General features: G+C 38.7%; 1 protein-coding gene, 1 long non-coding RNA gene, 1 other non-coding gene and 1 pseudogene across 12 annotated transcripts; 2 read left to right on the top strand and 2 right to left on the bottom strand.

The window, feature by feature from the left end:
* Nucleotides 1-10,505: 10,505 nt before the first annotated feature.
* Nucleotides 10,506-10,612, bottom strand: LOC142173951 (small nucleolar RNA R71). Its single transcript, XR_012703316.1, has one exon. It is a non-coding gene; the product is annotated as a small nucleolar RNA R71 (small nucleolar RNA).
* Nucleotides 10,613-27,253: 16,641 nt separating this feature from the next.
* Nucleotides 27,254-29,765, top strand: LOC107821478 (annexin D4-like; annotated as a pseudogene).
* A 1,912-nt stretch (nucleotides 29,766-31,677) lies between these two features.
* LOC142173329 (uncharacterized) lies at nucleotides 31,678-53,729 on the top strand. Of its 9 annotated transcripts, XR_012703086.1 has the most exons (16): nucleotides 31,678-32,058; nucleotides 33,104-33,204; nucleotides 33,665-33,923; nucleotides 40,523-40,690; nucleotides 40,807-40,921; nucleotides 41,025-41,093; nucleotides 42,197-42,237; nucleotides 42,665-42,705; nucleotides 42,791-42,955; nucleotides 43,087-43,691; nucleotides 44,199-44,329; nucleotides 46,039-46,094; nucleotides 48,611-48,841; nucleotides 49,662-49,753; nucleotides 52,283-52,351; nucleotides 53,540-53,729. It is a non-coding gene; the product is annotated as an uncharacterized LOC142173329 (long non-coding RNA). The 9 variants fall into 9 exon arrangements; XR_012703083.1 differs by lacking the exons at nucleotides 48,611-48,841; nucleotides 49,662-49,753; nucleotides 52,283-52,351; nucleotides 53,540-53,729 and adding an exon at nucleotides 40,074-40,207 and having other exon boundaries at nucleotides 31,681-32,058; nucleotides 33,665-33,767; nucleotides 46,039-46,598; XR_012703085.1 differs by lacking the exons at nucleotides 48,611-48,841; nucleotides 49,662-49,753; nucleotides 52,283-52,351; nucleotides 53,540-53,729 and adding an exon at nucleotides 46,605-47,213 and having other exon boundaries at nucleotides 31,682-32,058.
* On the bottom strand, nucleotides 32,792-46,019 carry LOC107778286 (myosin-12). Of its 2 annotated transcripts, none has more exons than XM_075238870.1 (40): nucleotides 45,283-46,019; nucleotides 45,070-45,198; nucleotides 44,427-44,570; nucleotides 44,190-44,335; nucleotides 43,941-44,097; nucleotides 43,792-43,850; nucleotides 43,529-43,688; nucleotides 43,294-43,443; nucleotides 43,071-43,207; nucleotides 42,838-42,984; nucleotides 41,522-41,623; nucleotides 41,382-41,439; nucleotides 41,184-41,285; nucleotides 41,060-41,097; nucleotides 40,775-40,901; nucleotides 40,529-40,699; nucleotides 40,307-40,438; nucleotides 40,088-40,194; nucleotides 39,760-39,820; nucleotides 39,460-39,637; nucleotides 38,966-39,171; nucleotides 38,564-38,683; nucleotides 38,352-38,450; nucleotides 37,823-38,038; nucleotides 37,268-37,407; nucleotides 37,048-37,149; nucleotides 36,549-36,657; nucleotides 36,374-36,460; nucleotides 36,223-36,279; nucleotides 35,948-36,118; nucleotides 35,682-35,837; nucleotides 35,403-35,612; nucleotides 35,173-35,322; nucleotides 35,013-35,083; nucleotides 34,818-34,917; nucleotides 34,685-34,741; nucleotides 34,546-34,602; nucleotides 34,208-34,288; nucleotides 33,277-33,359; nucleotides 32,792-33,209 (listed from the first exon to the last, which is right to left on the bottom strand). In XM_075238870.1, the coding sequence occupies exons 1-40, from the start codon at nucleotides 45,283-45,285 to the stop codon at nucleotides 33,077-33,079; spliced, it is 4,713 nt and encodes a 1,570-aa protein (XP_075094971.1). In that variant the 5' UTR covers nucleotides 45,286-46,019; the 3' UTR covers nucleotides 32,792-33,076. The 2 variants fall into 2 exon arrangements, with proteins under 2 accessions (XP_075094971.1, XP_075094972.1); XM_075238871.1 differs by having other exon boundaries at nucleotides 35,403-35,609.
* Nucleotides 53,730-72,089: the final 18,360 nt, after the last annotated feature.

Raw genomic sequence — 72,089 nt, 5'->3', positions numbered from 1 at the left:
TATGAACTATGTGAAAACTATGGAGGACAGAGGCAAGGTGGTCAGAATTGGGGGCAGCAGAATCAGCAATATAGACCAGCACAACAGCAGTACAATAATAGCAATAATCCTGGGGCTATGCGACCACAGGGTCAAGTTGTGCTTTACCAAATGGATGAAAAGGCCCAACAAATGCAAGAAAAGGTTGTATCGCAGGACTCATCTATCAAAGGCATTGAGGTTCAACTAGGGCAGATATCGATGGCTTTGAATAATCGTCCCTAAGGGACGTTACCTGCGAACACCCATGTCGATCCAAAAGAGCAAGGGCCCGAAGCAACTTATGGTGGTGAGTTGATAAAATGGTAGAGATCTAGATCTAGAGCAAGAAATTGCTCGCGAAAGCCGAACAAATGAAACACTTGTGCCAGTACCCATTGAGATAGATGATTCAACAGGTTTAACTGAGGTAACGATACAACATGCACAAGAGAGCACAAGCCAAGAAAAAGAGGTTGCGAAGGAGACTGAGGTAGTGCAAGAAATGACAGTAGAAGCAGTGCTCGAGCAAGATCAAACTCAAATCACAGGAAGGAAGCGACCTCCAACACCCTTCCCACATAGATTGGCCAAATATCGGAAGGATGAGCAGTATAAGAAATTCATGGAGATGTTGAAACAAATCCAGGTGAACATTCCACTGATTGACGCCTTGAGGGAGATGCCTGGGTATGCCTAAATGATGAAGGATTTGATGTCTCGCAAGTTCGACTTCCAAGACTTGGCCACTGTTACACTAACCTAGACCTGTAGTGATGTTATGACGAGACCCATAATTGAGAAGTTGTCCGACCCGGGGAGTTTCACAATCCCATGCACAATAGGCAGCTATGCTTTTGCTAAAGCATTGTGTGATTTAGGGGCAAGCATAAACTTGATGCCCTTGGCTATCTATAAAAGGTTAGGCATTGGAAGAGCAAGACCCATATCCATGTTACTATAGTTAGCCGACCGGACATTGAAGAGGCCATCAGGTATCCGTGTTGATGTACTAGTGTAGGTTGGAAAGTTTGTGTTTCCAGCAGATTTTGTCATTTTGGACTGCCGGGTTGACGAGTAGATTCCCATAATTTTGGGAAGACCATTCTTGGCCACCGGAGAGCTCTAATTGATTGTGAAACTGGAGAGCTAAAAATGAGACTGAACGATGAAGAGATAACGTTCAATGTGCAGAAGTCTATGCGGAGACCAAGTGAATTTGCTATCTGCTCTCTGATAGAAGCTGAGGATGTAATTTTGGAGGAGGAAGATGAGGCTCTGAACGCTAAAGACCCCCTAGCAGCCTGTCTCATGAACTTGAAAGAAGTAAATAGAGAGGACATGGCGGAGTGGGTGTTGACTCTTGAAGGCCAAGGGTTCTAGAAAAGAGAGCTCAAATTTGAGTCTTTGCACTTAGAAGAAAGAAAGACTCTTACTGCTAAGCCATCGATCGAAGAGCCACCACAGTTGGAACTGAAACCGCTACCACCTCAACTCGGGTATACTTTCTTGGGATCTAACTCAAGTTTACATATTATTATCACATCTGGTTTGTTAGATGTGCAGGCATAGCATCTTTTGAAGGTATTAATATAGTGCAAAAACTGCAATTGGTTGGACCATTGCAGACATTAAGGGTATCAACCCGATCTTCTGTATGCATAAGCTTTTACTGGAAGATGGGGACAAAACTTCCAGAGAACATCAAAGAAGGCTGAACCCCAACATGAAAGAAGTCGTGGAAAAGGAGGTGATAGAGTGGTTAGATGCGGGAATCATTTTCCCCATCTCCGACAACAACTGGGTTAGCCTAGTTCAATGTGTGCCAAAGAAAGATGGAATGACTATAGTGCAAAATCAGAACAACGAGCTGATCTTGAACAAGGCCACCCGAAAAGTCCATTTTCCCCTGACGTTCATTGATCAGATGTTAGATAGATTGACTGGGAGGTCCCACTTCTGATTTCTAGATGGATACTTGGGATACAATCAGATCTTTATTTCCCCAAAAGATAGAGTGAAAACGTCATTCACTTGTCCATGTGGCGTCTACGCTTTCCGAAAAATGCCGTTCGGCCTATGCAATGCATCCGCCACATTCCAAAGGTGCATGATGGCCATCTTTACAGATATGGTAGAAGACATAATGGAAGTCTTCATGGATGATTTCTCAGTTGTGGGAGACTCGTTCGATGACTGCCTTAAGAATCTGAAAAGAGTGCTGAAAATATGTGTGGAGACTAATCTAGTGCTTAACTGGAAAAAGTGCCATTTCATGGTACATGAAAGGATAGTTTTGGGGCACCTAGTGTCAAGTAAAGGCATTGAGGTGGATCGTGCAAAGGTTGATGTGATAAAAAAGTTACCACCACCCACTTCTGTCAAAGCAATAAGAATCTTCCTTGGCCACACCAGTTTCTACAAACGGTTTATAAAAGATTTCTCCAAAATTGCTAACCCCTTATGTAAACTGCTTGAAAAAATCACCCTTTTGTGTTTTCTGATGACTGCATGGTAGCGTTTGAGGAGTTGAAGAAGAAACTGGTGACTGCACCAATCATAGTGGCCCAAACTGGGGCAACCTTTCGAGCTGATGTGTGATGCAAGCGACTATGCCGTGGGAGTAGTTCTTGGGCAGTAATAAAGATAAAGCCATGCACCCGATCTACTATGCAAGTAGAACCTTGAGCGGCGCCCAACTGAATTACATAGTGACAGAGAAAGAGATGCTAGTTATGGTGTTCGCTTTTGATAAATACAGGTCATACCTGATAGGATCGAAGGTAATTGTTTACACTGACCATGCTGCCCTCAGGTACCTAATTGAGAAAAAGGAGTCAAAGCCGCGCCTAATTCGATGAGTGCTACTGCTACAAGAGTTCGACTTGGAAATTCGTGACCGAAAGGGAACAGAAAACCAAGTTGCTGATCATTTGTCCAGGCTTGAAGGAGCGGAAAAAAAGGTTGAGGTGGAAGATATCATGGAGACATTCCCATATGAACAACTTTTAGCCACGAGCCTTGAGGCTACGCCATGGTATGCGGATATTGCAAATTACCTGGCAAGCGGTATTATTCCCTATGACTTGTCTTCTGTGCAAAAGAAAAAGTTTTTTCGTGATTGTCGCATATATTTCTGGGATGAACCATATTTGTTTAGGATTTTTCTTGATAACATGATCCGGAGATGCATTCCCGAGATAGACCAATCTTCTGTTTTGCAGGCATGTCATGCTTCGCCGTATGGAGGTCATTTTGGAGGAGTAAGGACAACTGCTAAAGTGTTGGAGTCGGGCTTTTATTGGCCGACGTTGTTTAAAGATGCACACTTCTAGGTGAAAAGTTATGATGAGTGTCAACGGACGGGGAATATTGTTTGTCGACATGAGATACACATGAACCCAATTCAAGAGGTGGACGTATTCGATGTATGGGGAATCGATTTTATGGGACCATTTGTCAGCTCATATAATAGCAAGTACATACTTGTAGCGGTGGACTCCAAGTATGTTATTGGTTGGTTTCCTGAGAAATAATATCTTCACCCGATTTGGTACTCCAAGAACGATCATCAGTGATGGAGGCACCCACTTCTGCAACCGAGCCTTTGCAAAGTTATTGGAGAAATATGGCGTTCGCCATAAAGCTGCTACTCCGTATCACCCACAAACAAGTGGGCAAGTGGAGGTGTCAAATATAGAAATCAAGCATATTTTGACCAAAACTTCAAATGCTACTCGGACTGATTGGGCGAGAAAATTGGATGACGCGCTATGGGCTTACCGCACTGCATTCAAAACTCCAATTGATATGTCACCGTATAAATTGGTGTTTGGAAAGGCATGTCACTTACCGGCGGAGTTAGAGCATAGAGCCTTCTGGGTGTTACGACAATTAAATCTGGACTTGGAGGCCGTTGGAACTAGTAGAGTCACAGAGCTGCATGAACTTGACGAGTTCCGTTACCATGCTTTTGAGAGTATACGGTTATATAAGGAATGAATGAAACTGGTGCATGACAAAAACATTCTTGAGCAAAATTTTAAACCGGGAGATGTGGTATTATTATTCAATTCGAGATTGAGGTTGTTTCCAGTTAAATTGAAGTCAAGATGGTCAGGACCATACTGTGTGCTAGAGATTCATCCCACCGGAGCCGTATAGGTTGAAACATTAGTTGGGCATGGATGAGACGAAAGTATTATCAGCGACTCATTTGCATGAGCCAAAATTTTTGAGCAAGCCTTAAGTTTGATTATCTGTATCGTGCCGCGACATTAAATCAGGCGCTTCAAGGGAGGCAACCCATTGTAATGTTTTATTCGTCATGCCGTGATGTTAACTAAGGCGCTCGTTGGGAGGCAACCCAATTCATAGTTTATTTTTGGCGTAACTAGAATTTTTCTTTTTGTTTGTAGGCACTAACATGTTTGTAGGCAGTACCAGTGGACTGGGCACTAGACCTCGTGACACCATGTCCCCAGCGCGCTTGGCTAGATGGCAAGTCTCGCGTCGCCAGGTTTGTATCTCGCGTGGGAGCTCGCTTCGCAAGCGGTACATCGAGGTGCATCTCGCGACAACCCTCGCGCCGCACACCCCATAGCTCGCGTTGCAGCTCACTTTGCGAGGGGGATAGCGAGCCAGTACCCTCGCATCGCCAGGTAAGTATTTTTTTTATTTTCTTTTAATTTCTTTTGTTTTATTTCTTTTTACCCCTTACCTTAAAACCTAAACTAAACGCCTCAACTACACTGCCTCATAACAATCTCACACACTCACACCTCAAGACACACTTCCAAAAACCCCTCCCTCACAAACCCATTGAAGACAAACATTCTGCTACTCCTTCCTTCACTTGCAACATCAATTCAAGGGCAATCCCTCCTCCTAAACATCTAAGGTATGGATTCTACCTCCATTCTTTGACAATTTCGAATTGGGTAAATTCATGAAATCAGATAAAAAATTTGGAGTTGTTCTTCATAGTAACAATGTATTTGTGTGTCCCAAACCCATAAACCCCATAGGAATGGTGTTGTTATTGTGTGCAAAAGTGGTAGCACAGAATTTCCAAGTCGATTTGGGAGGGTGAGGCAATCCCTCATCCCTACAAGCACTCCCGTGGCACTAGTGCATGTTAAGTGTTTGTCAAAATGCCTCAAAGGCATTCTTTGTCCCCATTGGAGCCCGAGTCTCCGGGATTGTAATACTAGTGCTATGTCGCCATGCACCACTTTAAAAATTTAAGTGTAGGGTGGCTCACCGGTAGCCTGATACTTCGAAATTGGAGAAAATATCCTTGTGTCATTGCTTGATTCTCATGCTAAAATAACGAGGTGAAGTCTGAGTAACCTCGAAAATTGTTGAACATCATGTGATGAACTCTTTAGTGTAGGGTCGCAAGACCATATTTTGAAATGTTGCAATGCGTCTTAAACTGACTAATTCTCACCTGTGTAGGTACGAACATGCCTCTAAGGAAGGACACTAGTAAATGCAAGGGCACAACCACTGCTCCGTCCAAGGCTAAGGCTCCTTCCGCGCCTCCATCGAAAAAGAAAAAAAAGGGGGAAGCCACTTCAAGTCAGGTTGAAGGACTGCAAGCAGTGGCAGCTATAGCAGCCACTCATCCACAACCTCAGGGACAACGGGAATTTGGAATCAAGAGCATACCCCTACATGTCAAGGACTGGTACAAGCGTTGTCGGCCACGACATATACATCCGGAATCAGCTGTTCAGGAGCGTCGCCTACAAGCCAAGTACCAAGCAATCTGGAGAGGTATTCATGATATGGGGTTGAGTTATGTGTTTCAAAACACCGAGGATATCAATGTCAATCTGGTTCGGGAGTTTTATGTCGGTTTTGATCCAAATAATCCTGAGCAGGTGATGCTTATTAGGGGAAGGTTGATCGATTTTTTAGCATCGGTAATATGCAATTTCTTAGGTGCGCCAGATGTTCCCCGGGAACCCTTGGACTACTTCATTGCCCGTCCTACATATCGAGAACTGAGACACACTCTTTGTGGTTTCAATTCTGTGGCAGCTTGGGTTCGGTACAAGAAAACAATTTGCCATAGGAAATTCCCTAAGAAGAAAATGAGGGTAGAGGCTCAAGTGTGGTTGAAATTGATTAAAACGTGACTCCTACCTCGCAACCATGACACTCTTATTAGCCGTGAGAGGACGTGCGTGTTATATTTCCGCATGACTGGCCAGAGGGTGAATGTTGGCCACTTGATCCGCTACCAGATGACTCTAGTGAGAACTAGCAAGAGAATTGATCGAATGCCCTTTGCAAACAAGTTAACTCAGTACTTGAGACAAGAATAGGTTGAGGAGGAGATAACTTTCGATCACATCATTGATCAGCCCCTACGACTAATGGACATTATAAACGTCCGGGTTAAGGAGGAGAATGATATGCCATCAATGACAGGTGCCGAGCGCAATGCTCGCAATGACAAGTTTATGGCCCATTTATATGGGATGATGGATTTGCAGCTTCGTATTGGGGGACGGCCGGCCACTACAGAGGAGAGGTCCATCTTGGAGAAGCGTTTCCCATTCAATGCTCATGCTCAGCAGCTGGTTGGGCTTGGTGATGGCTACAAACTCCCAGAGGATGAGGATGTCAACACACCAGAGTAGTTCGAGGCCGAGCCGGAGCAGTCGGATGATGATGATGATGAAGAGGAAGCGGAGGATGAGGAGTGGGTAGCCTTCGAGGATGAAGGCGATGACGAGGCTTGATCTGGGAGTTTTCATACACCCTACTTGTGTTTTTGTTTTCCTCTTATTTTGTCAGTTTGTGTATGTAATGAGGATAGTGCATGAAATAAGGGTGGGGTGGGAACTTGTAAATATTAGTCTTGTTTTATTTATTTATTTATTTAGTGTCGTCTTAGCTATTGAAAAAAAAGTAGAAAAAATTGGACTCTTCCCGACGATGGATCTCCTAGACAATATTCTTGAGGGAATTAAGTCTAAAGAAAAAAAAAGATTTTCTTTATAGGTAGTGTAGTAATTCCCCCTTGTTTTTTCTTTGTGTCGCGGTTCTTTTTCAAGGGTTTTGTTTGAATCGGGTGTAGTTAGTTTTAATTATTTTTAGGAGTAGGAACCATTGTGCTATGAATTGAATTGAAATAATATCTCTTGACTTTGTTATGCCTTGAGAATAATGAGTACTCTGGTTGTAATACTTAGGCTCAGTTTCTGACTTTAGTATAAGTACCTTAAATCGTATATTCTTAAATTTGCTTAACTGCTTTGACTAGAGTGTCGTGATAAAACCAATCCTGAATGAGTTATAAGCCATGTGTGTGAGAGGTTTGTGTGTGTTATGTACATTGCAGTTGATGTCTAGATCTTGCCCTGTGTGTTTGCAAAGCGAAATAGTAGTGTCATTCAGTCTGGGAAGTGATATAGATGTTTCTTTGTTGAGCCAAATATGTATAGTTTACCCGCCTAAATGTTATGTAACGTAGTTAACCTCTTTGAGCCTATAATCCTATTTCTTTGGTAATCACATTACAAGACTTACCCCTTTGTTTGAATTAACCATCTATTTGAACCTTACCGCCTCTCATGAGCACTTGAATTGTTATGAATTATGTTAAAATTAAAGTGTGGGGTGGTGGTTCGGCTTTTGAGTGGAACAAATGAAATAAGGAGAAAGGTGCACCGTTTTAGAAAAAAATATATAAATAAAAGCCACTTGGATTGAAGAAAAAAAATATAGTTGTATCGTATAAAACATATTTCTTGAAGGTGGTGGCTAGTGATGCAATTGTGCTTAAAGAAGTATGGGGTAATATACAATGATGTGAAGGTGGGGTTTTGGTTTGACATAAGTATTTGCTTGAGTGTTAAAGTATATGTAGTAAAGTGCTTAGGGAGGTGTAGTCACTCTTATATCCAAATTAAATGTATCCTACCCGACCCGCAGCCTATATTACAACCAATTAAAGTCCTACTTGATCCTAGACTGAATGAGCTCGATTAGTAGAGTATTACACTACGGGCAAACCTATGGTGCATCTATTGTGGCATATGAATGTTATTTCTGAGAGCGAGTGAATTTTTCCTATCTTGAGTTCCTACGTTCTTAAAATTTACTGTGTGTGGAACTAATCTCCTTTTTTGTGTGAGGGCACGTGATTCATGATGGAAAGGTAATGTCATTGACCTCTATGTTAGAGTAAGTGAGTGAGTTGTGAATAATGCATGGTACTTGTGAGTCAAATCATGAGGTGAAGATGTTACACCTTTGTGCTTAGTATATGTTAAAGATTCTTGGTGTGACAAGTTAAGAGAATTGCTTAAAAAGGTCGTGTCTATAAAGTGTAGTTTGTTTGCTCGAGGAAGAGCAACGTTTAAGTGTTGGGTAGTGAGGTTGGCTATAATTTTATATTTTTAGTGCATTACTTACCTTACATTTTAGGTGCTTTAATGCTAAACTATACTATATTTGCGCTTAATTGAGTCTATTTTATGTATAGGTACATTGGAGATGAAATTGGAGCAAAGTGAATATTTAAAGTGTAAATCATGCTCGAAAATAATAGGAAAGAAGAAAGAAAGAATTGAGCAGATGGAAAATAAAGCAGCAGGCGAAGCAAGCCCAGTGGTTCGCGTTAGAGCAGGCCAGGCGAGATCTTTAGCTCGTGTTGAAGCGCGCGACGCAAGGGTTAGAGCGAGGTTGAGCATGTGGCAGGGCTTGCGCAACACAGTCTGAGGCGAGGTGAAGCTCGTGTTTTGCCTCGCGGGGCGAGGTCCGTAGCGAGCCTGATACGGATTGTAAAAGCCTATTTCGTCTCCTTGTTGGACTTGGACTTGGGCTATGTTGTTTAGGTCTTTTCCTACACATATAAATAGTCATTAAACACCACTTTTGAGGGAGTTTTGCGACCGGAGGCAAGAATAGCTCGTGGAACAACTTTTGGAGGAAAGAATCATTGAGTTCTACATTCTTTCATCTTTTCTTTATAATTTGTTTATGAAAAATACTTGGGAAATTGTTACTATGAATATGAGTAGCTAAAATTCTAATCTAGGGTTTTGATGGAACCTATTGGAGGATGATTTTCCTATTACGTTTAATATAGATTTGCCGTAGCTTTTTCTCTATTTGTTCAACTACGTTTATTTTGTGGTTGATTGAAGAGCTCTCAATCGACTGTGCCTATTTAGTGTGTATTGCTTGGAAGAGAATACGTATTTAGGTAGTTGTTGAACAACATCACTCCTAACGTATGTGAGGGATCAATACAGAGGGTTTAAAGGTGGGATTAGGAATAACGAAACCTTGGTGCGATCTGAGTGAGCCGTGACTTAGTGCCAGCTAGCATAGTTCGGAAGAATATGTCTAGTAAAATGTGGTAGTTACTCGGAAGAGAATTACGACGCTCAAAGTGCTCATGATCGGTAGTGAAAACTTAGGCAAATTTATAAGAAACGTGGCGGAAAGGATTTCGACATTAGGGGAAATCATAACCTTAGATCATTCCAAGTCTTATCTACAACCTGTTCTTCGTTAGTTATTAATTCCTGCATTTTCATTACTTGATCTTTAGTTAGTAAGCATCTAATTCGTTATTTAATATTTCTGAAGATTGATTACGTGAATTTGTGCGAGTCTAGTAGCTGTGCTTAGTAGGTTAATTCCCTGTGGGATTCGACTCCGGACTTGTTAACCGGATTATATTTTCAACGATCGCTTAGTCCTTTTTATAAGGCATAGTTGGGCGTGATCAAATTTTGGCGCCGTTTTCGGGGATTTAACGGTGTTATTAATTGCAGCTAAAAGAAGTGGTAGAATTCTTAGTGTAGTCAATTTTCTTCATTTTAAACTAAATACATTGAAATTCTAACGTTTGTAGTCTTGGGTGTTACATGTGCATGCTTAGAAACTCCTCAAGAACTGGTGAATTGTTCGTAGCATTATCAGATCCTGAGAAAGTTTTCAATTCGGTTAATCGTGCAAACAAGAAGGACAAACAGTAACAGAACTCAACAAAACGAATCGAACTAGACATGAATGACGTAATAGAAAACCCAAACAACAGAAATAATACGAATGACCCGAACAATTAGGGTGTGGCGCCTCTTGTGCCAGAAGCAGCCTTATATGATTGGGCATAACCCACCACTGAAAATCTGGAAACTACAATTGTAGTCCCTAAGATACAAGCGGAATCATTTCAAATCACAAACAGCATGCTACATTTATTGCAGAACAAGGGACTGTTCTCAGGGTCTTACATTGAAGATCCTCAGCAGCATCTGAAAAATTTCCTGTCGATATGTGTCATGCAAAGGCAACCAAATGTGACACCGGAAGCAATAAGGCTATTGTTGTTTCCATTCTCGGTGACGGGAGAGGCTCAGACTTGGCTCAATTTACTCCCCATAAACTCCATCACTACTTGGGAGGCATTAGTCAAGTAAGTTTTGAACAAGTTCTACCCACCCAATAAGACTGCCAAACAAGTTGATGAGATATTGAGCTTCAGGCAGAAACCAACCGAAATACTACAAGAAACGTGGGAGAGGTTCAAAGGTATGCTGGTTAAGTGTCCACATCATGGCATTCCAGATCAGATGTTGGGGAAAAGGTTCTACATGGGATTGACAGACAACTTGAAGGCCAATGTTGATGCTTCAGCAGGTGGAGCATTTTTGTGCAAATCATTCAGAGAATGCAAGATCTTACTTGATAAAATGGCTCAAAACATAGGATGGATGACAAGAGACTCTACAATCACTCCTATCATTCACTCAGTAGCTTTGGACCCAAACAACTCCATAGTCGAGAATATGGCCACTTTGATGATGCAAATGTGTATCCTCACCAAAAAGATTGATAAATCAGGCTAGAAGCAGGTACACATAGTTGGTGTGACTAATGGGGGCTTATGTACACCATGCATTAACTAACATATGTATGCTCGTGGAGTGCTGAAAGTGACAACCAGAACTATAAGGAAAATATGAACTATGTGGCCAACTATGGAGGACAGAGGCAAGGTGGTCAAAATTGGGGGCAGCAGAATCAACAATATAGACCAGCACAACAACAATACAATAATAGCAACAATCCTGGGGCTATGCGACCACAGGGTCAAGTTGTGCCTTACCAAAGGCAACAAGGATACAACCAGCAAAATCAGCAACCAACTTATCAACAGCCTCAACAACAACAGATAGTGTGACAAGATGGTGGGTTGTTTGAAATTAAAGGAATGTTGCAACAACTCATTGGGGCCAGCGGGAAAATGGAAGAAAAGGTCCACCAGATGCAAGAAAAGGTAGTATCACACGACTCAGCTATCAAAGGCATTGAGATTCAACTAGGGCAGATATCGATGACTCTGAATAATTGTCCCCAAGGGATGTTACCTGCGGACACCCATGTCGATCCAAAAGATCAAGGGCTCGAAGCATCTTATGGTAGTGAGTTTAAGAAATTGTAGAGATCTAGATCTAGAGCAAGAAATTGCTCGCGAAAGCCGACCAACTGAAACACTTGTGCCAGTACCCATTGAGGTAGATGATTCAACAGGGTTAACTGAGGTAACGATACAACATGCATAAGAAAGCACAAGCAAAGAAAAAGAGGTCACAGAAAAGACTGTGGTAGTGTAAGAAATGTCAGTAGAAGCAGTGCCCGAGCAATATCAAACTCAAATCATAGAAAGGAAGCGACCTCCAGCACCCTTCCCACAGAGATTGGCCAAATATCAGAAGGATGAGCAGTATAAGAAATTCATGGAGATGTTGAAGCAAATCCAGGTGAACATTCCACTGATTGACGCCTTGAGGGAGATGCCTCGGTATGCCAAAATGATGAAGGATTTGATGTCTCACAAGTTTGACTTCCAAGACTTGGCCACTGTTACACTAACCTAGACTTGTAGTGCTGTTGTGACGAGACCCATAGCTGAGAAGTTGTCAGACCCAGGGAGTTTCACAATCCCATGCACAATAGGCAGCTATGCTTTTGCTAAAGCATTGTGTGATTTAGGGGCAATCATAAACTTGATGCCCTTGGCTATCTATAAAAGGTTAGGCATTGGAAGAGCAAGACCCACATCCATGTTACTACAGTTAGCCGGCCGGACAGTGAAGAGGCCATCAGGTATCCTTGATGATGTACTAGTGTAGGTTGAAAAGTTTGTGTTTCCAGCAGATGTTGGACTGCCGGGTTGACGAGTAGATTCCCATAATTTTGGGAAGACCATTATTGGCCACCGGGAGAGCTCTAATTGATTGTGAAACTGGAGAGCTAAAAATGAGACTGAACGATGACGAGATAACGTTAAATGTGCAGAAGTCTATGCGGTGACCAAGTGAATTTGCTAACTACTCTCTGATAGAAGCTGAGGATGTAATTTTGGAGGAGGAAGATGAGGCTTTGAATGCTTAAGACCCCTTAGCAGCCTGTCTCATGAACTTAGAAGAAGTAAATAGAGAGGACATGGCGGAGTGGGTGTTGGCTCTTAAAGGCCAAGGGTTCTGGAAAAGAGAGCTCAAATTTGAGTCTTTGCACTTAGAAGAAAGAAAGACTCCTACAGCTAAGCCATCGATCGAAGAGCCACCACAGTTGGAACTGAAACCGCTATCACCTCACCTCAGGAATGCTTTTTGGGACCTAGCTCAAGTTTACCTGTTATTATCTCATCTGGTTTATTAGATATGCATGCAGAACAACTTTTGCATGTATTAATATAGTGCAAAACTACAATTGGTTGGACCATTGCAGACATTAAGGGTATCAGCCCGGTCTTCTGTATGCATAAGATTTTACTGGAAGATGAGCAAAAAACTTCCAGAGAACATCAAAAAAGGCTGAACCCCCAACATGAAAGAAGTCGTGAAAAAAGAGGTGATAAAGTGGTTAGATACGGGAATCATTTTCCCCATCTCCGACAACAACTGGGTTAGCCCAGTTCAATGCGTGCCAAAGAAAGATGGAATGACTATAGTGCAAAATGAGAACAACGATCTGATCTCAACAAGAACAGTCACGGGATGGCGAATTTGAATGGACTACAGAAGATTGAACAAAGCCACCCGAAAAGACCATTTTCCCCTGACGTTCATTGATCAGATGTTAGATAGATTGACTGGGAGGTCCCACTTCTGCTTTCTAGATGGATACTTAGGATACAATCAGATCTTTATTTCCCCAAAAGATAGAGTGAAAACGTCATTCACTTGTCCATATGGCATCTACGCTTTTCGAAAAATGTCGTTCGGCCTATACAATGCATCCGCCACATTCCAAAGGTGCATGATGGCCATCTTTACAGATATGGTAGAAGACATAATGGAAGTCTTCATGGATGATTTCTCAGTTGTGGGAGACTCGTTCGATGACTACCTTAAGAATCTGAAAAGAGTGCTGAAAATATGTGTGGAGACTAATCTGGTGCTTAACTGGGTAAATTGCCATTTCATGGTACATGAAAGGATAGTCTTGGGGCACCTAGTGTCAAGTAAAGGCATTGAGATGGATCGTGCAAAGGTTAATGTGATAGAAAAGTTACCACCACCCACTTCCGTCAAAGCAATAAGAAGCTTCCTTGGCCACGCCGGTTTCTACAAACAGTTTATAAAAGATTTCTCCAAAATTGCTAACCCTTGTGTAAACTGCTTGAAAAAGATTACCCTTTTGTCTTTTCTGATGACTGCATGATAGCATTTGAGGAGTTGAAGAAGAAACTGGTGACTGCACCAATCATAATGGTCCCCGATTGGGGCAACCTTTCAAGCTGATGTGTGATGCAGGCGACTATGCCGTGGGAGCAGATCTTGGGCAGCGAAAAGATAAAGTCATGCATCCGATCTACTATGCAAGCAGAACCTTGAGCGGCGCCTAACTGAATTACACAGTGACTGAGAAAGAGATGCTAGCTGTGGTGTTTGCTTTCGATAAATTCAGGTCATACCTGATAGACTCGAAGGTAATTGTTTATACTGACCATGCTGCTCTCAGGTACCTAATTGAGAAAAAAGAGTCAAATCCGCATCTAATTTGATGGGTGCTACTGCTACAAGAGTTCGACTTGGAAATCCGTGACCGAAAGGGAACAGAAAACCAAGTTGCTGATCATTCGTCCAGGTTTGAAGGAGCGGAAAAGAAGGTTGAGGTGGAAGAGATCATGGAGACTTTCCCATATGAATAACTTTTAGTCACGAGCCTTGAGACTACGCCATGGTATGCGGATATTGCAAATTACCTGGCAAGCGGTATTGTTTCCTATGACTTGTCTTCTGTGCAAAAGAAAAAGTTTTTTCGTGATTGTCGCATGTATTTCTGGGATGAACCATATTTGTTTAGGATTTGTCTTGATAACATGATCCGGAGATGCATTCCCGAGATAGACCAATCTTCTGTTTTGCAGGCATGTCATGATTCACCGTATGGAGGTCATTTTGGAGGAGTAAGGACAACTGCTAAAGTGTTGGAGTCGGGCTTTTATTGGCCGACGTTGTTTAAAGATGTACACTTCTGGGTGAAAAGTTGTGATGAGTGCCAGCGGACGAGGAATATTTCCCGTCGACATGAGATACCCATGAACTCAATTCAAGAGGTGGACATATTTAATGTATGGGGAATCGACTTTATGGGACCATTTGTCAGCTCATATAATAACAAGTACATACTTGTAGTGGTGGACTATGTATCGAAATGGGTAGAAGCCGTGACACTTCCAACAAATGATGCGAAGGCAGTTATTGGTTTCCTGAGAAAAAACATCTTCACCCGAGTTGGTACTCCAAGAGCGATCATCAGTGCTGGAGGCACCCACTTCTGCAACCGAGCCTTTGCAAAGTTATTGGAAAAATATGGCATTCACCATAAAGTTGCTACTCCGTATCACCCACAAACAAGTGGGCAAGTGGAGGTGTCAAATAGAGAAATCAAGAGTATTTTGACCAAAACTGTAAATGCTACTCGGACTAATTGGGCGAGAAAATTGGATGACGTGCTATGGGCTTACCGCACTGCATTCAAAACTCCGATTGGTATGTCACCATATAAATTAGTGTTTGGAAAGGCATGTCACTTACCGACGGAGTTAGAGCATAGAGCATTCTGGGCGTTATGACAGTTAAATATGGATTTGGAGGCCGCTGGAACTAGTAGAGTCACAGAGCTGCATGAACTTGATGAGTTCTGTTACTATGCTTTTGAGAGTACAAGGTTATATAAGAAAAGAATGAAACTGGTGCATGACAAAAACATTCTTGAGCAAAATTTTAAACCGGGAGATGTGGTATTATTATTCAATTCGAGATTGAGGTTGTTTTCGGTCAAATTGAAGCCAAGATGGCCAGGACCATTCCGTGTGCTAGAGATTCATCCCACCGGAGCCGTAGAGATTACATCATAAGATGGCTCTCGCAAGTTTAGAGTCAATGGTCATAGGTTGAAACATTAGTTGGGCATGGATGAGAAAAAATTAGTATAATCGACTCATTTGCAAGAGCCAAAAATTTTGAGAGAGCCTTAAGTTCGATTATCTGCATCGTGCCGTGACGTTAAATCATGCGCTTCAAGGGAGGCAGCCCATTGTAATGTTGTATTCGTCATGCGGTGATGTTAACTAAGGCACTAGTTGGGAGGCAACCCAATTCATAGTTTATTTTTAGCGTAACTAGAATTTTTCTTTTTGTTTGTAGGAACTAACATGTTTGTAGGCAGTACCAGTGGACCGGGCACTAGACCTCGTGACGCCAGGTCCCCATCGTGCTTGGCCAGGCGGCCAGTCTTGTGTCGTCACGTTTGTATCTTTCGTGGGAGCTCGCTTCGCAAGGGGTACATCGAGGTGCATCTCACGAAAACCCTCGCGCCGCACGCCCCATTGCTCGTGTTGGAGCTCGCTTCGCGAGGGGGATAGTGAGCCAGTATCCTCGCTTCACTAGGATCCTACCTTGCAACCATGACACTCTTATTAGCATTGAGAGGACGTGCGTGTTATATTTCCTCATGACTGGCCAGAGGGTGAATGTGGGCCACTTGATCCGCTACCAGATGACTCTAGTTAGAACTAGCAAGAGAATTGATTGAATGCCCTTTGCAAACATGTTAACTCAGTACTTGAGACAAGAAGAGGTTGAGGAGGAGACAACTTTCAATCACATCATTGATCAGCCCCTACGACTAATGGACATTATAAGCATCCAGGTTAAGGAGGAGAATGCTATGCCATCAATGATAGGTGCCGAGCGCAATGCTCGCGATGACAGATTTATGGCCCATTTATATGGGATGATGGATTTGCAGCTTCGTATTGGGGGATGACCGGCCACTATAGAGGAGAGGTCCATCTTGGAGAAGCGTTTCCCGCTCAATGCTCATGCTCAGCAGCTGGTTGGGCTTCGTGATGGCTACAGACTCCCAGAGGATGAGGATGTCAACACACCAGAGCAGTCCGAGGCCGAGCCGGAGCAGTCGGATGATGATGATGATGAAGAGGAAGCGGAAGATGAGGAGTGTGTAGCCTTCGAGGATGAAGGCGATGACGAGGCTTGATCAGGGAGTTTTCATACACCCTATTTGTGTTTTTTTCCTCTTATTTTGTCAGTTTGTGTATGCAATGAGAACAGTGCATGAAATAAGGGTGGGGTGGGAACTTGTAAATATTAGTCTTGTTTTATTTATTTATTTTTTTAGTGTCATCTCAGCTTTTGAAAAAAAGAAAGTAGAAAAAATTGGATTCTTCCCGACGATGGATCTCTTAGATAGTTTTCTTGAGGGAATTAAGTTTAAAGAAAAAAAAAAGATTTTCTTTATAGGTAGTATAGTAATCCCCCCTTGGTTTTTCTTTGTGCCGCGGTTCTTTTTCAAGGGTTTTGTTTGAACATGGTGTAGTTAGTTTTAATTCTTTTTAGGAGTAGGAAACATTGTGCTATGAATTGAATTGAAACAATATCTCTTGACTTTGTTATACCTTGAGAATAATGAGTACTCTGGTTGTGACGCTTAGGCTCAGTTTCTGACTTTAGTATAAGTACCTTAAATCGTATATTCTTAAATTTGCTTAACTGCTTTGACTAGAGTGTCGTGATAAAACCAATCCTGAGTGAGTTATGTGCCATGTGTGTGTGAGGTTTGTGTGTGTTATGTGCATTGCAGTTGATGTCTAGAACTTGCCCCGTGTGTTTTCAAAGCGAAATAGTAGTCTCATTCAGTCTGGGAAGTGATATAGATGTTTCTTTGTTGAGCCAAATATGTATAGTTTACCCGCCTAAATGTTATGTAACGTAGTTAACCCTTTTGAGCCTATAATCCTGTTTCTTTGGTAACCACATTACAAGCCTTACCCCTTTGTTTGAATTAACCATCTATTTAAACCTTGTCGCCTCTCATGAGCACTTGAATTGTTATGAATTATGTAAAAGTTAAAGTGTGGGGTGGTGGTTCGGATTTTGAGTGGAACAAATGAAATAAGGAGAAAGGTGCACCGTTTTGAAAAAAAAATATATAAATAAAAGCCACTTGGATTGAAGAAAAAAAAATATAGTTGTATTGTATAAAAAATATTTCTTGATGGTAGTGGCTAGTGATACAATTGTGTTTAAAGAAGTATGGGGTAATATATAATGATGTAAAGGTGGGGTTTTGGTTTGACATAAGTATGGGCTTGAGTGTTAAAGTATATGTAGTAAAGTGCTTAGGGAGGTGTAGTCACTCTTATATCCAAATTAAATGTATCCTACCCGACCCACAGCCTATATTACAACCAATTAAAGTCCTACTTGATCCTAGACTGAATGAGCTCGATTAGTAGAGTATTACACTACGGGCAAGCCTATGGTGCATCTGTTGTGGCATATGAATGTTATTTTTGAGAGCGAGTGAATTCTTCCTATCTTGAGTTCCTACGTTCTTAAAATTTACTGTGTGTGGAACTAATCTCCTTTTTTGTGTGAGGGCACGTGATTCATGACGGAAAGGTAATGTCATTGACCTCTATGTTAGAGTAAGTGATTGAGTTGTGAATAATGCATGGTACTTGTGAGTCAAATCATTGAGTGAAGATGTTACACCTTTGTGCTTAGTATATGTTAAAGATTCTTGGTGTGACGAATTAAGAGAATTGCTTAAAAAGGTCGTGTCTATAAAGTGTAGTTTGATTGCTCGAGGAAGAGCAACGTTTAAGTGTGGGGTAGTGATGTTTGGCTATAATTTCATATATTTTAGTGCATTACTTACCTTACATTTTAGGTGCTTTAATGCTAAACTATACTATATTTGTGCTTAATTGAGTCTATTTTATGTGTAGGTACATTGGAGATAAAATTGGAGCAAAGTGAATATTTAAAGTGTAAATCATGCTCGAAAATAATAGAAAAGAAGAAAGAAAGAATTGAGCAGATGGAAAATGAAGCAGCAGGCGAAGCAAGCCCAGTGGTTCACGTTAGAGCAAGCGAGGGGAGATCTTTAGTTCGCGTTGAAGCGCGCGACGCAAGGGTTATGGAGAGGTTGAGCATGCGGCAGGGCTTGCGCAACACAGTCTGAGGCGAGGTGAAGCTCGTATTTTGCCTCGCGGGGCGAGGTCCGTAGCGAGCCTGATACGGATTGTAAAAGCCTATTTCGTCTCCTTGTTGGACTTGGACTTAGGCTATGTCGTTTAGGTCTTTTCCTACACATATAAATAGTCATTAAACACCACTTTTGAGGGAGTTTTGCGACCAGAGGCAAGAATAGCTCGTGGAACAACTTTTGGAGGAAAGAATCATTGAGTTCTTCATTCTTTCATCTTTTCTTTGTAATTTGTTTATGCAAAATACTTGGGAAATTGTTACTATGAATATGAGTAGCTAAAATTATAATCTAGGGTTTTGATGGAACCTATTGGAGGATGATTTTCCTATTACGTTTAATATAGATTTGCCGTAGCTTTTTTTCTATTTGTTCAACTATGCTTATTTTTGTGGTTGATTGAAGAGCTCTCAATCGACTGTGCCTATTTAGTGTGTATTGCTTGGAAGAGAATACGTATTTAGGTAGTTGTTGAACAACATCACTCCTAACGTATGTGGGGGATCAATACAGAGGGTTTAAAGGTGGGATTAGGAATAACGAAACCTTGGTGCGATCTGAGTGAGCCGTGACTTAGTGCCAGCTAGCGTAGTTCGGAAGAATATGTCTAGTAAATTATGGTAGTTACTCGGAAGAGAATTACGACACTCAAATCACTCATGATCGGCAGAGAAAACTTAGGCAAATTTATAAGAAACATGGCGGAAAGGATTCCGACAATAGGGGAAATCATAACCTTAGATCATTCCAAGTCTTGTCTACAACCTGTTCGTCGTTAGTTATTAATTCCTGCATTTTCATTACTTGATTTTTAGTTAGTAAACATCCAATTCGTTATTTAATATTTCTGAAGATTGATTACGTGAATTTGTGCGAGTCTAGTAGTTGTGCTTAGTAGGTTAATTTCCTGTGGGATTCGACTCCGGACTTGTTAACCAGATTATATTTGCAACGACCGCTTAGCCCTTTTTATAAGGTATAGTTGGACGTGATCATCCTCCTTGAACAAAATCCTAATTTTACAACAAAGAAAGGACATCAAATAATTTTATTTTTCTTTCTAATCGGAGCCTTTTGATTAGCAAAATATTCTCAGTGTTATGGTTCGAAAATGGACGGATAGAGCAAACATGAGAATCATGGTTGTGGTGGCAGCGTGATTGTTGTGGAGGAAAGAGGGTGGTGGCAAATATGGTGATGGTAGAACTGAAAAGATGAAAAAGTTAATTTTTTTAACAATCAAGAGTTTGGCTATTTTTTTAGGTGGGTCAGGTTTTGGGGTTGGGTAAAAAAAGGGTTAAGGGTGAGTTTATTTAATTAGGGTCATAGTTTAAAATTGAACCAATAAAATTTGCCACGTGTAATTTAAATAATTTTTTTTTATTTGGCATTGACAGTTAGTCGTAGGGGCATAAGTGAGAGAGAAAGTTAACGGTAGAGGCATTTTTGGCTCAATAGGTGGACGGAGGACGTATTTGTACCAAATCGAATAGTCTGATGATAGTTGATGTTTGGCATATTTCGATATGTGTTAATGTTACTTTACCCATGCTTTAACCACTTTTTGATGTTATTTAATCTTTAAAACACCCAACATGGTGTAATTATTGGTTTGATGACTAATTAAGTTATGTGTGACGATTTAAGGTGTTCGGAGTGCAAAATATGAAGAAAAGGTGGTTTAGCTAGAGGAAGAAGGGTTGGATGCGTCGCATCCAACCTAGGAAAACATCATCCTGCATGCAACCTTAGCAGTGAAGTTGTGCCATCGCGTCCGCCATCGCGTGCGAAACTGGGAAGTAGAAGTGAAGCTGGATGCGTCGCGTCCACCATCGCATGCGAAGCTGAGAAATGGAGGACAAGGTGGATGCGTCGCATCCACCTTAGCATCAATCCCTGAAGCCGAATTGGACTAGGAATGGGAGAGCTTTGGCCCACGACTTTTGTACGCAATATATAAGCTAAAAACGCCTCTTTTAGGTTATCTAACATATTGGGAAGAGGAAAAAAAACCAGGAAAAAGCCGTGAAGGCCGGAATTCATCAAGTTTCATCTTTCTCCCACCAAACTTAGTAATTTTTATGTTTCTTTGTATGATTTGTTGTTTGGCTACCATGTCTATGTGGAGCTAAACTTCACGTTCTAGGGTTGTGGTTCTTTCATGACTATTGTTATTCGGATATTGATTTTGACTTCTTGATTTATCATATTAGTTTATTTATTCAATCTTGCGCTTAATTATTTAATTGCTTGATCACCAATTGAATATTATCTACGAATCTAGAATTGAACTCGAAAGTGGGAATTCTATATTGCATATAGGATTGAGTAGGGCAAGTTCTTGAACTCGGGCATCGGGGAACGGATTCGTGGTTAGGATAGACATATACCTAATTACCTTGCTTGGTTGATTTACAGGAATTATAAATGCGTTCTTGTTGATTCTAACTCCATAGACATATAGGCGTTAGGTTAGCTTGAATAGGCGAGTAAGAACTCGATAGATTCTTATGAGCAATATTAACCCTGTCAACCAATAAGCTAGATAAATTAGTCGGTCAATTCAATTGAAGAATACAATAGGATTGTTAGATAGACCATAACCCTAGATCGTTTTCATTACATTGATATCATTAAAATCTGCTCTTCCTCTGTTCAAAGTTTATTATTTATATTTTTCTTATTTAATTAGTTAGAATAAAATATTTTTAGATTTAATTCTTATTTAGATAATTAAGATAGGCTAATTTAGTTAATAGCTAATCATAAGTCCTCGTGGGTTCGACATCCGACTTTGAGTCACTTTATTACTTGACGACCGCGTATACTTGCGTGAGTGTGTTTGGTCGCAACAAGTTTTTGGCGCCGTTGCCGGGGACTTAGAAATTAGCTATTTTTCTAGATTAGACATTTGTTTTTCTATTCTTTCTTTAGTTTAGTTAGTATTTTGTTTTATTTTTATTTTAGCATGGCACCTTGGAATGAGAATTATTCGAATGATGGTTATTCTTATTTTGATGATCCCTGTCCATATTGTGGAGGACCCCACTGGTGGAAAAATTGTCAGAATGTTCCCGGGAACGAGTTGTGCGCACAATCTCAATCCTTCAAGTGGAATATTTGTAATATGTGTGGTGGTCAAGATAGCCATTGGGATGGTTGTCCTAATTCTTTTCATCCTTCTCAGAGCCCTTATTATGATCTTTCTAACAATGTTTGTGAGTTTGATAGGGGCAATGAAGTGCAGGATATGGAACATGATGCATATATTAGGTATATTATGAGGCAAGTAGCAGAGCAACATGATGAACTCAAAAAAGATATGAAAAGAATGACGGCAACAATCACAAGAATGAAGGCTAATATGGAAGAATTGAATGAAGAGAGCGAGTTTCAAGAAAAGGAAAATTTTGAAAAAGTGGAGATTTTGAGCCAAACATGGCTAGTGGAACAAGCTGAAAAGTTAGAAATATATGAGGCTCAACGTGAGGAAATTACTGATAGGACGAGACACTTTATAGAAGGAAGAGCTGAACTGGGACAGGAGATTGAAAATTTTGGCACTGATATTCACGACTTGGGAGCTAAATTAATTGCAAAGGTTGATGCGTCTAACGCCCAACAAAATAGTTCTGAGTTGTGTGAAGCTGAAAAGGAGCTTATACGCCAAATTGAGGAGCTAAAAAGAGAGAGTAAATCATTCGTCCATACTTGTATTGATGATGTCCATGTCGAGGAAAGCACTCTAGAGTCATGTGAGGAAGTAAATAATATTATATGTGAAGACTCTAGTGTTTGTACATATGAGGATGTAAAGAGTAATACAATTCTAAAGTTAGGGTGTATTGGTCCCCATTCCATACATTTTTCAAAATTGTGTTTGGATGATGACGTGGAAATCGAGTCATCTGAGCCTTTGGAGGAGCCAATGGATGAGGAACGGGGTGCTTACATTCTTGAATTTGTCGTGCCAGAGAGACAAAATTACATACCTCATCCGAAGGCCAAGAAGTGTAAAACGCGATATTGGTTGCTTGGCCCAATTAAATTTGTCTCACCGCCTTGGGAGCATAATAGAAAGCTTGAAGCCAAATTAGGGGTGCAATTCATAAGTTCGAGGTGGAGGCAAAAAGTAGCTCATGTCGTGCTGCGACGTTAAATTAGGCGCTTGTTGGGAGGCAACCCAGCTTTACTACCTTCTTTTATTTTTGTTTTTATTATATTATTTTTGTAGTATTTATTTTTGTTTTGTAGGATTATGAGCATAGGAAGCAAAGCCATTAGAAGAGTGCAAAAGCGAGCTAGATGGTGAGGACTAAGTGTGGGGTGCCCACACAAAGGACGATGCCTGGGGGAAGTCTGAGTACCTCGTGAGCCGCTATTGCTTCGGCCTTTGGCCTACCAGGGAGTCTCGTTTACCCTCTTATTATTTATAATGTGCATTGAGGACATTGCAAAATTTTAAGTGTGGGGTGAGGAGATCGTTTGGATGAGTTTCTGTGCTATTTTAGCTTAGTTGTAGTACTCATTCTTAAGTGTAGTAGCTTTTGTGAAAAAAAAAAAAAAAAAAAAAAAAAACGAAAAAGTAGAAAAATTGGACTTTTCCCGACGATTGATCTCCTAGACAGTTTTCTTGAGGGATTAAAGTCTAAACAAAAAATTCAAAATATATCTTTTAGCTTTCTTTAGGTAGTAATAATCCCCTGTGGTTTTTCTTTGTGCCTCGGTTCTTTTCCATGGGATGTAGTTTGAACCGGGTAATTTTGTTTTCTTTTTAGAGTAGAGTAGGAATGTAGGGAATAAAAGGAGGAAGAATGATGAACCTAGGTGACCTTGACTTGGTTGATACTGGCATATTTAAGCTTTTACATATGTAATATCTTCCCTTCTCACTCTGAAATTATTGATGATGCCTTGTTAAAACGGATAGCATGTTTTGTTGCAGCCTATTTCTCATTTTTCTTGACTTGTGTTCACTTTGCGTTTAATGCTTAATATCTCGTTGCTCCGTGAATACTTGCATTGTTTGAGAGTCGGAATGTGACCGTCCTTAGCGAGTCATGTGCCATGTGTGGTGAGGTTTTTGTGTAGTCCATGTAATGTACTTGTGTCTAGAACTTGCCCGGTATGTGAGTTGAAGCGAAATTTTAGGTGATGCTCGGTTTGAAAAATGATTTTAGGCTTTCTTTGATCTTTTTGAGCTTATTGCTTATCACAAATAAAATCTATCCCTAGTTAACCCTTTTGAGCCTGTAGACCTTTTATTTGGTACCCACATTACAAGCCTATACCCTTTTTATTCTTAATTGACATTGTTTTGATCCTTTTACCTCTTAAAGCACTTTAATTGTTAGATGAGCGCTAAAAGAAGTAAGAAGGGACTAAGTGTGGGGTGACTTTTGAGTGGAACCAATGAAAGAAAGAAGGGTGCACTTATTTTGTAAAATAATACGCCACTAGTGATTAAAAAAAAAAGAAAAAAAAAAGATGAAAAAGTATAGAGGAATAAATTGTTGTCTTATTCTTGCTAGTGGGTATGAATTAAAGTAGTGCTTAAAGAAAGAGGAAATATTGTTGGGGTGATATTATTTGTGAAATTGAAGTGGTGTTGAAGAATTTGCGCTTAAGTTATTTGATGATGTGTTAAAGTGCTTAGGAAGTTGAGTCACTATTCCTAAAATATATCCTACCCGTCCCTTAGCCCACATTACAACCATGAAAAAAGTCCTAATTGATTTTAGATCGAGCGAGCTTACATTAGTAGAGATTTACATTAAGGGCAAGCCTATGGTACCAACTGCATGCATGCGACTTCTTTTTGTGAGAGTGAGCGATTTTCTTTGTGAGCATGAGATTCGAATGTGTGGATTGATTCTACTCTCTTTGCTTTTGTTGTGAGGGCACATGGTTTCATGAGGGATAGGTAACGTTATTAGACTTCTCTATGATGTTGGTTGTTCAAGCCATGAGTGCATTGTGACATTGAGTCGGTTTTTGAGGTTAGGATTGTTGTGAGCATGTTGTCTTTGTTCGAATATGTTTAAAGAAGGGCATAAGAAAAGGGAAGTGTGTTGATGCATAGTCTAGAGCCTAATTGTAGCAAATAACCACGGTCATAGGTGCAGTGTGCTTTGAACGATAAGAGTTTAATTTTGTTTCGTCTACTATATGATGGTTTGTTCGAGGACGAACAAAGGTTTAAGTGTGGGGTAGTGATGTTTGGCATATTTCGATATGTGTTAATGTTACTTTACCCATGCTTTAACCACTTTTTGATGTTATTTAATCTTTAAAACACCCAACATGGTGTAATTATTGGTTTGATGACTAATTAAGTTATGTGTGACGATTTAAGGTGTTCGGAGTGCAAAATATGAAGAAAAGGTGGTTTAGCTAGAGGAAGAAGGGTTGGATGCGTCGCATCCAACCTAGGAAAACATCATCCTGCATGCAACCTTAGAAGTGAAGTTGTGCCATTGCGTCCGCCATCGCGTGCGAAACTGGGAAGTAGAAGTGAAGCTGGATGCGTCGCGTCCACCATCGCATGCGAAGCTGAGAAATGGAGGACAAGGTGGATGCGTCGCATCCACCTTAGCATCAATCCCTGAAGCCGAATTGGACTAGGAATGGGAGAGCTTTGGCCCACGACTTTTGTACGCAATATATAAGCTAAAAATGCCTCTTTTAGGTTATCTAACATATTGGGAAGAGGAAAAAAAACCAGGAAAAAGCCGTGAAGGCCGGAATTCATCAAGTTTCATCTTTCTCCCACCAAACTTAGTAATTTTTATGTTTCTTTGTATGATTTGTTGTTTGGCTACCATGTCTATGTGGAGCTAAACTTCACGTTCTAGGGTTGTGGTTCTTTCATGACTATTGTTATTCGGATATTGATTTTGACTTCTTGATTTATCATATTAGTTTATTTATTCAATCTTGCGCTTAATTATTTAATTGCTTGATCACCAATTGAATATTATCTACGAATCTAGAATTGAACTCGAAAGTGGGAATTCTATATTGCATATAGGATTGAGTAGGGCAAGTTCTTGAACTCGGGCATCGGGGAACGGATTCGTGGTTAGGATAGACATATACCTAATTACCTTGCTTGGTTGATTTACAGGAATTATAAATGCGTTCTTGTTGATTCTAACTCCATAGACATATAGGCGTTAGGTTAGCTTGAATAGGCGAGTAAGAACTCGATAGATTCTTATGAGCAATATTAACCCTGTCAACCAATAAGCTAGATAAATTAGTCGGTCAATTCAATTGAAGAATACAATAGGATTGTTAGATAGACCATAACCCTAGATCGTTTTCATTACATTGATATCATTAAAATCTGCTCTTCCTCTGTTCAAAGTTTATTATTTATATTTTTCTTATTTAATTAGTTAGAATAAAATATTTTTAGATTTAATTCTTATTTAGATAATTAAGATAGGCTAATTTAGTTAATAGCTAATCATAAGTCCTCGTGGTTCGACATCCGACTTTGAGTCACTTTATTACTTGACGACCGCGTATACTTGCGTGAGTGTGTTTGATCGCAACAATAGTTTTGAACCTTTTCCGTTGAATATATTCATGATTTTATTGGTGTACAGTATATAACAGTAAATTAAATGTAAATAATCGTTGGTGTAATCCAATTAACTCTAACATTAAACACGATTTAAGTAAATACAACAACATTCACTTGAACGGGCAAGCAAAGCACGTTACCATACCTTTATTAGGTGATAAACTGAAACAGTAAAAGAAACTCTCATAAATTAACTAAATGAAATTATTAAGATGTCTAACCTTTTTCCTTTATGTTATGTCAGTACAAAAAACGTTACCTATACATTTTAATATGTTTGTCAAATGTCGATGTACTCTCCTTGACCTAAACTTATTATCGTGTTTGGCAATTTTATTTTCCCTTCCACTAATGTTCTAAAATGTGCATTTTCTGAAAAGCGATAGTATGAATTCAAAGCAAAGAGAGAACAATTGAGTTTTGCATGAAATCGAAAAGTGATTCTCTAAATTTTGTTTGAAATTAAAGTTGTACATTTTAATAAGTGCATAAACCCACAACAAGTCACAGTTTTTTGTAAGTAAAATTATTAAAAGAATTTAAATGTTATAATCAAATGAAGAATATATAATGGAAATACAGTTTACAGAAGTATGGTAGCCGTTCTTCGTTTTAATAAAAACTTTGGGAGTCCTTTCGAAAAAGATTAAACTCACCAACAAGGGTTGTGGTCTCGGATTCGAGCTCTAGATATATAGTCATTTTTGTTAGGGTACATTTTATATTTTAATTTGACACTTTCCTACTTCAATCCGAATCGGGCTCCAATGTAAATACTGGACGTCTAGCGGGAAATTAAAAAAAAAGAAAGAAAGAAAGAAAGATTAAACTTAAAAAGTTTTATTTGACTAACGAGGATGATCTTAATGAGACATAAATGCCATTTCATTTTTTGTGGGGGCATATTTTGGTCTTTACAGAATTTAAACCAAACTGTCCAGCCGGTAACTACATGTAAATTGACCAAAATACCCAAAGAGTCTACTATAAATATAGCTTGAATTGAAAGAGATCTTCACACAGCCAAAACAGCAACTCTAACTTTGTCTCCAATAAAAACACACACAAAACACAAACTTTCAACAAATGGCAACTTCTAATGATCAGTTTAAGGCTCTCACCAAGGCTTTCTCAGGTTCTTATTTTTAGAATAATTAACTTTCCATGTTAACTTTTCGAATCACTCTTTCACTTTTTAGCTCATAAAATAAAAAGTGAATTTATGTTATAATTTTAATTCATAATATCAGGTCACAACACAAACGGTCAACAAAAGGCAACGAGCTCTAATGAGTTCAAGGTTCTAACCAAGGCTTTCTCAGGTTCTTGTTTTCCCCCCGAAAATTAAACTTAATTCCCTTATTTCATAGATTATAAAATTCGAGATGACTTTACAGGTTATGCCTTGTAGTGCAATTTATACATGTAAAAGTGTTCGATGAATACGTTAATCGTGTTTGCATGCATTTACTTTACTGTATTAGTCCATCTATAAATTAGTTAAGAACGCCATTTGTTGGTTTCCAGAAAGAAAAAAAGAGAGTTCTTTCCCTTTTTTCATAACGTATCTATAGTAGTACTTTATTATATATACAACATCTGCTGAAATCTGAGTTTTTATTTTCTGCATTTTCAAATTTTAATGTTTATCGTTTATGTTAATTTATGCCTGGCCAAATTCTTGGCATTTCTGTCACCCCACTGGTTTTCTTGAATTTTTTTTGCTACTACTTAATTCTTTTAAGAATTAATTCGGAGAAAATGTATCAAATTGGAAAATGAAAATTTTATATTTGGGATTTTTCCTTTTTAGGGCTTGGAATTGATGAGAAGTCATTCATATCAATATTTGGAAAATGGGACACAAAGCAAAGGCAATTCTATAGGAAAAACACTCAAGAATTCTTCAAAGAAGATGAACGTCAATTTGAGAGATGGGATGAAGCACACATGTTCTTCAAATTCGCCAAGAATTTTTACGCCTCAAGGTACTACATCTTTTTACTTTTAATTTATTAATTTTTGCTAACCCTGGATGAGAGACTTGAAGCAACGGTAAAGTTGTCTCCTTGTTCGCAAGCAACAACTAATACTTGCATTAGAATACGATGTCTACATAACACCCCCTTAGGGTGCGTTACTTCCTTGGACTCATGCATGATGTCTTGTGCAACGAGCTACCCTTTTTAATTGTTGCTAACCTTCCATAGTAATATTAATTAATATTGTAGGATGTAGTGGTGGTATACACAATGCATCCATGGGAGAGAGATGCAAGACTGATTAAGGAGGCATTAGTGAAGGAAGCTCAACCTCAACTTCATATTATTATAGAGACAGCTGCCACAAGATCTTCTGAACAACTCTTGGGAGCAAGAAGAGCTTACCATTCCCTCTTTGAACACTCAATTGAGGAAGACATTGCTTTCCATATCCACACTCCTGAAAGAAATTAAGGTACAGACTTTAATTTGTATATGTACATATGTTTTGAGTTTAACTTGGCAATGTGAAAGTTTTTATAGTATTATGTCATTCAAATTATAATTACGAGTTTAATTTGTATGCATAGATAGTGTACTTTTTTTTTTTACACAACCAAGGTTATTTTTACTTGTTGCAGTAGGTAACTTTCGTTATTTTAAAGATTACAAATCCTATTTTTTATGGAGTATTACATGCATGTAAATATCTTGTGAGCAATGTGATAGTGTACAAAGATATAATCTGATAGTATTTTATACTGCCGGGGTAGATAAGTTGAATTATTGGTGAATTTCTATAATAAATGAATAGATAATTAAGACAAATAACCTTCTATATCAACTGCCTGTTTGGCCAAGCTTCTTTTTGGCTAAATTTTCTTTCCTAGTCAAATGTATTTTGTTAAGTTAAGGTATTTGACCAATCTTTTAGAAGGAAAAAAAATTAGATTTGAGTAGAAGTAGAAGTAGTTTTTGAGAAGAGAAAAAAAGTTTTTCCCCAAAAATACTTTTGAGAAAAATACATTTAGAAATACTTTTTTAAAGTTTGGTCAAACACTAATTGTTGCTCAAAATTACTTTTCAAATTAATTAACCAAACACAAATTATTTTTCACCGAAAATATTTTTTTGAAAATAAGCTGATTTTAGAAGCTTGGCCAAACATGTGACAAGTTAAATTGCACCCAAAATTTCATTAGGTTGTCACTGAATATAAGTTAAATATAGTATTTTCTAATTTTCTAAAGTGGGATTTGAGTACTGATCGATTAAGCTTTTCTTGTTTGAAATAGCTTTTAGTTGGCCTTGTGAGTTCATACCGTTATGAAGGACCAAGAGTTAACGAAGAACTTGCAAAATCTGAGGCTAAGGAGTTTCTGAAGGCCATTAAAGATGGTGGTAAGAAGGAGCTTATTGAAGATGAGGAAATTGAGAGGATATTATCAACAAGAAGCAAACTCCATCTCAAGGCTCTTTATTCCTATTACAAGGAAATAAGTGGCAACTATTTGGATGAGGTAAATAAAATATTTATGGTGTTTGCTTAGTTAAATATTGAAAAAGAAAAGGGCAGTCCGATGCACAAAGCATCCAGCATTCACGTAAGGTTCGGAGAAGGGTCGCACCTAATTTCAGCTATAGTACTTTAGCTGATGAAGCATTTTAATTTCCCAAGACGTTTGTATTTCCTTTGGCTATCTACTTTTGTGTTCTTTCCTGTTTTGTAAGACTTATATATGTATTCCCTTCTACCGAAGAATTTTACTATTAAATAAGTGCTAATTAAATATTTAGGAATTAAAAAGGTAGTAAAATGAATTTTTCTTAATATCCTTGGTCAACCCTAAGAAAGAACGAAAAAGTAAGATGACCCTTTGATTATGGTAACAAGAAAATTAATGTTAGATCTTAATCTAAACAAAGAAAGTGTGCAAGGCTTTCAATGGGATAATAAATTGTGACGTTCGTGACGGAGGGCGGGCCGATGAGAGTGGGTCAAGTACGACCGACAGATTTCTAGGTTGAGAAGCTTCTGAAAGACAGTGCCCTGTCACCTTAGGTGAATCCTTTTCAATCAAAATAAGATTTGAAAGTAAAGAGATTTATAACGTACAATACAAGTTCACATGGTACACGCGTTTTTGGGTTCGAGGATGGTATAGCTCAAGGAATAAATTCATGAGATCTGTTGAGTAACAACAAATAATACGTATCATGGGCTTGGATCATGATAAACATAATATTAGAGCCTGACTCTATCAGTACGATCACGGGGCAAACTCAACTTGGACGCCGAGTCCCAAATTAAAGGAGGGGCGAATATGATGCCCATAACGGAGGGCAGATCGATGAGGGTAGGTCAAGCAGGACGGACATGCTTCTAGGCTGGCAATCTTCCAAAAAAATATAAATTCGTATGTGTCTAATTTCTAAGCGGACAATCCGTGTCATCGACTTGAGTCGTGATATCAATTTATTAACACATCTCTCCCTGGAAGTATTGCTCTCAATTCATAATGTGTTCTTGCTACCACCTAATTCTTGTCAACCTAACAATTATTAAAAAAAATCTCAGACAATGTTATATTTTCTAAGAATTTCTGTTAGTTAATATGATTGACTACATTAAAACGAACTAAAGAGGATCGGAGATACCGGTTTTTGATAGAGAAGTACTTCTCTATGTTTTACTTAGGTGCAAATTTAAAAATATTATTCATTCCAACCTTTTTATATGTTCCTTTATCTAAACAAATTTGGTACAAGTCACTTTAAAAAATTAAGAAAGAATTTTTTTTCTCATTTGTGATTCTTGTGAGTTTTTAATTCTCCCTACACTAGGAGTGGTTTTTTAAACTTTGACCCCATTAAGTATAAGGGTTGCATACTTGCATGAGTCCGTGACGGATCTTGTACAATGAATTTTTTCAATTCATGAGTTCGGCATAAGTTAGTGCTTTGGGTTGAACTTCATATATGTGTTGCATTGCATTGCATGCACAAACAAATAAATGTAAATATACATTTCAGAACTCACAACTATCTAAATACAACTAGCCCATTAATTGTGTGTATGCATGTATACACACACATACATATATGTATAAACTTGAAATTTCGCATTCTTGATAAGAACTCGGATTGAATTTGTATATCAATTAATAAGGATTCGATCCTATCTCTTTGGAGTTGGAATAATTTGATAGCAAATCGCAAAAAACTTAATAATCTTCTATTTTTAATGAATGAAGAGATTGCTTTAAAATCATTAACCCTTCTCTTACCCTGATTATATGCTTCAACAAGAACCAAATTAGGGTCGATTAGAAATTTTTAGTAAACTTTTAGTGAAATGATCTTCTATAGCCAATTACAATTTAAATGGAAAAAAATGACTTTTCCAGATATCATGTGTGTAATTTTCAGATTAAAAGACATAAAATTAAAAAATAAATTTTTAAAGAACTATAAAAGTAATCTGATTTAGCATTTAAAATACATTACAAAAGTTCAAGAATTGGGGATTTACTACTGGATACATAATGTAAAAATCAATTTAAAATCCTAGACCTGCCTCGGTACAACATAGGAGTATACCATAATTTTCCGCAAACCCATGTCAAACTGCAACTTAGCTTATCAAAGCGTAACGATCATGGCACAATACGTGATTGGTCTTGAAGTCTTGATCAAGTAGAGAAGGAGAATGGAGCTTCGTTGGTACCGAAAAGGAGAAATTAGGAATTTGAACATCTACAAACTCAACTTAGTCCACAGCAAAATTGAACGGGAATCCATACTTGCCCATGTAAGCTTAAAACTCTAGGTCTATTCATTAGTTCGGATGATCCAATGGCTTCAACAATTTCCTCTGGAATCAATTACTGGCAGCAACAAGTTTTAATGGTAACTTTCTTCTGATATATAAAAAGCATTTTGTTGAGAGCTGATTTAAATGTTTCAAACGCACATCACTCCAATTTACTTCATTTCCATTGCTTTTTTTTTTGTCTGTGTGTGTATTGTGCGTGTACTGTTGGTAATCCATAACCCTTTCACTGTAGGGCTAGTAAGCATAGAGTTTCTAGTCGAACCCGCCCAACTCAAATACCCAACTAAGAAGAACCGAACATAACAGACATATCTATTGGTTACTCAATTTTAGCCCTGCTTACACCATGGAATGGCCCCAATAAGTTGCACCTAGCAGGAATCTTATTTCTTTGTCTCATGCATTAAGCACTACTATATGTGCATGTACCTGCAGTATTGTGAAAATACTGGGAACAATTTTTGACATTTCTAGCAACTTATAGTTTTTAAACTTTTAGTGCAGGTTGTTACATGAGTTATAGAAATAAACTACAATAACCCTTTGGTAGATTATGTTTGGTGTACATGAAATTGAATCTAGGAATATTTTATTTGAATTAAATGCTTTAATACCTGTGAGGATTGTTCCGATAAATCATGAATGACAGAGCACTTGTTTGATTAATTAGAATAGTTTTTATCGTTATGTGCCATAAGTTCAAATCCGCAACTGAAATTATTCATTTCTGGGCTATCTGTATAAGATGAGATTTTAGTTTGTTATGCTGTTAGTAGGAAATGAAACAGTGTATAACAATCGTAAACATAATAAGAAATCAGAGGGAAAAACCTCTTTCTTTCTATTGAAACCTTGAATATGTGTTTTCGTTTACTACACTCTTTCAACATATAATACAACAGATCTCTCACAATGCAATATTTTGTAGAATCATCGCTTGAATGAGGAAAATGAATATGAAACATGAAACCAAAAAGATTTACATTTTGAACACTCATCACTCTCTATCTAACCAATAAACAAAAGAAAGAATTCAATCAATCAAGTCCTATAACTATCCTTCTCTTTCTGTGTAAATTAAAAAGAAACTGTTCAAAACTCTTTTTCCGTTGCTTGCAGCAGGAATTGGAAATCTGATCTTTGATGAAGGAGGGGAGGTGGTTCCACATCAGACAGGTTGATATTGTGGAAGGATCGCGATATTTCTTCTATAGAGAATGGTATGCTGTAATTTGGAAGATCAGTTAGTTGAAGAATGAAAGTCAATTTATTTTGTGTGTTTAGTTAATTACCTTGAATCCACATCAAGCAAGAATGTATTATTTGGAATGCTGGTCGAGTCTTCCAATGTTAGTGCTCTCATCCTGCTAATGGCCTGAAATTCCAGAGTGTCAGCTGTGTCTATGCTAATTGTTCAAACTTTACATAACTAGATCTGCTGAACAAAGAAACAGTTTTTTCACAAATATCCATCCAAGGCCTACTCAGTGTAGGTTCAGAGTTGCTTTTGTGTGTTTTTTAAAACCTTTTGTTAACAGAATCAATAAGACTATTTACTTAGAAGAGGAAAAGAAATGGTTAAGAAGAAAATTAATTTCGACATCAGTTTCTTTCGTTGTCATTGTCAATTTTTTTAAGGGTAAAGCCGTAAAGAATCTAACTATATGATCTTTTCGCTAGGGAGCTATGATGGAAATCTTTTGCAACACTTAGAGAATCCTGTGCTGTCCACGGCCTTTGGGTGTTTCTTTTACATTAAAGTTGTTGTGGAACATAAAGGAGGGTAAGCTGTTTCACTTTTTGACATGAGAATAACACGAGTGCTTCAGTAAAAAGCTTTTTCTGGTGTATGTGTGAAACTGCATAGCACACTTGGCTTCTCTGTTGAAGCAGGTTGGACTTCTTCCCACCAGAGCTTGGACACACTTTAAGAAGATTGGTGGGCTGTTTTTATTTGGTGTTTGTTTTGTCTATCTTTTCCTTTTGGGTACATCTTGTCTTTTAGCTCTTTACTAATAGATTGTTTTCATATAATAAGAGAAGAAGCCCAATGCATGCAATAATTTTTAGTTTTTACTTTTACATGATAATATATGCATGTGTTGCATTATCAGCTATTTGCGAACCATCGATGTCAAACTGGGAGAACCTTGAATAACTTCTTTACCAACTCTGATGGAAGGATAGAGTACCTCTAATAACACACTGAACAAGAGTGCTTACCTCTGGAGATAAACCATGGGTTCCATATTTGTCGTCCCAGAACATAGTTCCAATCCGATATATTTGTGCAATGCTCAACATCTAAGAGAAAAGAGGGGGAAAAAAGCAATAGGATATAAATTTCAGTTCTCGGTTCTGAGTTCTAATCATAGCTAGAATTTGTTTATTACAAAAATGATATCTATAATCCTCTGTGACTAACTGCTAACATCATTGTCATTTGACCTCTTAGTTTGAAATGAAAAGAGAGTTCTTTTTCTATTTTGAAAAGTCAAACGAAAAAATAGTTAGGAGGAAGTTGGGGGAATTTGATTGTTTTTAGCACAGAGCTTAATTACCGGGCAGAGGTCACTCGTGATCTCATCCAATGCCTTTTGAGATTTTTGATGCAACACCTGTGAGGTTGAGGCATGATAATATAAGTACTCAGCTATGAAGTAATCTGCTTACAGAAGGATGATGTGGACAATAGCATACCAGAAATCCTACAGCTTGCGTTATGTGTTGAAGTTCATCCCACGAAGATCCAACATACTGTTTCATGAGAAGGAATTAAAACATTATTTCTTGTTTTCGAACACCAGATTACCACTGTGAACAACTTGTTTACCTGCTCTGTTGCTTTAGAACACCAACTTTCCAGTTCTTGCAGACCTGCCTTCAGATATTCCCCATTGCTAAATGAGCAGCACTCACGGCGAAGCAACAAGCTGAAAAGTTTTCATATTTCTGACATCAGGTCTGAGGTCATTTAGGTTACTTCTGAAGTGAAACACAGTTGTTAATTGGAATAAGAGATGAATACCTGTTGAAAAGCTGGACATTTATGTATGAGAACACCTGACTGAATATTTTCCTTGTAATTGTGGAAGGGACCTGAAAACACAGATCCCACTCATGAAAACTGGAGATATCTCCTGACATAAAATTAAGGAAAGCTGATAACAAGATATTACTTCACTTACATTATTTTCTGATAGTATTGTCAATGTACTGTCTAGGCTATTCACAATGTTTTGCCAGTGTATGATGGATGCCTGTTGTTTCGCGATGATGTTTGAGTGTATACTTCTAGATGTCCCTTTTAAAGGTCTTACCCTTGCAGATCTTGGTGCCTGTCAATTTATTTTATAATTTAGCTTGAGCTGCTGCAAAATTATAGACAAGGGATTATAGCACTAAAAGTGGTGCTTACATGTATGCACTGGTTAAGGAATGGACTTATTTCTTTCTTTAAGTTGTCACGGATCATTCCATAAATTTTCTCAACGCATGCAGTTAGGTGTTGCTTAAATAATAAGGCTGGGTATTTAGCTTCAATCCTTGTTCGGACATTTGGGCTTCCCTCAATTCCGCTGTAGCCACTGGAAATTGCCATGCTTAATGAAGTTGAGCGAAAACCCTGCTGTTGACCCTTGATATGTCAATGTAAACATGTTCATACATGTTGAAAGCTTATATTATGAATGTTTACCTGTGCCATTCTGCCAAACAATGTGGTAGGTGAGCTGCGATTGCGATATGGGGACCTAGTAGGCACATTACCAGCTTTAATTGTGGTTTGCAAAAGGAACAACAGAGTTGAAGATGTTGACAGCCAGTAGGCTAGATCACCAGTGTTATCCTGATCCTACAATGAAATGTCAATAAATTATTGTCAAATGGTTGTCTAAGTAGCTTTAGATTCAATCTTTCATTAGGACCATTCCTAGTCAACAATGGATCATAGTGCAATTTCACCTCTATAGATAATCGGATGGTATGAATAATCCTATCAAATATATTTGTTTTTTCTGCTTCGAAGGATCTCCACTGCAGAAGTGCTTTGTATAGGGTGCATGCAGCTACTGGTCTTCCCTTGTCAAATTGCTTGTCTTCCGCGAGGCACTTTATCAGTATATCATGGTTTTCCTGATTATTGAGAAATGAAAACAGAAATAATCAGCAATGACTACAAAACCATCAAAATATTATCTATCAGATCCACTTGTAAAGTTCAAATTTCTACTACTTACCTGCTGCCTATCTGTCAAGGATCTTTGCTTAGTTAAAGAGATGGGAGGGGAAGAATCCTGCAGGAAGAATTTAGGTATCATTTAGAATTAGCAATTTGCTGATTGTTGTGATCCTTATTGCATTGCAGTTATTAGTGAGAAGCTTATATACCTTAGATATTTGTTTTTCCACTTTTATTTCTTCATGCACTTCCACAGTTTGATGTCCATTATCAGCTGGATATATGTTATCAACGGTCTGAAATAATCCAGTCAGGAGTGAGTGGCATAGTAGTTCTACAAGAAACATGCTTACAGTGAAAAAAATGACTGAAATGTTAGCTTACCTCAAGCCCTTTAGGTGCCCGGTCAGAACTTACTATTTGCTCCACAACTACCCTTTGAGTGCGGAGAATCTCATTTTCTGACTCCAAGTTTTTGATCTTGTTCTTGAGTCTGATTAAGATGAAAAACCAATTCCATTTGATTTTCACATAATAAAATGTTATTATCTCTGCGAGCTAACACAAACCGAAAGCTTTCATAGGATATTGTTCCATTCTAGTGGAAATAAGTACAGATAAGTACTCTCGAAGCAATTATTTCTTCTAAAACTCACAGAAACTACATAAATTGGTCTGATCTGGGTCTATGTCCATATTTTTATACTTAAATTAAAGTTTCGATCATGTAATAAGGACTTTTTTCATTGTGCTATTAATGTAAATGTGAGCTTACGAAGCTGTCTTTAAATTATAAGGACATAAACTATCTTCTCTAGCTTTTCTTGATGCCAATTAGCAACTTTTTAGCTTGCTTAATCTATTCCTCGATATGCATCCTTACATGTCCATTTCCTCAGAGAGGGCTTCATTTGTTGGTGCTACTAAAGCCTGCTGGCGGAGAACCTGATTCTCAGATTCAAGGTTGGATAAATTCAGTTGTAATCTGCAAATAAACATTAAGAAGAAAAAGTAAGACAATAAGTTTCATACTGATGCTACTTGTATTGAATTTCAAGCTTCAGCCACTTTAACATTCTACGCAAAGAAAATAGAGGAAATACCTTTCAATGGACTCTTGGAGGTCTGAAACGCGTAGCTGGGTTTCTTCTGCCTCTCTACGTCTGGCCTGACATTCTTTTTCAACTTCATCGTAGCTCTGTTCGAAGTCCTCTACTCTCTTCTTGAGCTCTCTGATTTCTTCCTGAACATATGACAGGTAAATTGCAGTTAGGAACACACAAATTTATGATGTCTCATGTATTCTGCTGCAGACAGTGCAGTGTTTCCTGTCTTAATAATGAAACTTTTCTTTTTCTTTTTTAAGTCTAGATAATCGTCATACCTCAAACAAATTCTTTTATCCCTTTACTTTTTATTGATTACATTGATTTCAGGATTTTCCTTTTATGTTCAATTACCTGAAATATCATAGTGAAACTTTTCTTCGTATCAAACCCCCTTTCTTTGGGGAGGTGGTTATTCACTAAGTTTTGACATTTTTTTTTATCATACTTGCATTCTTTTTCCTGAAACAAACTCCAAAGGTTTTGGAACACTGAAGGCCAGATGCCGTACCAATTATTGTAAAGGCACAGAATTTTATTTCCTGATTTTACCTCGAGTTTGTTGTTTTCCTCTGTCAACTTCTCCACTTTGGTGTTGTCAATCACTGGCACTTCCTTGATAACTGGAGGAGCTTGTTCAATGGCTATCTTTGCTGCTTCTTTCTCATGAATGATTGCATCATGGGCTTCGTCTAGTTGTGTTTGCATTTCTTGTAAGGCTTTTTGCAATTTTGAAATTTCTTGCCCCTTTGCTTCTTCGAGATCAATCTGGAGAAACACAATATTTTCTTTCTTACCATTATTATGACATAAAAGAATTCACTGTTTACCGATAGCATAAGAAAATCTAATTGCCATAAATCTACATTTCTTCGTAAGTGAAAATTCTCTAGCATTCCCAAGTGTTAGTGCAATCCAAAATGTTCATTTTAGGCATTCGTGTACGTATATTCTGGTTGACTGTGAAGCAATAATGATGTTTTCTTGGGCCTTCGCTATGTCGCTCTATAGAACTCCACTTGGAGTACTTTAGGCTGTTATGCTGTTTCCTTTTAGAGCAAAGCAAATTGATTGTACATACCCTCAAGTGTTTTTCAAAGTCTAATCGCCACGTTAACTCCTCGACACGCTTTTCCAGTTTATCCTTCGCTTCTTTAAGTGCCCCTGTATCTCTTGCAGCCTGCACTTGGACAAGATTTTCAATGCCAGTTAACATATAGCAGAGCTACTGACACTTCAATGGATTTGAATAAGCAGTAATGCCAATGCTTTCACTAAACAAGAAACACTCACCATCCTCAATTTTCGAAGCTCCTTCTTCGCCAACCTGCCTCTCCAGAGACATTGAAGTGAAAGACTTGCTTTTTTCTTCTGTTTATAAGTTGAAAAGGCATGGAATCCTCTCCATTGAGTCTGCAAAAAAGACAAAAGTAAGAAAATAAGGTGATACTATTTGTTCATAATCAGTCTTACAGTCGATCCGAGGTAATAAGATTGGTCTTAACTTCTGATTTTCTTCATATTAGCGCTCAATTTATTTCCAGAAGGTTAATTTCAGGAAGCAAATACTGACAGTACAAAATTGACTTGGTCCCTCTTTAAATGTGGTTTTCTTATTCTGTTTACCTTGAAATAAAGTTTGTCAGCTGACTGAACTTAGGATTGAAAGTCACTTTTGTGGTGCAAACTATTTACCTGAACTATTTTAGCTGCTTTATTTCTCCTCCTCTGCCTATATTCATTTCGTGCTGCCATTGCTCTCATCCCTGTTTGAATGACTACAGCTGCTGCCTGCAATTCCTTGTAAGATTTTCTTGCTGAATGAGAACGCACGTGTTTCTGTATGCGGATTGAAGCAGCCTCCCTTCTCATTTGTTCATACAGCACTCTGGCAAGTTTTGCTGAGTAGGTAGAACAGAGAAGTTTTCTCAAAGTCGCAACCAGAACACTATGTAAAAAATGGGAAAACTAATGTAGCATTGTGTAGATTAACATGTTTGTAATATCAATGTTAAGAAAAATAGTTGGAACCCTACTTTAGGAAAAATCAGAATATGCCAAACTAGAATATGTCAAATCAGCATGTATGCAAAGAACTAAAGCCAATCTTGAGGTTCAGTGTTATGCTGAAACTTTTGATTTTAACCATAAATTGGTGGTCATTGTTGTATCAATGGTGTACAAGTTACCTCTCCAAAGTTTCTGGAAATGAATAGTAGCTCTTCTTAGGGCTGTGAACTCTTTTCGTGTAAGATGTGTTCGAATTTGCCTCTGAATGCGCCTTGCAGCATGAGCTAGAACTTCAGTTCTTCTGGCATCTAATTCAGCCATCTGCCCGGCTCTGAGAAAAACTTTGGTTTTCCCGATCTGAATAAAGTACATAGAAGACTCTTAGTCATGAACAAAACCATGGAAAGATGCAATTTTATGTCCAGTTGTATGGCAACAGTCTAGTTTTTTTTTCTTTTTCTTTTGTCTAGATTTAGTACCTGATAACCCTTTAAGCCCATCCTATCACAAATTGCAATGCATGCTGACTTCTCATCACATCTGCTTCAATGAAAGGGGATTAGCATGTGATTTATCAGTATGTTGATGCTATTCATGGACATACAATAAAGGTTTATGATTCTAAAGAAGTATGTTTGATGCAAATATGGTATTGACTACTACTAGTGTATAATATATTTCCCATGAAACATTAGCTCATTTTGCATTTTACTCATCGCTGCTCCCTGCCTCAATCTTTCAGTATTCATTTCTTCCTGAAAAGGATTTAAGATGTGAAACCATGTTGCAACAGATTGTGATATATACCCGTCAAGAACATCTGGAGCTAACATTCCAAAGCGGTCAAGGAACTCATCAAATACTCTTTTTGTTGGATATCCTGCACAACTTATCCTGATCGCCTCTAAAACACCCTGTTCACAAAAGGTTTGTGAGAGAGAGAGAGAGCTATGAAGAATCACATATTTTCTTGATCGAGAGGAGAAAATGAAAGCACCAAAAAGGATATGGAAGAGTTTAACTTACCCCACATCTTAATTGGTTTAATACATTCATGTTCTCAAATATTCCTGGCTTTAGAACTGTATTGGGCTTTACACATCTGATGTAATGCGGCTCTGTAGTGCTCAAGGTCTCCATTAAAGATTGCAATTGTTGCTGTACATTGAAGTTTGGTTTGAAAATAAATCAGGTTCATAGGATTTTCTTAAGTAAATATACTTACTTCTGTCCTGTTGATAGGCTTACCTTAAACCGCGTGCCGATGGAAGAGAACTTGGACTGCTTGGACGATTCTTCAGGCAATGGAGGGAAGAGTTTTGCTACGAAAAAGCACTTAGAGTCCATCAGAAGAGCTTGAAATTCTGCTATCACATAGTCCTTGTTTTTGTCAAGGAAGTGATCTGCCTGGTAAGTAACCTGTTTGATCCAAGAATTAAGATGACCAAGATTTTTTGACTGACAATTGAATGACGAAATATCAAGTTTACATACATCACCAGCGTAATGATTGATTGTAAATGCAGTACGAGCAAGTTTTGGCTTGCTAAACCGCTTATGGGCTTTGTACGTCTGGTACATCTTTTGGGCAAATGTTTCATGAGTTGATTTTGGGAACATACTGTGCAAGAAATAAATTGAGTTATATCTTCTCCTTTAGTCATTATTCATAATTCAGGAAAAAAAGTTATACACTGTGTTTTGAGAATTTAATGACTGTGTCTAGCAAATTTTACTTTTACAGGTAGTTATGGTGTTGAAAAGAGGAAGTTTGCTTACCAAGCTTCATCAAGAAGAGCAATAATGCCTCCAGGTTTCTGCACATATGATGCAAAATTATCTAAGTTTTGCTTGTTGAATTAAAATGAAGTGACAAAAATGTCTGTTGTCAGAATGAGGGTACCTTCTCAATAAGATCTAAAACATCTTGGTTATCTACAAACTCCACATAACTCCAGTTGATTTCTTCTGTCGTATAATCTTCTTGTTCCATCTTGAATACGTGCTGTAAAAACAGTGTTTCTTTTTAATTTTTCTACTTTTCTAAATGGGACTGAAAAATTAAGGCACTGAAGAGTGAATAAAGGTTCTCATGCTTTACCTGGTTAAAGTGCTGCTGCAACTTCTCATTTGTTAGGTTGATGCAGAATTGCTCAAAACTGAGGTAAAGCATGTAACGAGCTGTTAATTTTGAGGTAAAGATTTTATATACTCAAAATTCGCAAAAACATGTATCCAAACCTGTTGATTTTGAAGCTCTCAAAGCCATATATATCAAGGACGCCAATTATGCTTTTTGCATCAGGATCTTGTCCAATTGAACTGTTTATCTTGTCCACAAGCCTGCCACGTAGAAGCTGTCAAAAGGATTTTATTTTGAATGTTGTTTTTTGTGTAGTTGAATCTAGTCTTATGCTGGATAATGCTAATCAACTCGAATATGTCCTTTTTAGACTAATATGATACTGACTCTCCGTAGCAAGCAGCTATCATTCGTCTAGAGATTGACTATCTGCAGGTCAACAGGGTACAAAGGACTACATTTGGTTGGTTTCAAAATGTGAAACTAAAATCGGAAACCAGGCTTGGAACATATATAACATCTTCAATCTCAATAAACAATTTCAGCTAGAAAATTCTCCATGATCTTTAAGTCCTGTTTGATCACTCTTCTACTCTTTGAATCTCTTCTGTTCATTATGAGAAGCCCCAGTTATTTATTACTCCAGTTTATAATCAGAATTAAAGTGACAAGAATTTAGAATTTTAGTATTTTGGTATAATTATGTATCTTTTGTGGCATCTATGATCATTTAGAGCTTCATTAAGAAGAAGTTGCAACATATATGAAGTCACAGTCCAGTGCAGCAAATGATACTGTCTATCAGATAACTGGTTATTCTTTTTTTTTTTCAGCAATGCACTTGTAACTTTTGCTCTCCCTGGCTGTTAATGCTGTAAGTCTCCAATCATTGACTATCTGCATGTCAACAGGGTACAAAGGACTACATTTGGTTGGTTTCAAAATGTGAAACTAAAATCGGAAACCAGGCTTGGAACATATATAACATCTTCAATCTCAATAAACAATTTCAGCTAGAAAATTCTCCATGATCTTTAAGTCCTGTTTGATCACTCTTCTACTCTTTGAATCTCTTATGTTCATTATGAGAAGCCCCAGTTATTTATTACTCCAGTTTATAATCAGAATTAAAGTGACAAGAATTTAGAATTTTAGTATTTTGGTATAATTATGTATCTTTTGTGGCATCTATGATCATTTAGAGCTTCATTAAGAAGAAGTTGCAACATATATGAAGTCACAGTCCAGTGCAGCAAATGATACTGTCTATCAGATAACTGGTTATTCTTTTTTTTTTTCAGCAATGCACTTGTAACTTTTGCTCTCCCTAGCTGTTAATGCTGTAAGTCTCCAATCATTTTCAGTCGAGAAAGTAATCTTTTGCTTTGTAAGTATTAAGATTCCCCTCTCATGAGACAGTTTTGCAGCCAGGGAGAGGCTTAATCTGGGATCCACATTCTATATATTTGCTTACCAGTCGAACAATCTGGAGTATACAGTCTTTGCCAGGGCATCCCTGCTTGTGGTTGCAGCTGCTGGATCCAGTAGTTTTGTGATGTTTCCATCAGGAGTTACAATGACACGCTTACAAAGTGAGTCTTCTAGTGCCTTCTCGTCACACCTGTGCACATGTTTATTAATTGAAAGTATAAGTGCCTTGAGTTCTGAGTTGAGGTAAATCCAATGTATATTCCTCCTAGTTCTTACATGAATAGCTCTGCAGCTGTCTTCAGATGAAAAAGTGACTTGTCATCTTTTAGTTTGGAGGAATCAAACTCCTTTCCTTTCACAAAGTTGATGTTTCCAAGATGGAGTATTGCAGCTACAACACGGAATATAGCTTCCTACAGAAATGATGAGTAATTGTTTTAGATATATTCTTGGTGCATAATGGGATTTTTCCAATTGCTTCTGTGTTCGGGGCACACACCTGCTCCTCTGGACCGATTCCAACAACATCCATAGCATTTCTGGTTTCAAGATACTCCCGTGCATCGTCAACGTTTGCAACTTCGTAACAGTTAGTTTGGTTTAGATAATGAAATGATCTTGGATCTCCAAGTTTGTATCTTTTCACATCCTGTAAAAGATTCCGTAGATCATCTAGATGGCAGCTCAATATCATATGTGAAGAATTTGCAAATGGGTTGTCCTATGGAACTCACCTCTGGTGGTGCAGCACAAAGCATGTAAAAACAATGGTAGTTTCTCTCTGGGTCTGAGACTTGGCAAACACGTGACCGTTCAAGAAGATATGTCCTAACTGCAGCCCCAGAGATCTTTCCATGCTTATCGAATTGAATTTCAACAAATTTACCAAAACGACTGGTACGACGACTCAGTTGTGTCAATTTCTTGTAAGGGAAAAATATGAAAAGAAAACCAAAATATGATAGTGATAAACCTTTGATGTCATTTTTTGGTTTACCTGGAATTGTTGTTCTTCACAGTCTTTGCGTTTCCAAATGCTTCTAAAACTGGGTTGGACTGGAAAAGCAGAACTATGAATTTGCATTGAACTCTAGTAGTAGATCATTCAAGTATAATAAGTAGTATTAAATAGTAATTAGTGCCCACCTCCAAAACTTGTTGCTCGACTGTTCTTCCTTCAGTTCCAGAGCGCCCACCCATGAATGCGAGATACCTCATTAACATTTTCGTTGTCTCAGTTTTGCCAGCTCCACTCTCTCCACTGACCAAGATAGATTGGCTCCCGTGTTCATTTATCAATGCCCTGATATGTGCAGTTTAAACTTGTTTGATTAGGCATGTCATCCGTTTAATGTGTGGTATAACCTAATAATTTCAATTGAACTTCTGATTTACCTATAACAGGCATCTGCCACTGCAAAAAGATGTGGACTTAGCTCTCCAAATGGGGCTCCCTTGTATTGCTGCATCATATGGATATCATACAGATGTGGAAGTCTCCGAAATGGATTCACCGCAATTAGGATATTTCCCGTGTAAGTCTGCGAAATTGGGATATTTTTACATCAATAAGACTTGCTTTCTGCAGCTACTCTTCGTGAAGTTGACGATTGACTGAAAAGTATGACTTACATATATCTCATTTAGAGCATACCGACAGGCAAGGTTATTCAGAACCCCAGGCTCATGTAGGTAAGCTAACTTGGTCATGTCATCAACCCCAGCTGGTGGTGCTTCGGTGTCCTTTGGGTATATGCTAGAAATAGGAGCAACTGTCTGGAGCAGAAAGTAGTGTTATGGCTTAATATAAATAAATTTTGGCTGTTCACATGTTAAGAACATTAGTTTGTAGAAATTATGTTTATTGCATCCTAAAAATATCAACAGAGCACATTTGTAAATGTTCATGGTAGAGTATACCTATCATGAAAATCAATAATAGTTCAATTTAAGGTAAAAGGAAAAGCTGCACAAACTGTCCTACAGGTATATTGATGTTTTATATCTGATTGATTATATTAAACTATTATCGTCCGATTTGTTCCATGACCGATCCCATTTGCTTGGAACTTCTGTTCCAGACTATGTGCTTCAATAAGCTTATAAAAGCTAATAAGCTCCTAATTTTCATATAATATGCACTATGACTCTGATTAGGCACTGTAATATTGTTCAGACAGCATTTTTTGCAATCATAATATATTCTCTGAAAGATGCTACCAATATCAAATTTCTGTGAGATTCTGAACTTATTGATTAGAGTAAGGCTGCTTACCTTCTTCCCATTAGTTGTGACTACTGTAGCATTTGACCCCTTAATTTCTGTAACTTCTCCATCAATCCAAGCATCATCAGGATCCTCAATCCACACTTGGGATCCAACTATGATGTTTACAGGAGTTCCCTGAATCACAAAAGATAAAATTCAATATTTCCTACATCAATTGAAACAGAAGAACATAAAATATTGATCATAAAGAAGTCTTACCATGGCAGTACTTGAGACTATCTGATCATGGAACTCAAAAGAGAATTGTAATAAGAGACTGATGAATTGGTATATTGAGGGGAAAAGGAAGAAGGGGAGAGAAATGAATTTGATGGAGAATGTGGTGTTCTTAAGGAAATGATGAATGGATGAATGTAGAAACAGAAAAGTAAGAAAAGAATGTTGAAAAAGAATGTTTCAAAGGCAGGCTAAAAGCAGAGGTAATGAAGATGGTGGTAACTCAAAAGTTAAAGGCAGAGCAGTCACCCCCTTCCCCACATCATGTCACCTTTGATCCTACCAAGTCCACATAGGATGCTGACTTGGCACCTATACAGCTTTGAGATACAGAAACTTCTGCTACTTTTGGGTTGCTATTTGTACAAATACATTGCTTAAATTTACAGGCAAAATCATTTTCAAATTGATACCTTAATAAAATAGATCATAGTTTTTGTTTAAAGATTTTATTCTCTATCTATAACTTGTGCTATGCACTGAAAAGCCAGGGTGTTTGTCATGATGCTGTGCATTACCAAAGAGGTGTGGGTTGGACCAGGTCTGATTAATGTATAGTTAATATGTGAGTGAAGGCAGTGTCTTTTTGCATAATTGTTGGCTTTACTTTCTCTTAAATCAATGGGGGGTTAAAGATGATTAGATCTAAATTCACTACAGAAATGCCCCACTTAATGCCCTTGCTACCCCATCTTAACTGGGCTACTTTCACCTGTTCTCTTCTCTCCTTTTTTTCAGGTTAACTTTTTCACCACCTGGGATTTCTGTCAAATTCAGCACCAGGCTGCAGGCAGGTATTACTATGTTAAAGACTTTTAAGATTCTCCCAGAATTCTTGATAATATTTTAAGAATTTAAGTTGTGTTCAAATTGTGGACTTTCACAGAGTTACACAAATTCTTGACAATGTTACATGAACTTGTAATTTGCATTTCCACAAGACTGGCCACACTCTGATTTTCTTCTCCCATTTTGATCTACTATTGATTTCAAGATTTTCCAAAAGTTTCCAGAATTTTTGCAGTGATTTTGGCTTTTAGAATAGGGAAAGGATTTGAAATGGGGAATTCTTGAAATGCCAGTCATACTGAAAGGGGTCAATGAGGGGATCAAAAAGTAAAGCATGGGGATTGTAGGTGTAGAAATGAGATGTACAGAACTTAAAAAGCTAGCTGCCAGTGGAACACCTGGAAACTAACTGGATTTAACTTACATAATCTGACTTCTGTAAAACATTTTAACATGTTGTAACACTATCTTGCTTTAGGTTACTAATTTCACTTTTTATGAATAATTATCCGTAGTTATCATTTACGTGACCTGCGAATGTAACGAAAAAACTCAAATGGATGGGGTCCCTTACATTTTGCCTTGTTCAAGTTGCTCGCAATACCACCAATCTTTTGGACTGACTAGTCATATGGGGGAGGCTAAAGATTATGAATGGGAAATCTATTTCCTTTCATTTAGGGCGGTGGGGATGGAGATTTGTGAGCCCTTTTGGAGTTGAAATCTTTTCTCAAGTGTCCAATTCATGGGAATAAAAGGTTGGCATGGTGGGTCCCTTTCTTAGCCTTTCCAGCCAAGCTTTCTTCATTCTCTCTTTCTTTATTAGTGGAAAAAGTGCAAGATTTTGTTAAAGAATTGGCATTAGTACCTTTCATATTTCTTTAACTATTTTTCTTTTGTATTAAATTGACTAATAATGACTTATTAAAGTAGATTATTAGGGTGTGATCTGGATTTTAAAATAGTGGGAAAACTAGAATGCTTATGGAATCTTTGCCGCCCTGTGGACAGTTCTTAATTCGTAGGCTTTTCAGTTTTCTCCTCTTTGCTATGATTATTGGCAATTGGCACAAGTTTTATTTGGTAGAGTTTGGTTCTTTACTCCCACCCCTCCATCCCATATATTTTTTACACTTACTTTTTTCACACAACTATAATAAAAATAGAAACTTCAGCAAATAATTATAAGAAAAGTTTACAATTTTGTTGTGTTGTACTACATAGCTTATATGATAATAGGCTTTGGAATAAAATTAGTTCCAAAGTTGATATATTTAAGACATCTATAGTAATAGTAATTTCTAAGTAAGAGTGCAAAATCATGTGGGAATGTGGGGCACCGAATTTTTTTGTGTGTGTAGTGTCGGCACTGATATTTCTTTTAATAGGATTTTTGATAACAATATCTGCGTAATATCTTGACAGACGGGATTTAAATAAGCCCATAGGAACAAGAAATTGATATAAATTTATGAAGGTATTAAAAACGTTTCAAAAACTAGTTTAAAAATACAAGCATTTCTTCCTTCTAAAAAAAATCGGACGTCCCGCGAAATGGATTAGTTAGAAGTAGCAGTAATATTATTTCTTTGAAAGAGAAACATCAAATTCCAACTTATAAAGATTTCCTTTTTTTCTCCAAAAAACAAAAATATAAGGGGAAAGTGTCGTAACTATGAGTCATTGACTCACCCCAGTGGCGAAGTTAGTAATTCCTCCAAGGGTGTTCAAATTTGAAAGAAGTAAAAAATATTTTTCGACAAAGGGTGCTTGATGTGTTATATACCTTTAAAACGTAATATTTTGCCTATTTACACAGTGTAATTTTTCGACGAAGGGTGGTTAATTTTTACCTATTTACAATGTAATTTTTCGACGAATGGTGGTCAATTGAACACTTCTGACCATGTGTACCCCAGCCACGAACTTTAAAAAATATAAAAGTTGAAAAAGGTGATGTCACTATTATTATCTGGGGATGGCAAAACTTAAAATTTCAATTTGACAAAAATATTCCTTAATTTTTAATAAGTCTTTGATTGTCGGATTGTTTAAATAAGTTAGAAAATTTATACCTACTTATATAAGTCTAATGTTTAGTTCTTTTCCTCTCACTCATGTACTTTCATAAGTTGACTTTATCTAAGTTTAACTGAAAACTAATTTTTGTTCCATAAAATTTTTATTCACCATGTTAGGAGCTTATTAGGAGACTACGAAAACAAGGAAATAACAATTATTTTTCTGACACGAAATATAACCACATTGCAAAATGAAATCAACGTCACAATCCAATCATATGGATTCCAGTAAAAGTAATTTTGGTACAGAAACTTAGCACAATTCAAATTTATTTTGACTTTCAAAATTGTATTTTCAAACGTCTAACTATACTTAGATGTTTGTTGATTCTAATTTTAAGAATGTGAAGAAAATGATTCTTAACATTTTAGACTTTGGCCGTTCATGTTTAATTATTTTTTAATTTAAGAATCTTAACTTGATGATTGCAATATGTTAGGTTTTGGGGTTCAAACTTCAGGCCGAAATGTGATGTTTGATTGAAGAAGGTTAACTTTTAAGTACTTTGTAAAATTTCGGTTATATTTTAAATAGCTGCCCTAAAAACGACTATTTGTGAATGCATGTGAAACATGGCTGTTTGCGTCAAAGGGACCCAAATTCCTTGCAAATTGAGTTGGTTTTGAAGTCAGAAACAAAAATAGAAATGGGCAGGAAAGATGGTACACTTGTAAGTTTAAATATAGTACTCCTACTATTGTTAAGTTAAAAAAAAAAAAGGAGTTATTTTAATCATTATTATCATTCCATCGTATCAATAAATAAAATGGATTTATTCCATCTATCCCCTCGATTTTTAACTCTGTCAAAAGAGTACAAATTCTTTCAGCACGTAATAAAAATATATATAGTGACAAATTAAGGATCATCTTGCCTTATTAACTTAAACCCCTACTAGACTTAACATAACCTGCAATTTTTAAGCTTGACAAGTTGTAAAATGACAAACTATTATTTAGGTCAAATTAAATTAACTCATCTTTGACTCTGAGCAATTTTAAACGAGTTTGAGTTATAACCCCTTCTTCGACTCAAAATCGCTTAAGTAGGCAAAACAAAACGTCCATTTAGATTTTAGTCTTAGGTTGGCCAACTAAATGGTGATGGTCTTGTACGCATTTTCTTAAAACAATGACAAAGGTAAAAGTGTTATGTAAATATTATATTATGGTAGTGGATGTCATTATCTATAACTCTTAAAAAAATTACTCCCGCTATTTTTCTCCCGTATGTAATTAACCTCCCACTACTTTTCATCATTATGGTTGTAAATTTCACACCTCCGGTCCATAACTTTCCTTTGATTTTCCTCCATGATCTCAATGATTAATACTATGTTTATGGCATCCCTTTATATTACCCAATGTCATCCTATAAATAGAGGTATTGAGAATCATGAATATTGATACATATGAGAACACTTGAAGATAAAGACAGTTCTCTTCTTTTCTTCATCTGTAATTTATTTTCTTGTTTTATATTGTTATCAGCACGAGCCTCTACTTTTATTGCCATCATCAACACAGATTGATTTTCGTTTTCTTAATCAGCATGGCTAACGGAAGTCCAAAATGATATAGAGGTATGCATGTTCATTTTGTCTATTGTCCAAAATGATATAGTTGCACAATATATTTTTCTTGAAGGAAGGTTTAAGTCGTCCCATGCATTTCTAACACATCCGTTCACCAGATTTGCATTTTTATGATTTTTTAAATCATAAGAAAATGTAGATGTCAAATCAAGATTCATAGAATATGTCCGATTAGTAAATAAACATGAAAGTCTTTAACTTTCTATCCAATAGTATACATGATATTGAATTATTTCATTTTTATAATTTGGGTATATGATTAAATAAGTTTAAAGATTTTAATGAACTCTTCAACTTCCGTTAGTAACTCACTAACTTGAAATAGGAATTGCTTTCACAATTGCAACTAGATACAACTAGTTGATAAGTCATAGGTGTGGGTACAATTTTTGAAAAAGCATTACATCATTATTTCATCCACGAATGCATTACCGACTAACTCACACAAGTGAATTTTAATGTTTGGTATCATTATGTTTTCAAATTTTATTTTTTTAAAATCCTTTTTAATGAATGTGTTGACTTTTCATTGGTCAAATATGAAATATCAAATAGATTGAATATCTTACATTAGCAGACATTTTTGGACTCGGCAAAGTTAATAAAAGTAGGAATATTTTTAAAGACTTGAGGGTGAGTCCCGGTATATTTTGGCCTATAATGTCATTTTTTGAGGGCAAGACGGTAGATTCAAGTCCCAACGCACCGTGAGAGTATGTCATGAGATTATTAATCCTGGTGCACTATGATGACACAAAAGTTGGGTTCGTGTCCCAACTAATTATAACATAACATATCTTTATATGGGTAAGACATTGAGTTCGAGTTCCAATGCATTATATTAATGATATAATGATAACTAAAAAAATAATAATGTATTTTTCATGAAAAAAATCATAAAGTTTGTCCCACTTGATTTGATCTATTCTTGAAGTGAATGTAGTAACAGTGCATAATAAGTCTTAATGAAGATAAGTGGTTGACAAATGAACGTGAATGGCGCAAAGACCAAAATAATAATAGTCATCATTATGTTAATTATAAAAAGAAGAAAAATAAAGATTCTCAAAATAATCTTTCAAAAGGTGAAGGCAATGTGTATCAATATTGTAACGACCCGACCAGTCGTTTTAAAAGCTGTAGCCATATTTTTCTATTTACTGCTCATTATGTACTTTATAACTGTTATATGACTTGTCGGGATAATTAGTTCGGGTCCGATGTAATTTTTAGAATGAATTGGAATACTTAGTTCCAAAGTTTAAAATTTAAGTTGAAAAGGTTGGATGGATGTCGACCTATGTGTAAACGACCCCGTAATAGAATTTTAATGATTCCAACAGCTCTGTATGGTGATTTTAAACTTAGGAGCGTGATCGAAATTTTATTTGAAAGTCCGTAGTTAAATTAGGCTTGAAATGGCTAAAATAGGAATTTAAGTTTGGAAGTTTGACCGGGGAGTTGACTTTTTGATATCGGAGTCGGAATCCAGTTCCGAAAATTTTCATAGCTCCATTATGTTATTTATGACTTGTGCGCGAAATTTGAGTTTAATCGGACTTGATTTGATAGGGCTCGGCATCGAATGTGAAAGTTGGAAATTCTTAAGTTTCATTAAGCTTGAATTGGGATGTGATTTGTGATTTTAGCGTTATTTGATGTGATTTGAGGATTTGACTAAGTCCGTATGATATTTTAGGACTTGTTGGTGTATTTGATTGAGGTCCCGAGGGCCTCGAGTGAGTTTCGGAAGGTTAACGGATCATTTTCGGACTTGGGAACAACTGAGGGATTTCTGGTGTCCAGCTCTGATTTCCTTCTTCGCGTTCGCGAGAGAGGTCTTGCGTTCGCGAAGAGGAAAGTTGGGCAGGCGAGAATTTTCTCTTCGCGTTCACGAAGGGTGATGGCAGTGTTCATCGCGAACGCGTGAAGGCGTTCGTGTTCGCGTAGAAGGGCGAGGCCAGGCTGGGGGATTGGGCATTAAAGTTTCGCGTTCGCGAAGGCCAAGTTTGGTAAGGCATCGCGTTCGCGAAGAGGAAAGTTGGGCAGCACATTTTTGTGCTTCGCGAACACGAGGCACTGACCGCGTTCGCGAAGAAGAGACCACTGGACAGAGAGTTTAAGCTATTTTTGATGAATTGGAGCTCGGGAAGAGGCGATTTCGGGAGATTTTTAGAGAAAATATCGGGGTAAGCGTCTTAACTCAATTTTGGTTAGATTACCCGAATCCATCACTATTTTTATCATTTAATTGGTGAATTAAATTGAAAAAGTTTGAAAACCCTCTTGGATAAATTTGATGATTTGAAGGCCGAATTGTTATCGGAATTTAGTAATTTTGGTATGGTTAGACTCGTGGTTGAATGGGCGTTCATATTTTGTAACTTTCGTTGGATTCCGAGATGTGGGCCCCACGAACATTTTTGAGTTAATTTCGGATTTATTGAAAAATATAGTATTTTCTTATGAAATTGATTCCTATAGTTTTTGTTGATTGTATCGAATTATTTTGGCTAGATTCGAGCCATTCAGAGTTGGATAATCGAGGAAAAGACCTATTGGTGGATTAAATCAGAGCAAGTCGAGGTAAGTAACTTGTCTAACCTTGTGTGGGAGAAATTTTCCCTAGGATTGGTATTTATGCGAAAATTGTAATGTGTTGAGAGTGTGTACACGGGCTAAATATAAAAGATTATATTTTTAAATTGTGTAAATCACTGTGCATATTAATTAAATTATTTTATTTTTTTATATTCTTCATCATTGATCTGATTTTTATACTTTAAATTTGCTTGATTTTTTCTGTTAATTATTTTATCTGTTTAGTTGAAACTTTATTTTTTTTATTCTGTGCATTATTTGAAGGTTGAATTTCTTTAATTTAAATATTATTAATATAAAGTATTTGATTTTTATATTTAGTACTGCGGCAACGTATTAAAAATTTTGAAATATTATTTTTGCTGAGTTATTTATTCCCGAATATTTTGTGAGATTTTTGTACTCATTATGATGGAGCCGTGAGCTCTTTATTATGGAAAATATTATTGTTGATTTATTTTGGCATGAGCCGTGAGCTCTTTATTATGGAAAATAATTTATTTTGGCATGAGCCGTAAGCTCTTTATTATGGAAAAATATTGTTGTTGATTTATTTTGGCAAGTTAAAATATTTGGGCACTTGAGATACAAATTGTGATATATTGTGATATTGATACGCATGCGGTGGTATAGGGTCTGGGTGTTGAAACGCATGCGGTGAGATAAGGGTACGCATGGCTAATAGGGGAACTACTAGAAGTCATGTGGTGTTATAAGGGTGGCTAAAACACGGGATGCTATTTCCGGAAAAATATTTTCTTTAAAATTGATTGTGAAGGCTCCCGCGGTGATATAAGAAAATGAGATATTGTGAATTTATTTATGATTTGGGACTACGAGGTGGTACCTCGAGAGTGCCCTTGTTGATATTTATTTATGGTCGCAGTTGCCTTTGATTATTGTTGTGATTTCTTAAAGTTGAAAATTTTGTTTTGTATCCGCGATGTATTATTTGCCCTTATTCTGTGTAGTTAAATGGTGACATACTATTTACCTGATTCATTTCCATTGTCATTTTATTGTTAGTATATTGTTAAACATGTCACCATGTCTTTTATTATTCCAGTAGGGCCTGGCCTGACCTCGTCACTACTCTACCGAGGTTAGGCTTGACACTTACTAGGTACCGTTGTGGTGTACTCATATTATGCTTTTGCACATCTTTTTGTGCAGATCCAGGTACTCCCTATCAGACCAGGCATCGGTGAGCTACTTGTATACAGAGATTTTGAGGTATATCTGCCAGCGTCCGCAGACTCCGGAGTCCCCTTCTATCCTTATTATGTTGTTTTCCCTATTCACATTAGACTCTGATGTATAAAGATATTCGTACTACTTCTTTAGAGCTTGTGAATTGTATTTCACCGGATTTTGAGAATTTCTTTATGTATTGAGAGGTTGAGATTTTAAAAGTTTTTAATTGTTATTTTGGTTATTCCGCATATTAATAGGCTTACCTAGTCTTAGAGACTAGGTGCCATCACGACATCCTACAGAGGGAAATTTGGAGTCGTGACAAGTTGGTATCAGAGCTCTAGGTTCATAGGTGTTATGAGTCACAAGCAGGTTTAGTAGAGTATCGCAGATCGGTACGGAGACGTCTGTACTTATCTTCGGGAGGCTATGGAACTGTTAGGAAAATATCACTTCTTTGATTCCTTATCATGCGCAATTGTTGACTTCAAAATTTTAAACCATTGTCTTTCTATTCTTTCACATATGACGAGGACACGCACAACTGGATCTGATGATCAGGTACCCGCACCCTTTGTTGGAGCCGCAAGAGGCCGGGGTCGGGGCTGAGGTCGTGCCAGAGGCCGAGGAAGACCACGTGGTGCAGTCAAGGCACCTGCACGAGCTGCTGCAGAGGAGACATTAGTAGCTCCAGTTAGAGAGCAGGCACCTGAGACGCCTGTTACTACCCCTGCACTTCAGGAGACTTTTGCCTAGTGTTTGAGCATGTTTGGCACTCTAGCTCAGGCAGGGCTAATTCCACTTGCTCCTGCCACATATCAGGATGGGGGAGGAGCAAAGACTCCCGCCGCTCGTGCCCCAGAGCCATGGGCCCAGGCTGAACATGCCCTAGAGGTTATACCAGTGCAGCCAGTTGTCCCAGTTCGGCCAGAGGTTAGGGCAGCAGTTTCAGAGGGGGAGCAGCTCAGGCTTGAGAGGTACAAAAGTACCACCCTCCCACATTCAGCGGTTTAGCTTCAGAGGATGCTCAGGGTTTTCTTGAGGAATGTCACCGTATCCTCCGTACTATGGGTATTGTGGATTCCAGTGGGGTTTCTTTCGCGGCATTCCATCTTAGAGGAGCGGCCTACCAGCGGTGGCGGGCATATGAGTTGGATAGTCCGGCCGAGGCAGCTTCACTCACTTGGACTCAATTCTCAGATATGTTCTTGAGGGAGTATGTTCCTCAGAGTCTTAGAGATACATGGCGCGCCGAGTTTGAGTAGCTGCGCTAGGGTTCTATGACCGTGTCAGAATATGCGGTCCGATTCAGTGACTTGGCTAGGCATGCACCAGCCTTGGTTGCTACTATTTTCGAGCATGTCCGCCGATTTATTGAGGGGATCCACCCTAGTATCAGATTGAGTATGGCCCGAGAGCTAGAGATGGACATCACATACCAATAGGTGGTGTCAAATGCTAGGAGATTGGAGGGTATGCGGACTCGGGAGAGAGAACAGAGGGAACCTAAGAGACCCCGAGATTCTGGCACATATAATAATTCTCGTGCCCCAGCTGCAACCCGTCATGGTAGAGGTTATGTGAGCCATTCTATTTATTTAGCACTTCCGTCTTCCAGTGGTATTCCGGCTACTCCCAGACCTCAGGTTCCATATTATGCACCGCCAGTGTCTTTTGTACCTCCTATACGAGGTGCCTTCAGTGGGCAGTCTAAGTCGATCAGGCCCGAGCCAGTCCCAGCAGTCACTTCCTCCGAGGGCTTATTTTGAGTGTGGTGACATTCGCCATATAATGAGGGATTGCCCCAGATTTAGGAGGGGTGCACCTCCACAGATTTCTCAGGTCCCACCTATTCCATAGGGCCCTCAGGCTTCTCAGGCCATGATTACTACACCAGTAGCTACTCCACCTGCACAACCAGCTAGAAGTGGAGGTCGGACAGGTAAAGGTCGCCCTAGAGGGGGAGGCCATGCAAGATATTATGCCCTTCCTGCTAGAACAGAGGCTGTTGCATCCGATTCTGTTATCACAGGTATTATTCCGATTTGTCATAGAGATGCATCAGTCTTATTTGATCCAGGCTCCACTTATTCTTATGTGTCATCTTATTTTACCCCGTATTTAGGCGTATCCCGTGATTATTTCAGTTCTTCTATTTATGTATCTACACCCATGGGTGAATCTATTATTGTTGACCGCATGTATCGGTCGTGTTAATTGTTATCAGTGGTTTTGAGAGCAGAGCTGATTTATTATTTCTCAGTATGGTGGATTTCGATATTATGTTGGGCATGGACTGGTTGTCGCCCTATCACGCTATCTGTAATGACCCAATCAGTCATTTTGACTTATAGAACCCCGTTTCCTAAAATAAAACTTTCCGTATGTGCTTTTATTAATTTATGACTTGCGGGGATGGTTGGTTCGGGATTTGGAAGTGTTCGGGTTGAAATCGGAACACTTGGTTCCTTAAGTTGGCCTTAAAATGCTAAGTTTGACTTCGGTCAAATATTTTAGAAAATGACCCCGGAATAGAATTTTGATGATTCCAATAGCTCCGTATGGTGATTTTGGACTTAGGAGCTTGTTCGGAATTTTATTTGGAAGTCTGTAGTTAAATTATGCTTGAAATGGCTAAATTAGGAATTTAAGTTTGGAAGTTTGATCTGGGAGTTGACTTTTTGATATCGGAGTCGGAATCCAGTTCTGAAAATTTTCATAGCTCCGTTATATCATTTATGACTTGTGTGCAATATTTGAGGTCAATAGACTTGATTTGATAGGTTTCGACATCGAATGTAGAAGTTGGAAATTTTAAGTTTCATTAAGCTTGAATTGGAGCATGATTCATGGTTTTAGTCATCGTTTTATGTGATTTGAGGTTTCAAATAAGTTCGTATGATATTTTAGGACTTGTTGGTATATTTGGTTGAGGTTCCGAGGGCATCGGGTGAGTTTCGGATGGTTAACGGATCAAAAGTTGGACTTAAAACAGCTGCTGCGATTTTTCTCTTATGCTGGAAATTCTGGGCTATGATCGAGCCCAAGATTGAGGCCCAAGATAGAGGCCCAGGATAGAGACCCAAGATCGAGGCCATGATCGAGGGTCATGATCGAAGGCAGGGCTCGAGGGTCATGATCGAAGGCAGGGCTCGAGGGTCACGATCGAACGCCCAGATTCGAGGGCCATGATCGAAACCACGAACGAGGCCTAGGCTCTAGGGCCATGATCGAAGACACAATATAGGCCGAGGATCGAGGCCATGATTGAGGCAGTTCTGAAGGCTGCCTAGGTAGAACTATAAAGGAGGGGACTTCGTCCCATTCTCCATTTTTAACAAATTGGAGCTTGAACAGAGGTGATTTTTGATAGATTTTCAAGGAAAGAAATTGGGGTAAGTGATTCTAACTCGGATTTGGTCAATATACACAAATATATCATTATTTTCACCATTTAATTAGTGTTTTGAGATTGAAATTTTGGAATTTTTTTTAGAAATCTCATAGAAACGAATTTTTGAGATTTCGGTATCGATTCGGAGTCGGATTTGAGTGAAACTGGTATGGTTGGACTCGTAATTGAATGGGTTGTCGGATTTCGTAAATTTCGCCGGATTCCGAGAGGTGGGCCCCATGGACAATTTTTGAATTAATTTCGTATTTTTATGGAAAAATATAGTATTTTCTTATAGAATTAATTTTTATAATTTTTTGTGATTGTATCGAATTATTTTGGCAAGATTCGAGCTAGACAAAGTTGGATAATCATGGAAAAGGCCTTTTAGTGGATTAAATTAGAGCAAATTGAGGTAAGTCTCTTGTCTAATCTTGTGAGGGAAAATTTACCCCATAGGTAATTAAATTAATAATTGTTGCTAATTGTGGGGGCTACGTATGCACGAGATGACGAGAGTCCGTATATAGCTACTATTAATGCTAAAGTCCGGGTAGTTTTGGACTCAAAGCATGAATTACTTGTGCAAGTTGTATTCTTTACTTAATTAAAATTAAATGACATATATTTATATATTGTGAATTGTTAGGTAAAAATATTAAAAGATGAAAATCTCATATACTTAATATTTTGTTTAAATTAATTAATTATTAAAAGAAATTGTTCATCCTCCCGAATTTATATTATAATAAATATACTCTCCTTCCGTAGGTACATAATAAAATGTCCTCCTTTCTTGTGGAGCGGGCCGAACGCCTCGGCATGATAGATGCATCTATGGATCGTGCCGCACGTCCCTCGATAGTGTACACGACACTCTGGATCGGGCCGTACGACCTCGGCAGAAATCGTGCCTAATAATAATAATTACACGATACTTTGATAGTTTATTGCAGCTTGTAAAGCTAATTGATAAATTGGAAATCTTTGGAATTTAAATAAATAATTATCTCTGCTTGTTAAGAAAATTATTGTTGTTCCTGTAAATGAGACTAGTTGATAAATTGAAAATTTATTGGAATTGAAGGAATTTAATTAATATATTGAGAATTATTGCATTTGAAGGAATTTAATTATTTCTGCTAGTTAAAGACAATCATTGTAAATTCTATAAATCATGTTGATCTAGATATTGCTATTTTTATTTTATTTATTATTATTGACTCTTAGTGAGTGTCTAAGTCGGCCATCTCGTCTCTACCACTTTGAGATTAGGCTTGATACTTACTGGGTACACGTTGTTTTCGTACTCATGCTACACTTGCTGCACTTTTTGTGCAGGATCTGAAGCGGGTACTAGTGGAAGACCTATCATCGTATATCTACTTTATCCAGAGGCATAGTGGTGAGCTGCCTTGCTGAGCCGTTCTGTAGCTACCAGTGCCTCTCCTTGTATTTTCATTCTGTCTATTTTTATTTTAGACAATATTTGAGATTTTGTATAATCTACTAGATGCTCATACACTTGTGACACCAGGTCTTGGAACACACATTAGTAGAATTTGGAATTGTATTATTTTTTTGGATTTAAGTAATCAGTATTTTTAAATTTCTTTAATATTGCTAGCAAAAAATAATAAAATTACTTAGAAAATTATTCTGAAAATAATTGATATATGTTTAATTTAATTGTTGGCTTACCTAGTTGTAGTGTCATCACGACCTATAGGTAAAATTGGGTCGTGACATCATGGTATCAGAACACTAGGTTCACGTAGGTCTCACAAGTTATGAGCAGACCTAATAGAGTCTTGCGGATCGGTACGGAGACGTCTGTACTTATGTTCGAGAGGCTATAGGGTGTTAGGAAACTACCTTTCTTCATATTCCATCGTGCAATTGATGTAGTACTAAATATCCTTATCTTATTCTCTCACAGATGGTGAGAACGCGCTCTAATGAGGTTCCAAACCAGGAAGAGCTATTCCCCCAGTTGCTAGAGGCCGATGGAGGGCTCCATCCCGTGGTAGAGGGCGAGGACGTCCCAGGACTGTTCCAGTTATGCCGCCAGTGGGTTTAGCAGAGAACCCTATTGTTGAGGAACAAGGTGAGGTGCCTGTGGCAGAGCCAGCTCCGGTGAATTTCATATCTGCACCGCGATTCCAGGATGTTATGGGTCGTATGCTATGGTTCATGGACAATATGACTCAGGCCGGTTTATTTCCAGCAGACCCAAGCCACATCTCAGGCGGGCGGGGGAGCACAGACCCCTACCGCAAAGGCCCATGGACAGGCGGATGTTGTATATCAGACCCAGGGTGCACTACCTGTGGGTGGAGCCCAGCCAGTGGCAGCAGCTACACCTGAGCCCAGGCCAGCTGCAGCCGCTGATCCTCAAAAACTATTGGACAGATGGACTAGACTACATCCTCCTGTCTTTTGGGGTGAGCGACATGAGGATCCCCAAGATTTCATTGATCGGTGCAAGGATAGACTGTACAACATGAGGATATTGGAGTCTCATGGGGTAGACTTTGCTACTTTTCAGCTAGAGGGCAAAGCCCGTAGATGGTGGCAATCTTATGTTCTTGGCAGACCAGCAGATTCTCCTCCCATGACTTGGGATAGGTTCACCCGTATCTTCCTAGACAGGTATATTCCACCCTCCCAAAGGGAAGAGTTGAGGTTTCAGTTTGAGCAACTCCAGCAGGGTCAAATGTCAGTGACCGGTTATGAGGCGAGGTTTTCTGAGTTATCTCGCCATACACTTATGATACTCCCTACTGAGGCGGAGAGAGTGCGGAGGTTTGTTGCGGGTTTACATACTGGAATTCAGGCCACTATGGCTAGAGAGGTTGAGATGGGTACTTCTTATGAGCTAGTCGTGGAGATAGCCCGCAGGATTGAGGGCGTACGTCAGCGGAGCCGAGAGCAGGTTATGAAAGATAAACGGTTTAGATATTTTGGAGAGTTTAGAGGTGCTCCGTCTGGGGGTAGAGGTTAGTTCGTGAGAGGGCAGTCCAGCAGGCCCCCATATCCAGCACCACCGCCTCCTCGGGGTGCTCCAGTGCGACCTTATTTCAGTGTTATACCAGAGAGTTCTTATCGCCCACCAGCTATTCAGGGTCCTTCCAGAGAGTATTCAGGTCCCCAGGGCCAGACACTTAGTCAGCAGGCCATCACACCAAAGAGTTGTTACGAGTGCGGGGATCCCAGTCACATACGGAGATTTTGCCCCAGGCTTCGGGGTAAACTAGTGCAACAGGGTCAGCAGCCTATGATTACCGGACCAGTTGCTCCACCAGTTGTCCGACCACCAATAGGTGGAGGACAGGTGGGTAGGGGCCGTCCTATAGGTGGAGGTCAGCCAGGCGGAGGCCAGCCAGTTGGCGCTCCAGCTCGGTTCTATGCTTTTCCATCCAGACCAGATGCAGAGGCCTCAGATGCCGTGATTACATGTATTATTTCTGTTTGCGGCAAATATGCATCAGTATTATTTGATCCAGGATATACGTATTCTTTTGTGTCATCTCTATTTGCTCCATTCCTGGGTGTTTCTTGTGAGTCCTTGAGTACTCCTGTTTATATGTCCACTCATGTGAACGATTCTGTTGTTGTGAACCGGATCTACCGGTCCTGTATTATTATATTTTGTGGTTATGAAACTAGAGCAGATTTTCTACTGCTTGAGATGACCGACTTTGAAATTATTCTGGTCATGGACTGGTTATCTCCATATCATGTTATTCTAAATTGTCATGCCAAGACTGTTACCTTAGCTATTCTAGCGTTTCCTAGGCTGGAGTGGAAGGGTTCGTCTGTTAGTTCGTATAATTGAGCTATTTCTTTTATGAAGGCTCAACACATGGTTGAGAAGGGTTGTTTAGCTTATCTAGCCTATGTTCGGGATACTACTGCGGAGACTCCGGCTATTGATTCAGTGCTTGTAGTTCGGTAGTTCTCCGATGTATTTTCTTCAGATCTTCCAGGTATGCCACCTGATCGTGATATTGATTTCTGTATTGACCTGGCTCCAGATACCCAACCTATATCTATCCCACCTTATCGCATGGCTCCAAAAGAATTGAAAGAACAACTTGAGGATTTATTAGCCAAAGGGTTCGTAGGCCAAGTGTATCGCCTTGGGGTGCACTGGTATTATTTGTGAAGAAGAAAGATGGAACAATGCGAATATGTATTGATTATCGTCAATTGAACAAAGTCACTATTAAGAATAAGTACCCATTTCTGTGTATTGATGATCTATTTGACCAGTTGCAGGGTGCCAGGGTGTTCTCTAAGATCGACTTGAGGTCGGGGTACCATAAGTTGAAGATTCGGGATTCGGATGTTCCGAAAACTGCTTTTCGGACTAGATATGTTCATTATGAGTTTTTGGTGATGTCCTTCGGTTTAACTAATGCCCCGACATCATTTTTGGATCTGATGAACAGGGTATTCAGTACATAGATTGATTCGTTTGTCATTGTCTTCATTGATGACATTTTGATCTACTCGTGCAGTAAAGAGGAAAATGAGCAGCATATGAGAGTAGTGCTTCATACATTGCGGGAACAAAAACTATATGCTAAGTTCTCTAAATGTGAGTTTTGGCTAGAGTCTATAGCATTTTTGGGGCATATTGTATCAGGCGAGGGCATTAAGGTTGATCCCAAAAAGATTGAGGCAGTTCAGAATTGGCATCGTCCCACTTCGGCCACTGAGATCAGGAGTTTTCTAGGTTTAGCAGGTTATTATCGTCGGTTTGTGGAGGGTTTTTCATCTATTACAGCACCTTTGACCAAATTAACCCAGAAGGGTGCTCTGTTCCGATGGTTCGATGATTGTGAGGTGAGCTTTCAGAAGCTCAAGACAACATTGACTACAACACCAGTGTTAGTGTTTCCTTCTGGTTCGGGGATGTATACAGTGTATTTTGACGCTTCACACATTGGCTTGGGTTGTGTATTGATGCAGGAAGGGCGAGTTATTGTATATGCTTCACGTCAGCTGAAGCCCCACGAGAAGAATTATCCGGTACATGATTTGGAATTAGCTGCGATTATTCATGCTCTAACGATTTGGAGGCATTATCTTTATGGGGTATCTTGTGAAGTTTACACTGATCATCGTAGTTTGCAACATTTGTTCAAGCAGAGGGACCTAAATTTGAGACAACACATATCGCTTGAGTTACTAAAAGATTATGATATTACTATCCTGTATCATCCGGGCAAAGTAAATGTGGTTGCAGACGTCTAGAGTAGAAAGACGGGGAGTATGGGTAGTTTGGCATCCATTTCAGTAGAGGAGAGGCCATTAGCTTTGGATATTCAGTCCTTGGCCAACAGACTGGTGTGGCTGGATATTTCAGAGCCCAACCGAGTTCTTGCATGTGTTGTTGCTCAGTCTTCACTATTTGAGCAGATCAAGGCTCGCCAGTATGATGATCCACACTTAATGGTTCTTCGAGAAACAGTACTACGGGGTGGTGCCAAGGAAGTTACTATTGGCGCGGATGGTGTTCTGCGACTCCAGGATCGTCTATATGTTCCTAATGTTGATGGACTGAGGAAAAAGATCATAGAGGAAGCACACAGTTCTCGATATTCTATTCATCCAGGTGCTACGAAGATGTATCGTGACCCGAGGCAGCATTATTGGTGGCGACGAATGAAAATGGACATCGTTGAGCATGTAGCTAGGTGTCTAAATTATCAGCAAGTTAAATATGAGAACCAGAGTCCAGGCGGCCTACTTCAGCAGATGACTATACCGGAGTGGAACTGGGAACGCATCACTATGGACTTTGTAGTTGGGTTGCCGCGGACCTTGCAGAAGTTTGATGCAGTTTGGGTCATTGTTGACAGGTTGACCAAGTCGGCACACTTTATTCCGGTTGTGACTACGTATACTTCAGAGAGGTTGGCCCAGATTTATATTCAGGAGATAGTTCGGTTGCACGGTATGCCAATTTCTATCATATCAGATAGAGGCCCTCAGTTTACTTCACATTGCTGGAGAGCAGTACAGAGTGAATTGGGGACCCATGTAGAGCTTAGCACAACCTTTCATCCGCAGACTGACGAGCAGTCAGAGCGGACAATTTAGATTTTGGAGGATATGCTCAGGGCATGAGTAATTGACTTTGGAAGTCAGTGGGATCATTTCTTGCCTTTGGTCGAGTTTGCTTATAATAACAGTTACCAATCTAGCATCGAGATGGCTCCATTTGAGGCTTTATATGGTCGGCGATGTCGTTCGCCCATTGGATGGTTTGAGCCTGGTGAGACTAAGTTATATGGTACTGATTTGGTGAAGGATGCCTTGAAAAAGGTAAAGTTGATTCAAGAGCGACGTCGTACAGCACAATCCATATAGAAGAGTTAAGCGGATCAGAAAGCGCGTGATTTATCATTTATGGTAGGTGAAAAAGTTCTCTCAAAAGCTTCGCCGATGGAGGGAATCATGAGATTTGGGAAAAGGGGGAAATTGAGCCTAAGGTTTATAGGCCCATTTGAGGTGTTGAGACGAGTTTGGGAGGTTGCTTATGAGTTTGCATTGTCACCCAATCTATCGGGAGTTCATCCGGTTTTCCATGTATCTATGCTTCAGAAGTATCATGCCGACCTATCACATGTGTTAGACTTCAGCACAGTTCAGCTAGATAATAGCTTGGGTTATGCAGAGGAGCCAGTTTCCATTGTTGATAAACAGGTTTGCCAGTTGAGGTCCAAGAGGATTTCTACAGAAAAGTCCAGTGGAGGGGCCAACCAGTCGAGGAAACGACTTGGGAGGCCAAGGAAGACATGCGGAGCCGAGATCCACACTTATTCAGCACTTCAAGTATAATTCTAAAACCGTTCGAAGACGAACGTTTATTTAAGAGGTGGAAAATATAATGACCCAACCTGTCATTTTGACTTATAGAACCCCGTTCCCTAAAATAAAACTTCCCGTATATTCTTTTATTAATTTATGATTTGCAGGGATGGTTGGTTCGGGATTTGGAAGTGTTCGGATTGAAATCGGAACACTTGGTTCCTTAAGTTTGCCTTAAAATGCTAAGTTTGACTTCGATCAACATTTTTAGAAAATGACCCCGGAATAGAATTTTGATGATTCCAATAGCTCCGTATGGTGATTTTGGACTTAGGAGCATGTTCGGAATTTTATTTGGAAGTCCGCAGTTAAATTATGCTTGAAATGGCTAAAATAGGAATTTAAGTTTGGAAGTTTGACTGGGGAGTTGAATTTTTGATATCGGAGTCGGAATCCAGTTCTGAAAATTTTCACAGGTCCGTTATGTCATTTATGACTTGTGTGCAAAATTTGAGGTCAATCGGACTTGATTTGATAGGTTTGGACATTGAATGTAGAAGTTGAAAATTTTAAGTTTCATTAAGCTTGAATTGGAGCATAATTCGTGGTTTAATGTCGTTTTATGTGATTTGAGGTTTCAAATAAGTTCGTATGATATTTTAGGACTTGTTGGTATATTTGGTTGAGGTCCCGAGGGCATCGGGTGAGTTTCGGATGGTTAACGGATCAAAAGTTGGACTTAAAACAACTGCTGCAATTTTTCTCTTCTACTGGAAATTCTAGGCTGTGATCGAGCCCAAGATCGAGGCCCAAGAGCGAGGCCCAAGATCAAGGCCCAGGATCGAGACCCAAGATCGAGGCCATGATCGAAGGCAGGGCTCGAGGGTCATGATCGAAGGCCCATGCTCGAGGGCCATGATCGAAGGCAGGGTTCGAGGGTCACGATCGAAGGCCCAGACTCGAGGGCCATGATCGAAACCACGATCGAGGCCCAGACTCGAGGGCCATGATCTAAGCCACATTCGAGGCCCAGGCTCGATGGCCATGATCGAAGCCACGATCGAGTCCGAGGATCGAGGCCATGATCGAGGCAGTTCCGAAGGCTGCCTGGGCAGAACTATAAAGGAGGAGACTTCGTCCTATTCTCCATTTTTAACAAATTGGAGCTTGAGCAGATGCGACTTTTGATAGATTTTCAAGGAAAGACATTGGGCTAAGTGATTCTACTTCGGATTTGGTCAATATACACGAATATATCATTGTTTTCACCATTTAATTAGTGTTTTGAGATTGAAATTTTGGAATTTTTTTAGAAATCTCATAGAAACAAATTTATGCGATTTTGGTATCGATTCGGAGTCGGATTTGAGTGAAACTGGTATGGTTGGACTCGTAATTGAATGAATTGTCGGATTTCATAACTTTCGCCGGATTCTGAGATGTGGGCCCCACAGACGATAAAATTAATTTTGGATTTTTATTGAAAAATGTAGTATTTTCTTATAGTATTGATTCCTATAATTTTTAGTGATTGTATCGAATTATTTTGGCTAGATTCGAGCCAGACAAAGTTGGATAATCATGGAAAAGGCCTTCTAGTGGATTAAATTGGAGCAAATTGAGGTAAGTCTCTTGTCTAATCTTGTGAAGAGGAAATTATCCCATAGGTAATTAAATTAATAATTGTTACTAATTGAGGGGGTTACGTACGCATGAGGTAACGAGAGTCCATGTGTAGCTACTATTAATGCTAATGTCCAGGTAGTTTAGGACTCAAAGCATGAAATACTTGTGCAAGTTGTATTCTTTAGTTAATTAAAATTAATTGATATATATTTATATATTGTGAATTGTTAGTTAAAAATATTAAAAGTTAAAAATCTCATATGCTTAATTTTCTGTTTAAATTAATTAATTTTTTAAAAAAATTGTTCATCCTCTCGAATTTATCTTATAATAAATATACTCTCCTTCCGGCGGTACATAATAAAATGTTCTCCTTTCTTGTGGAGCGTGCCGAACGCCTCGGCAGGATAGATGCATCTATGGATAGCGCCTCACGTTCCTCGGCAGTGTACACGACACTCTGGATCGGACCGTACGACCTCGGCAGAAATCATGCCTAATAATAATAATTTCATGATAGGTTGATAGTTTATTGTAGCTTGTGAAGCTAATTGATAAATTAGAAATCTTTGGAATTTAAAGAATTAATTATCTCTGCTTGTTAAGAAAATTATTGTTATTCCTGTAAATGAGGCTAATTGATAAATTAAAAAATTATTGGAATTGAAGGAATGTAATTAATATATTGAGAATTGTTGCATTTGAAGGAATTTAATTATTTCTGCTGGTTAAAGACAATCATTGTAAATTCTATAAATCACGTTGATCTAGATATTGCTATTTTTATTTTATTTATTATTAATGACCCTTTGTGAGTGTCAAAGTCGGCCATCTCGTCTCTACCACTTCGAGATTAGGCTTGATACTTACTGGGTACACGTTGTTTACGTACTCATGCTACACTTGCTGCACCTTTTATGCAGGATCTGAGGCAGGTACTAGTGGAGGACCTATCATCGTACATCCACGTTATCCAGAGGCATATTGGTGAGCTGCCTTGCTGATCCGTTCTGTAGCTACCAGTGCCTCTCCTTGTATCTTCATTCTGTCTATTTTTATTTCAGACAGTATTTGGAGTTTTGTATAATCTACTAGATGCTCATACACTTGTGACACCTGGTCTTGGTACACATATTGGTAGAATTTGGAATTGTATTATTTTCTTGGATTTAAGTTAATCAGTATCTTTTCAAATTTCTTTAATATTTCTAGAAAAATAATAAAATTACTTAGAAAATTATTCTAAAAATAATTGATATATGTTTAATTTAATTGTTGGCTTGCCTAGCTATAGTGTTGGGTGCCATCACGACCTATATGTGAAATTGGGTCGTGACACTATACTTGATTGTTACGCCAAGACGGTGACGTTGGCTATACCAAGTCTACCGCGGCTAGAGTGGAGAGGTACCTTGGATCATGTTCCTAGCAGAGTTATTTCATTTCTTAAAGCTCAACGAATGGTTGAGAAGGGGTGTGATGCGTATCTAGCCTATGTGAGAGATGTTAGTGTTGATACTCCTACCGTGGAGTCAGTTCCTATAGTAAGGGATTTTCCTGATATTTTTTCAGCGGATCTTCCGGGTATGCCGCCCAACAGGGATGTTGACTTTGGCATTGATTTGTTACCGGGCACTCAGCCCATTTCTATTCCACCATATCGTATGGCCCCAGCAGAGTTGAAAGAATTAAAAGAACAGTTACAGGAGTTGCTTGATAATGGCTTCATTCGGCCCAGTGTATCGCCTTGGGGTGCTCCTGTCTTATTTGTGAAGAAGAAGGATGGTTCTATGCGGATGTGTATTGATTACTGCCAGCTAAACAGGGTTACAGTGAAGAACATGTATCCATTGCCACGTATTGATGACCTATTTGATCAGTTTCAGGGTGCCAGAATGTTCTCTAAGATCGACTTGCATTCACGCTATCATCAGTTGAAGATACGGGAGCCATATATCCCGAAGACTGCTTTAAGGACTCGGTATGGTCATTATGAGTTCCTTGTAATGTCATTTGGGCTAACCAATGCCCCAGCAACATTTATACACTTAATGAATAGTGTATTTCAGCCCTATCTTGACTCCTTCGTCATTGTATTTATTGACTACATTCTGGTGTATTCCCGGAGTTAGGAGGATCATGAGCAGCACTTGAGAACTGTGCTTCAGACTTTGAGAGAAAAGAAGTTATATGCACAATTTTCAAAGTGTGAATTCTGGCTTGATTCAGTGGAATTTTTGGGTCATATAGTTTCATGCGAAGGGATCAAGGTGGATCCGAAGAAGATTGAAGCAGTGCAGAGTTGGTCCAGACCGTCCTCAGCTACAAAGATCCGGAGTTTTCTTGGTTTGGAATGGTATTATCGCCAATTTGAAGAGGGTTTCTCTTCTATTGCTGCACCTATGACCAAATTGACCCATAAGGGTGCTCCATTCAAGTGGACCGAGGAATGTGGGGAGAGCTTCCAAAAGCTCAAGACAACTTTGACTACAACCCCAATATTGGTATTACCTACAGGTTCGGGGTCTTATACTGTGTATTGTGATGCGTCACGTATTGGTCTCGGCACAGTGTTGATGCAAGACGGTAGGGTGATTGCCTACGCGTCCAGACAGTTAAAGGTACATAAGAAGAATTATCCGGTCCACGACCTTGAGTTAGCAGCTATTGTTCATGCCTTGAAGATTTGGAGGCATTATTTGTACGGTGTCCATTGTGAGGTCTTCACCGATCACCAGAGTCTACAACATCTGTTTAAACAGTAGGATCTTAATTTATGGCAGCGGAGATGGTTGGAGTTGCTTAAGGATTATGATATCACCTTTCTCTATCATCCCGGGAAGGCCAATGTAGTGGACGATGCCTTGAGTCATAAGGCGGACATTTTGGGAAACCTAGCATATTTACCGGTAGTAGAGAGGCCTTTAGCCTTGGATGTTCAGGCCTTGGCCAACCAGTTTGTTAGATTGGATGTTTCCGAGCCGAGCCAAGTTTTGGCTTGTGTGGTTTCTCAGTCTTCTCTTTATGATCGTATCAGGGAGTGTCAGTATAATGACCCATATCTGCTTGTCCTTAAGGATATAATTCAGCACAGTGATGCCAAAGAAGTCACTATTAGAGATGACGGTGTATTACGGATGCAGGGCAGGCTATGTGTTCCTAATATAGATGGTTTGCGTGAGTTGTTCCTCCAGAAGGCTCACAGTTCGCGGTACTCCATTCATCTAGGTGTCGCAAATATGTATCAGGACTTGAGACAACACTATTGGTGGAGGCGGATGAAGAAAGACATAGTAGAATATGTATCTCGGTGCCTAAATTGTTAGCAGGTGAAATATGAGCATTAGCGACCGGGTGGATTGCTTCAGAAGTTAGAGATTCCAGAGTGAAAATGGGAGCGAATCACTATAGATTTCGTTGTTGGGCTTTTATGAACTCAGAGGAAGTTCGATGCAGTTTGGGTGATTGTGGATAGATTGACCAAGTCAGCTCATTTCATTCATGTGGTTACTACTTACTCTTCGGAGCAGCTAGCTTAGGTTTACATTCGCAAGATTGTTAGCCTTTATGGAGTATCGGTATCTATCATATCTGACCGGGGTACACAGTTTACATCACGGTTCTAGAGCGCCGTACAATGAGAGTTGGGTACTCGGGTAGAGTTGAGTATAGCATTTCATCCTCAGATGGACGGACAATCCGAGCACACTATTCAGATACTGGAGGATTCCTTCGTGCATGTGTGAAGGATTTTGGGGGTGTTTGGGATCAGTTCTTACCACTTGCGGAGTTTGCTTACAACAACAGCTACCAGTCGAGCATTCAGATGGCTCCGTATGAGGCCTGGTATGGTAGGTGGTGGCGGTCTCCAGTGGGTTGGTTCGAACCGAGCGAGGCTAGGCTCTTGGGTATAGCCTTGGTTCAGGATGCCTTGGAAAAGGTTAAATTGATTCAGGATCGACTTTGTACAGCCCAATCTAGACAGAAGAGTTATGCGGATTGGAAGGTTCGTGATGTTGCATTCATGGTTGGTGAGCGGGTCTTGCTTTGGGTTTCACCCATGAAGGGTGTTATGAGGTTCAAAAAGAAGGGCAAGTTGAGCCTAAGGTATATCGTACCTTTTGAGATTCTTGAGAGAGTTGGAGATGTGGCTTATAGACTTGCACTACCACCTAATCTCACTGCAGTTCATCCAGTGTTCCATATTTCCATGATCTGGAAGTATCACGGCGATCCATCTCATGTGTTAGACTTCACCTCAGTCCAGTTGGACAAGGATCTATCTTACGTTGAGGAACCAGTGGCCATTTTGGACAAACAAGTTAGAAAGTTGAGATCGAAGAGCATCGCTTCAGTAAAAGTACAGTGGAGGGGTCATCCGTCTGAGGAGGCGACTTGGGAGACCAAGCATAATATGTGCAGCTGTTATCCTCATCTTTTCACCACTCCATGTAAAATTCTAAACCCGTTCAAGGACGAACGTTTGTTTAAGAGGAGGAGGATGTAACGACCCGGCCAGTCGTTTTAAAAGCTGTAGCCCTATTTCCCTATATATTGCTGATTTTGTACTTTATAACTGTTATATGACTTGCTGGGGTAATTAGTTCGGGTCCGATGAGGTTTTTAGAATGAATTGGAACACTTAGTTCCAAAGTTTAAAACTTAAGTTGAAAAAGTTGGTTGAATATCGTCCTATGTGTAAACGACCTCGGAATAGAATTTTATGATTCCAACAGCTCCGTATGGTAATTTTGGACTTAGGAGCGTGATCAGAATTTTATTTGGATGTCCATAGTTAAATTAGGCTTGAAATGGCTAAAATTGGAATTTAAGTTTGGAAGTTTGACCGGGGAGTTGACTTTTTGATATCGGGGTTGGAATTCAGTTCCGAAAATTTTCATAGCTCCGTTATGTCATTTATGACTTGTGCGCAAAATTTGAGGTCAATCAAACTTGATTTAATAGGGTTCGACATCGAATGTGAAAGTTGAAAATTCTTAAGTTTCATTAAGCTTGAATTGGGGTGTGATATGTCATTTTAGCGTTATTTGATGTGATTTTAGGATTCGACTAAGTCCGTATGATGTTTTAGAACTTGTTGGTGTATTTGGTTGAGGTCCAGAGGTCCTCGGGTGAGTTTTGGAAGGTTAACGAATCATTTTCGGACTTGGGAACATTGAAGGATTTCTGGTGTCCAGTTCTGGTTTCCTTCTTCGAGTTCGCGAGAGAGGTCTCGCGTTCGCGAAGAGGAAAGCTGGGCAGGCGAGAAATTTCACTTTGCGTTCGCGAAGAAGGGACCGCGTTCGCGAAGGGTGATGGCAGTGTTCATCGCGAACGCGTGAAGGCGTTCGCGTAGAAGGGCGAGGCCAGGCTATGGGATTGGGCATTAAAGCTTCGCGTTCGTGAAGGAGGGATCGCGTTGGTGAAGGCCAAGTTTGGTAAGGCATCGCGTTCGCGAGTGAACCCTCACGTTCGCGAAGAGGAAAGTTGGGCAGCACATTTTTGTGTTTCGCAAACGCGAGGCACTGACCGCGTTTGCGAAGAAGAGACCACTGGACAGAGAGTTTTAGTTCAGAAAATGGTGACGATTTGGAGCTCGGGGAGAGGCGAGTTTCGTGAGATTTTCAGAGAAAATATCGGGGTAAGTGTTCTTAACTCAATTTTGGTTAGATTACCCGAATCTATCACTGTTTTTATCATTTAATTGGTGAATTAAGTTGGAAAGGTTTGAAAATCCTCTTGGATAAATTTGAGGATTTGAGGGCCGAATTTATAAATATTTTTAGAAACTAAATTTCTAAACAATTCACAGCCATTCCAAAAACCCGGTGTCACAAGTGCATGAGCATTTACTAGGAAATTAAGAATAAAATACAACATCTGTCTAGAATACAAATTAGATAGGAAAATATAATAACTCTGAAGGAGACTCTGTTGGCTCAGGATCGTAATACAGAATGCAGCTTACCTATGTCCTCACAATTATTAACCACACCTCTGCGCCCACAAGGCCGCTAGACATATATGTACCTACACAATAAAATGTGCAGCAAGTGTAGCATGCGTACGAAAAACAACGTGTACCCAGTAAGTATCAAGCCTAATCTCAAAGAGGTAGAGACGAGATGACCGACTTTGACACTCACTAAGAGTCAATAATAATAAATGAAATAAAAATAGCAATATCTAGATCGACATGATTTATAGAATTTATAATGATTTTCTTTAACCAGCAGAAATAATTAAATTCCTTCAATTCTAATAAATTTCTAATTTATCAATTAGCCTCATTTACAGGAATAACAATAATTTCCTTAACAAGCAGAGAAAATTAATTCTTTCAATTCCAATTTATCAATTAAATTCCTTCAAATGCAACAATTCTCAATCTATTAATTAAATTCACAAGTTTCAAATGAAAATAGCAAAGTATCAAAATTTTGAAATAATTTTTTTTCAATTAAATAATAAAGATAAAACTCATAGAGTAAATGATAAATATTTTTAGCAACTAAATTTATAAACAATTCACAACCATTCCCAAAACCCGGTGTCACAAGTGCATGAGCATTTACTAGGGAATTAAGAATAAAATACTGTATCTGTCTAGAATATAAATTAGACAGAAAAATATAATAACTGTGAAGAAGATTCTGTTGGCTGTGGATCGTAATACAGAATGCAACT

Source organism: Nicotiana tabacum, chromosome 19 (genome assembly GCF_000715075.1).
Source record: "Nicotiana tabacum cultivar K326 chromosome 19, ASM71507v2, whole genome shotgun sequence".
NCBI classification, from domain to species: domain Eukaryota; kingdom Viridiplantae; phylum Streptophyta; class Magnoliopsida; order Solanales; family Solanaceae; genus Nicotiana; species Nicotiana tabacum.
This window is presented reverse-complemented; position numbering and strand designations above follow the sequence as displayed.

Bases quoted from the DNA above. Each gene is read 5' to 3' on its own strand.
- LOC107778286 (XM_075238870.1), bottom strand. The intron at 43,444-43,528 runs GTGAGTTCCATA...AATCTTTTACAG, and splicing joins TTTGTGCTGCACCACCAGAG to GATGTGAAAAGATACAAACT. The intron at 39,172-39,459 runs GTAACTTGTACA...CTACCTACTCAG, and splicing joins TTTCCAGAAACTTTGGAGAG to CAAAACTTGCCAGAGTGCTG.